This window comes from Miscanthus floridulus, chromosome 1, assembly GCF_019320115.1.
Source record: "Miscanthus floridulus cultivar M001 chromosome 1, ASM1932011v1, whole genome shotgun sequence".
Classification (NCBI taxonomy): domain Eukaryota; kingdom Viridiplantae; phylum Streptophyta; class Magnoliopsida; order Poales; family Poaceae; genus Miscanthus; species Miscanthus floridulus.
The window spans coordinates 14,867,551-14,926,521 of record NC_089580.1 but is presented as its reverse complement, the minus strand read 5'-3'; the positions used below and the strand labels follow the sequence as shown (position 1 = coordinate 14,926,521).

General features: G+C 48.9%; 2 protein-coding genes and 1 long non-coding RNA gene across 3 annotated transcripts; 2 read left to right on the top strand and 1 right to left on the bottom strand.

Annotated features, from left to right (window-relative positions):
• Window positions 1–34,948: 34,948 nt before the first annotated feature.
• On the bottom strand, window positions 34,949–35,617 carry LOC136473779 (uncharacterized). The gene is made up of 3 exons (XR_010762726.1): window positions 35,515–35,617; window positions 35,252–35,425; window positions 34,949–35,177 (listed from the first exon to the last, which is right to left on the bottom strand). It is a non-coding gene; the product is annotated as an uncharacterized lncRNA (long non-coding RNA).
• A 7,390-nt stretch (window positions 35,618–43,007) lies between these two features.
• Window positions 43,008–43,781, top strand: LOC136473768 (auxin-responsive protein SAUR40-like). Its single transcript, XM_066471413.1, has one exon. The coding sequence runs from the start codon at window positions 43,152–43,154 to the stop codon at window positions 43,467–43,469; it is 318 nt and encodes a 105-aa protein (XP_066327510.1). The 5' UTR covers window positions 43,008–43,151; the 3' UTR covers window positions 43,470–43,781.
• Window positions 43,782–51,619: 7,838 nt separating this feature from the next.
• Window positions 51,620–51,937, top strand: LOC136473759 (auxin-responsive protein SAUR40-like). Its single transcript, XM_066471402.1, has one exon. It carries the CDS (start codon window positions 51,620–51,622, stop codon window positions 51,935–51,937), a length of 318 nt encoding a protein of 105 aa, XP_066327499.1.
• The last annotated feature ends 7,034 nt before the right edge of the window (window positions 51,938–58,971 follow it).

The window sequence follows — 58,971 nt, the reverse complement described above, 5'->3', positions numbered from 1 at the left end:
CAGCCGCTAGGCCTACACGTCTCAATGTCTCATCTAACCTTTTCAAAAAAAAAAAGGTATCATCTACACTGACCAAACGGATGTGCATGCCCGTCGGCTCCTCAGCCAAGAAAACTTGCTGACTGATGTTGTACCCCGGCAGGCCGGCAGCCAGATTGGGCAGCTCCTTTTGCACCCAGCGGCCCAGGCCCGGCAACTCATTCAGGCATCCAAATCCATGAAGCCAATGACGCCCATACATCGAGTAGACCTGGATCTCTGGCAAAATCGGCCCATTTCTGGCTCTTTGGAAAAGTTTTTTTTGGGACATCGCCAAAGGATATGCAGCCTGTTTGTTTGGCTGTGGCTTGTCGTAAACGATTGTAAATTTCCAGCCGGAACAATATTTTTCTCTCACACAAACCAGCCAGCAGTATTTCTTCACGAACTAGCGACGATATGAACCAGCCAACCGAACAGGCTGATGGTTTTGTCCATGACACACTGCACTCGGCGGCTCCGCCTCCCTCTGCTCTCCATTCGAGCGGATTCCATGGCCAGAGACGACGACGAGCGCAAGGAGATCTCCCAGGCCCGCGTCCAGCAGGTAGGAACGATTCCGGCCCCGGTCTGTGGGTTATTCCTCTTTGCGATTGGATTCGGGAAAGGCTAGCTCTCCGCCGCCGCTGACGCGCGCCGCCATCTCTATTTCTAGATCTATAAGGACGAGGAGCTCCGCAAGAGAGTCGTTGAGGCTGAGACGGCGGCACGTCTTGGCGGCAAGGAGCTTCAGATTCACTGCTACCAGAAGCTCTTAGGTAAGGAGAGGAACCAAGTTCCTTAGCCCCGGCTTCGACTGTTCCTCTTTGGTTTCATCGTTATCTTGATACGGCTACCGTGGCTGCTGCCACGAGCATTGTATAGTGAAACCTGCTTTTTGTTGAGTAATTCTGGCGCAGTAATGGAAAACATTACCTTAGCTTCGTGGGTTCTAGTTCATATTCGTTTTTTATGATTAGGAACTCTTTCATAGTAACAGTTGGTTCCTTTTTGTGTGATTACACTCTCTCGATTGGTGAAGTTAGTTTGTCCTCTTTAGGTATATATACAACCTGTGCCAATTTCATTCTGCTTTCTATGGCCCTTCGTTGTCAGTTGTCACCTACCGTTCCTGAGCCTACTTTTGCTGCTACTAGAAGAATAAGAATGAAAAAGCTTTGTCTCTATTTGTTTCTGCTGTGCATTGTGTAGCTTATTTTCTGTGTGCATTCTGTAGCTTAGAGTTGTCTCTTAACATCTTAAGATTACATTGTTGTAAAACAGTCACCACTCTAGAAGTTGACACCTTGTATGTTAACTACATCTCCACGTTGCAGTTTGAGATTCCAGCTGTTGTTGACTTTGCCATGTGCATTATTTTATTTACTTTTGGATCTTACAACAACCTAGACTTGTACAACAAAATAGTTTATTTGTCAAGAACTTGAATATTGGTTATTTTTCCCACCTAATTGGGCTTTACAGTTGTGTCGATCCAACTGGATTTGTGCAGCATTTTCCATGTCGTTTACAGTGTCTGTTGAAAAGATAAAGTATATGTTGGCACCCTGTATATTGAGTTGTTCACTGCATCTCCATGCATTTTGAGATTTCAACTTATTATTTTGGAATTTAAAGTCAAACCTTTCCTTGTGTGCTAAAACTAGAACTTTCTCAAGGTGATTTGGAGGACTTCAAAAGTTGTATTTCGAATTTAGTTGCTGAAAATGCTGAGCTAAAGGTAATGTGAGTTTAGTTTGCCTAGACCATTGTGGATTTCATATTTGTCCATCTCACCGATTTTTTACCTTCTCTCATAATGCCAGGAAAAAGTGAAGAAGTTTGAAAGTCAGGTGGAGATTGAGAATTAAGCCTAAGTGCTTCTCTCTAAGTTTTCTAGTTAAACTCTGAGTTTGTTCTAGCTATATCCAACTTTCTATCTTAGCATCTAGAATTGCCCTGTTCACTTGGCTGATAAGCCATGGCTAAAAGTACTGTCGGTTGATTTGTTGTGAGAGAAAAATACTATTTATTGGCTGAAAAAGTATGACTTATCAGTCAAGCGAACAAATTTCACAAATGCTCCTCCGGCCAAATTTCACTGTTCCAAGGCTAAAGACCCCAACTCCTCCCTAAAAAGATGAAACCACTGGCAGTTGTAGTCTGATGCGCTGACAATTGAAGTTCTCCCAACACGCCCTGCACCGACAGTAGTTGAGGCTAAGCTTGTCAGTTGCTGCTGCAGGTTTGACTTAATTGCAAAGCAGCATTGTATAGTCGATTAACTGTGTTTGTAACATATTTCTTCTCTCATCTCTGTGTTGGAGTGCTTGCAACATATATGTTTGGTGCTGTGCAACAGAGACGGAATGTGTCCATGTGTGTTGTTTATGTAGCTTATCACTTGCTGCTCCCTTGCCCAGCGTATTATCTTCTTGTGAGAGTGTTCGCAGCATATCTGTTGGTGTGTTAAGGCATGATTCCCATGGCTTGCGGGTAGTGGTTGCTTTAGCCTTTTGTATTGCTGTGTTGTCTGTGAATGGATGCTGAACACTGAGTTTATAAGACCATAAATTATTCATAGATATGAAAGATGCAAAGTTTTTTTTTAAGAGCGAAGCATTTCTTGCGTCCCACTTTTCGTCCTGTTCGTCTGGCTTATAAGCCGTACTTTTTTCAGCCAACGAATAGTATTTTTCTCTCACAACAAATCAGCCAACAGTATTTTTAGTCATGGCTTATCCGCCAAACGAACAGGGCTTTACTTCCCAAATTGCTGACGCGTCCCACCGTCTGACAACTGAATCAGAACTCTGTTAATCCGCTTCTTCCTGAAAGCGGAAAATAACTCGCGCAATGATTCAATTGCATTGACCGATAGGCATGCTTGGGAGATTGTATTTCAATTCCTAAAATATCTAACCGGTCATAGGAGATTGTATTCAATTCCTAAAATATCCAACCGGCCATATACCCAAATGTCGTGACTCGAGCAATGTTCACGTGCCGAGATGCCTCTAGATCTTCTTCGCCACGGCCCAACAGGTTCAGCAGCAGCCCAGACCAAGTTTCCGCAGACGCCGGACCGGAATAATACCGTGGGCAGAAGAAGATGCGGCAGGTGCTGCGAAGCCGCGGGCACGCATCGCGGGCATGTACTCGAGCGACGGCCGGCCGCTCGTCCGCACGGCGCTCGGCAGCCACTAAAGTCGATGGATGGTCCGAGCGAGCCAGCCGTCTGTCACGTCGCCCAACTAACGACGTCAAGGACAGAACTCAAGAGCATCCATGCATGTGATCCATAGGCAGGGAGGGTCCAATCTATGTACCGGTTGGTTCTGGCTGGTTTCAGCTGATTCAATAATGATCTGTGACAAAGAATAAGCTGAAACAATTTGAAACAAGCGAGACAAGTCGACCGAACAGGGTGGGTGGCGCTGGCGCTATACCAGCGCTAGCACCTCATGTGCTCCGCGCGTTGTTGTCCGCGTCGTCGTGTCGTCGAGCGTGCAACCTGCACCGTATCGATCAGTCGTACGTAGCCGCGCCACGCATGGCATTGGTCTCTAGCTAGTTCGTGAGTGTGTGACGCAGTGACGCTCCCGCGTTCTACGAAGCCGGCTAGCGGTAACTTCTTGTCAAGAAATACATTGAAGATAAAAAAAAACAAGAATCAAGAAGGTCTACTACAAGAAAAAAAACGCAGGCGGAAACGCTCATTATATGCAGTAGTTAGAGTAACCATATGGCCGTTACCACGGGACACACACATAACAAGTGTAGTGCCAAACTAGCTGGACTAACCCGTGGTTGCCATTTGCCAAAATACTCAGCTCGTACAGCTTCACGTACATCGTATTGTCTATTGTCAGGTCAGGTCAGGGGCACAGATAAGACAGGATTGGATTTCTAGTTTTCTACAACGACACGTTGATGATTTTTTTTTTTTTTTTTTTGCTTCGGATTTGTCAAGGAAGGCTCACTAGCTCGAACATAATTTTTTTCTCTCCTTCGCCGGTGGGAGTCCATAATACAATTTTGTAGTTAGATTGAAAGTTAATTTTTTTCCGAACAATTCGAAGTTAGGTGTTTGGTAAAGACTAGAGAGAGAGAGGCATAAGCGTGTGACAGATCGTATTCTAGTGTCTAATCCCATTGTGGCCCCATAGGAACTGGTTCGCAGATTAATTGTAGTGTTCCACACATGGAGGACATGATGCATCCTTGTGACCCCAAGATGTCATGGAAGAGACTTATGTGTTTGATTTGAGGGTTGACTCATCAATCATGGGTTTGTTATGTATAGAGAGGATCGACTCATCCCTCATTTTAACGAGGAATGAGAGTAGTATGTTTGGTAGCATATGGCATGGACATGCAACACAAATGGCCCAATACAGGCTCAGTATTTGGGTCGGATGGCACGAGACCAGTACACACGCTATTAGCTTGTTAAATGTGTTAGAAATAGAGATTTTGATGAAAAACTATCCTCCAACAAATTCTTTAATGATCATCTAAATATAACCATCTTCTATTCTGGATTTTTCTCTAGCCAAATATAGAAGACGAGAATGGAGTGCGTATGAGATATAGAAAAACTGTTGAAGAGTGAAAAGATATAGAAAGCGATTTTTATGCAAATGACTCTCCAAATAATGATTTAGAGAGTTAGATTTAAAAAGGCTCTTGAAGATGCTCTAAAGAGTGTTTGGTTTGACCATTATCTCATCAATTCTCACTCTTATATTTGATTTGTGAAATGAAATGGATTGATCATCCATTCATCGGAAGCAAATAATTAGTATAGCCATACGAAATATGATGATTTCACTAAGACCTTATACAACGTTGGGTGATGCCTATAAAAAAAAGGATCCGTCCATAGAAGAAAAATGGCACGGATGCTCCCGAAGTAATAGCTTTGAGCATGATGCTATGGGTCTGGCTTAGAAATAAAGAAACACCAAACTAAAAACAAGTCTGGGACGGTGGACTCTATCCATCTCACGCTTTTGTAGTCTCTCTTCCCTTTCAATATTCTAATCAATTAGCACCGAATCCTTCTATTGCATCGTCACTCCTGAATTTGGTAATGCTAGCATCATACAATGCAACATGAGAGCAGAAGCCTAATTAAATCCTCTCTCTCTCTCTCTCTCTCATCTAGACATCACTGTGACTGTTCGGCTTACCCCATATTCAGCTTGTTTTTTTCAGCCGGAATAGTATTTTTCTCTCACAACAATTCAGCCGAAACAGTGTTTTTCAGCCAAGTTTCAGACCAGCGGACGGGGCCATTGTGGAGGACCTAATATTCATAGCATAGGATCGCTCAACCCATGAAACACTACGTCATCTAAGATATGGGGTAAGTTCCTCAAGCCAAACATCCCAAACTATCCTGTTTATCCGTCCCCTTAAGGCCTCGTTCGTTTTGGCCCGGAATGGCCCGGATCGCGGCCTGATCCGTCCGGATCGGGCATGGCCCGGTTCGAAGCTAGGTTGGACCAGGAATAGCCGTTCGGTTAGATGCGGCCGGAATGAAAATAGTTCAATCCGGGCCTTTTTACCCCCTCCTCGGTCCGGAATGGAGACGGACCCTCGGACGTCCGGATTCTATCCTGCCGAGTCGGAAGGCGACGGCGCGGCGCATTGCGTGGGGAGGCGACAGCGACCGCTTCCCATCCATCGCCCATGGCCCATGCTCTCCGACGCCTTCTCGCCGGTAACGCATCGCCCTCGTCTTCCTTGCCCTCTTCTCTCCCCAGCGCTAGGGTTCCTGCGCTCCGTCGCTTGATCCTCGCTAGATCCATCACTCGTCGCTCGTCGCCGGCGAAGCAGCACCGCATCCTTGGGGTTGGCCGCCGGGTGGGCCAACGAGTAGGACTCCACCAGCACCGACGTCCGCAAGGACTGGCCGACATGCAGGCAGTCCCGAGGAAGGTTAGCTCGCGCCGAACGGCGATCAGCTAGTGCGGTGGCCGGTTGCTAAGATCGAATCCCTCCCTACGCGTTGGGGAACAGTACTTCCATTTGATGGCTCTGAATCTCTGGTTTGTGATCTCACCTACTGCTACTGTTGTTCTTGACTGTACTGCACTGCTGCTGCTGCTGCATTCAGGCATAAAATACACATGTTGATATACATTTGACAGTGAGTCGGGATGGCCAGTCTGTTTCCCACCATTTGCTAGCCATGGATAAGCACTTGTGTTGTGCGCATGTAAATTGCGGCCACAAGATTTGAAGCCAGATGAGTGCCTTTAGCAACACACTAAAAACTGAAAGTACTTACAGGAAGTAGCAGTGTGTGGTTCACTAGTTCTATAGATGTTTGCACTTAAGATTTTGCCCAAACAAGATGGCAGATGGCAGAATCATTTTTTTTCAATAAAGGAAGCATTACAACAACAACAACAACAAAGCCTATTAGTTCCAAACAAGTTGAGGTAGGCTAGAGTTGAAACCCACCAAGAGCCCCTAGTCACGGTTCAGGCACATCAATAGTTGCTTTTCAAGCACTCCTATTCAAACATAGATCTCTAGGTATATCACAAGCTTTCAAATCTCTTTTTATGGTCTCCCCCCATATCAATTTTGGTCTACCTCTACCTCTCCTCACAATAAAGGAAGCATTGCTATGTTGAAAACTTTCCGTTCACTGGTTGTGTGTGTTCTCCAACCAATAGAGGAACATATTTTAGTGAATTTGTTCTTTTTTTAATGTTTATATAGATAAGCTTTCTGAGCACTCAGAAAAGATTGATGCTCTGCAATACTGACTTTAAAGTCATGATGTGCTGTTACTGAGCTGATCTATCTGTTCCATGAAATGACATTGGCCCTGTCTAGATGTTCTGTAATATGCATAGTGCATATGTAGCAGTGTTCAGCAGACCTTAACAATCTTACTAGTTAAGGCCTGCAGTGACAGAGTCAGTTTGCCTGATCATGTGTCTAAAAGAAGGGTAGTCACATCAGACCTTAACAATCTTTCTTTTTTTTGGAACAATGGTGCATCTTTATTTGGTGGAACTTATATGTACTTTGTAAAATATTTTCATGTGTTGCTGCCACTCTGATGGTGTGACATCAATAGCAGTACCCAGCTGCATGCCTGTGCACTTGTGCTAATTCATGAAGATGCTAGTCTCCTGTTTGATCCTTGAAATTCATTTTGTTTAAAACGTATAGATGTAGGACTTTTGTAAGTAATGATTTGTGTTTTTTTGCTTAATAGATACCTTTTCTTGTTACCTGTAGATCCCTCCAGAACCATTTGGAGTTGGGGAAGGTGAACCTCCGCATTCTTGGGATCTGGTACCAACTCCAGAAGGTACACCCCAGAAGCTTCTATATGATTATAAATTTATATGCTTCTACATTGAGTTCTCTAGGCTTGGTCAGTCACATAACCTTAGGTACCATATGAAACATCCTTAATTTTCCACGAAGGGAAAATCCACAGAATAAATTATAATATGATGAAACCAATAGTTGATTCCATTATATTATCATATATCAGTCGTTATCACAGTCATACATCGTAAGATTACAAGAATACAAGATATTACATCTCTGGGAACACTCCTATTACAGAGTTAATCTAGCGGAAGACTATCGAGTGAAGGCTCCTCCTTCACAGGTCATCATCAGAGTTGGCGTAGTGCAGCGTAGATTCCATCTCCGAACCAAACTTGAGCGTAGGCACGAGACCTCCTAATCCTTCTAAAGTCAGCATCTCTGAGAAGCAGGAAATCTGCACACCGCCAGATGTGTGCAGGCCATGGTCAGCACCGATGAGCTTTAGTGAAAAAGATAAAACAAGAGGATCTGGCGATCCTACCATTTGGCTGTGGTTTGCATCCTTAGCGCATGAGAAGTAAGTAACAGTAGTAATGTAATAATAATGTCCAGTTTTTCAACACAATTCCCAACCACACACATCCACATCCATCCATATCCATCCCCAACCATCCATCCCAAACCGTCTCCACACCACCACACCTTATCTCATCTCACACACTCAGGTCGACATGCCAACTCCCTCTCGGCACTTGTCTCAACGGCCCGCAGCCCCTGGCTCACGGCTGGAAAATACCCCAAACCCTAGAGGGAGGAAAGAAGGACTCATCTCCTATCTAGTTTAAGCGAAACCCAGTAAAGGTCCATAGCCGACAAGTCGGCATATGTATCGATCGATCAACCATACACTCTGCAGAGGTTTTACATACCCACAAGATAGCCATCCTCGACGGTGCCCCGTCTAGGCAGATTCCGGCCGCTTGCTAGCCTAGAACGATGCCACCCTACCTCTCAGCCCTGGTACATCCCAAGTCTAGTCTGGGATGGCTGATACTGTGAGTCGTAGACAGAGCCGGGGCCCTCCGGATGTCAAGAGCCATGTCCACAAGGCCTCCTAAAGTCTCGGAAGGGTGTGGGGGAAACCGCGCGCCCCGTACCTCCTTGCACATGTTCGCCTAGCAGTAGTGGCATTGTTCTACCAAGTAGTCCGACCGTCCCGCACCATATAGGGCGAGTGGGATGTAAAGGATTCCCGGTGAGTCTGAGTACTAGTAAGTCCTTAGGGATTGACCAAGCCAGAATGTCTTCATCAGGGTTTCTATTTTACGTGCCACCACAGCACCTCCACCCTGGGCTCCACCTCTCCGAGGTTCACACCCAAGGCCACCTCCAATTACCATTTACCCGCCATAGGTATTCCATATCCAAGTGCCCAGGTAGCACCACATGGCAAGACTCGCCCCAGGCTCGTCGTTATTCTAGCTCGGTCGACACAACCCTCACTCTCCACGCACCCAAGACACACGCAGCACGCTCACATACCACCAAGTCTGGCACCCATAGTCAAACCATTCCCTGGGGGTTCACCACCAGCATCACATCCCCGGTATAATGCGAAGTGGAGTTAATAATAAGTATAGTGGTATAATATGCAAGCAAGCAGGCAAGTAAGCATATATAAGCGAGCGAATGCGCAAAGCAGGGTGACGTGGTAGAGTGGGTTGCCTCAGGGTAATAATGGCTCAGGTAGTAGCATGCATCAAAGTATTATCAAAGGAATAATTATAAAGCGCTAGCAGTTCTAGATATTATGCAATGTCTAATAGGATTCTCTAATAGAGGGTGCTGCCATGACACCTGTGATGTAGAGGTAGTAGTGGTACAATTCTCCATCTGTTGGTGTTCAATCAGCGGGGTCGTCTCCTCCTGAGTCGACTCCAGTCCACAGTCCCTATCGTCGTTCCCGTTCTCTTGATCCGATCGCTAGCTACTTCGCGAAGCGACATGCAAAGCTAGAGAACACACAACACTCGAAAAGACGACAAGACGCAGGGTGACCCAATAACACCAACGGCACACTAAAAGATTCACAGCTTAGCCCTCTCGGCGGTTGTCCGATTTCCTCGGGCCAAGAATCACAAGTGGTGGTTTGCTAAGCACAAGCTTAGTCATGGCCAAGCCAGTATGGCTCTATGATAAACGGTTTAAGCCGGAGCTTATCCAGAGCAAACACCACGGCTCACGATCTTTCGATCCGATGTCATTGAATTGACGGGGATTGGAAGTCGGGCCTCAAGAAAGGACGATGGGATTCGGCTCTTGTAGCCTTTTCCCGCAAGTCACAATTAGACGCGAGATGCAAACAAGAACAAATAACACTATTGTGACTTGGCTCCAACGTACTTCAGCTCGCCCGCTATGGTAGGAAGCGGTAGCGCAAGGAGATTATACATCAATGGTTCCCCTCGATCCACACGACACAATAACATCGGGAGCCGAGAGGAGAGTCGCTCAATCACGACAAGAGATGCGGGGGTTAGCTAGGCACATCCATGTCATGTTCTCAGACACATCTTCGGAAAAGATGGTTTTAGACGGTCGATCGGGTCGACACGCACGGGTCCGAGGTTCGACTTAGACCTTAGCTTTGCTAATGAAAGGGAATAGTCCAGTCTTTGATCCAATCGTCACGGGCAAGACAGGATTGAACAGAGTGGCTATCGGAGCAATAAGAGCAAGAACAACCAAGAGCAAGGTCTACTTCTAATACACACACCACGGCAAAGACGGGGCATCGGAAGGAGCGACACTCAAGAACACCAAGTGCGTAAGCCACTCATAGGGTACCCGACCTGGGTGCACTGGCACTGAGATTTCTCTCGGATTCAAAGCGGTGCGGTTGTCACCATGAGAATCAGAGAAACATGATGGTCAATCGGGGTACAAGCATATAAGGGCTTGAGCACGAAGAAGCAACTAAAAGCGAAAGAGAGGCATAGCTCCATGGTCATGGCGAGGTGAACTCGCGGCCACAAGCTATGCCAACGAGTTGGCATCCATCGTTCCACGATTGTTTACTCCCAGGTTATCTCCCACAGAACTTGGTCACGAAGGGCTCAAAAATGTGCGGGTAATATCCGCATCGATATCGCCATCGATATTGAATCCATCACGACCATGTTCAAGGGCCGAAGGCAGGAGCTAACACTCGTGGTACTATGAAGCCAACTAAAAAGCGACGGGTCGAGTTACACTCGGCATCACGGTCATGGCGAGACGGATCCCGCGATCGTAACGTCCGATTGAGGTACGATCCCTCAGCCGGCTCAAGCACGGCACACAGGCAACATCTCAAACAACCACGATAAGATCCAAACTTGACCAAAAAGGCAACACGACTTGTCACGACTGCGGAGTAGCACATTCCATAGCTGGGGGAAAGGGTAGACCTGCACAAGGGCATGGTGCAGACAAATATAAATAGATCAAAATCACGTATCGTAAGTGTACGAACGAGTATAAGGATAAGCATGAAGGGGCTTTCGTCGGTGGCGAGAATGGCGATCGACTAGGATTTGACTTCGCGGCAAAGAGGCCCAAGGGCTGTTGTTGCTGGCTGGGCGTGGCAGCAGGTGGCCAGAGGGTGGCTGCTGCTGTAGGACACAGCTGGCGAGGTGGTTGGAGAGGTTGCAGAGGTGGTCGGAAAGGTTGCAGTGGTGGTCGGAGAGATCGCTGAAGTGGTCGGAAAGATCACCGTTGTGGTCGGAAGGCTGGCTGAGGTGGTTGCAAGGCTGGCCGAGGTGGTCGGGGAGATTGTCGAAGTGGTCAGAAGGGTTGCCGAGGTGGTCGGAGGGATCGCTGAAGTCCTCGACGCTGGTGCGGTCTCATCCTCGGCATGACATCAGCATGGCGTCGTCAGGGCTAAACTGCGGCTGATAGGTGGGCCCACGGCACTGGTCACTGACATGTGGGTCCTGTCAATGGTCAACGCTGACCGGTCAACGGTCAACATTGACCGGGCTCAAGTGGGCACCGGAGGGCCGGGTCAAGGGCCGGATATGGGCTGATTTGGGGGCTGTCCATGGTGGACGACATGGTGTGGCCTAGTGGAACGTTGGGAGGGTTCTTTGTGGACCACATCCATGCGGGTGCAGCCGAGCGCGGTGCATCGTGCACCCTGTGCATGTAGAACGGGGAAGAATGGGCGCTTGGATCCCCTGTTTCTACTCCGGTATCTCGCCGGCGGCAGGGCGTGCAGGATTGGTTCCAGTGGGGTCTTGTGGCTGGGTGGTGCACGTCGCAGGGCCACATGGAGCATGCTGTGGGGTTTAAAGGCGGGCCTATAGGTGGCGGCTCCAGTGACCAAGTTCCACGGAGGAGTCCACTACGGCGCGGGAGACGCGGCGGAGCTCCGGTGCAGTCTGGTTGACGGCGACGAAGGGGTTTGGGCAGGCTAAGGACTCAACCAGCTAGGTGGCTAAGTGCGGTTGGCCAAGCTGGAGTCCATCGGCGCGACCATGTTGAGCGAGGCGGCCAGAGACAAGCGGAACGTGCACGGCACGGCGGCGCCCTGGAGCGCGTCAGCGCCGGCGAGGTGGAGAGTAGTCGGGGTTCTTGGGCTTCTCTTCGGCCAGGGGCTAGAGTGGGGTGTGTCCCACATCAGGGCGAGGACGTAGAGGCCGATCCTAATGCCTAGGTCTTCGTGGTAGGGCCAGAACGGAGCAGCGCCATGACGGGGTTTGGCCATGGCGAGTGTGGCGGGGCACAGGGCGGTGGCACCGGTGTTCGAGGGCTCACGGTGATGCTTGACGACGCAACCCCGACGAGCGAGGTGACCGGAGACGGTAGGAACAGCCGTGCCACGGCGGCGGCATGTGGGCGCAATGGTCCGGCGAGGCGGACGCAGGCGACGGCCTCCGAGGCTCATCGACCAAAGGGGCGAGCACGGGATATGTCCAATGGAGAGGCGAGGCTGGCATAAAGGGTCTCCGTGTCTCTACCATCGAGGAGCGGGTGGAACGGTTCCGCCATGGCCGTACTTCGGCCACGGCGAACACACCCAGTGCATGTGCGGGACTGAGGCATTCCCGAGCGCATTGGGCTCGGTAAGGCGTCGCTCGGGCTATGTCCGTGCGTGCGTGCGTGTGTGGGACATGGTGGAACCGAGGGCTTGGCCTCGCATCTCTCCTACTACGGACATGGGAGAAGGCCGGGGAAGCTCACCAGAGGTGCTGGTGAGGTTAGGCTGGTGGTGCGGTGGCGATTTGGTGCCGTGTCGAGTTGACGCAGTGCCGTGCCGGGCCGCAGCGGAGAAGAAGGCGTGCTTCCACTTCGTCTCTGATGACCGCGACGGCTTAGTGGCGGTGGGGCTCATGGCGCTGGTCACGGCTGTAGACATGGTGACGCGACGCCGGCTTGATGGTGGCGTCGTCACAGCGCAGGCGCGCTGCTCCGAGGTGAAGCGGGCTCGGCGCCGAGCTCGCGACGGCGTTCCTGTGCGTGGGCACGACAATGATGGTGTGGGCGCGAGGGCACGGCGTGGCTGCTCGAAGGCTCCGACGGCGCGGTGCTGTGGGGCTCGGAGGCGGGGCAGTGGAAGAAGAAAACGGCAAGGATGGGGAATGGAGAAGGAGCGGTGGCGCTCGTGACTTTTATAGCGGCCGAAGCTAGGGTTTCGTGGAGAGCAGGGAGCTACGGGCGGCTGCGATCATCGGGGTGCGGCAGCCGGACGCGTGGTGTCCATCCACGGCATGGGGTAGGTGCGCGGCTCAGGAAGGTTCGAGAAGAGGAGCGGGTCGCAGTGTGGTGTGGTCGCGACGCGGGGGCAGTCAGGGCGTGATGCGGCGCGGGGCCAGTGGTGTCGCGACGTGTGCGCAAGGCGAGTCGCGGCTCTAGGCGACGTGCACGCAGAGGCATCTGAGGGCGAGCGGTTGGGCGCAGGGTCTGAGCGGCGTTGTCTGGCTGGCTAACGGAGGAAGCAGGTGGAGAGGGCGAGGCTGGGTACCATGCGAAGAGGACGACGGAAGCGAGACGGTGGGCTGACGGGGAAGCGGCATCTCCGTCTTTTCCTTTCTTCTCCGGCTGACGAGCGGGACCCACGGGTGAAGGAATAGGGCCATGCAGTTCGGCGTCGCGTGCTGCGTACGCGGGACGCAGGGAAGGAAGCTGGGCTGTGCGCGCGTACATGCGGACTGCGGGCGAGCGCAAGCGCGAGTTGGGCCGCGTTGCTGGCCGGGCTAGGCTGGGCGAGGAGGGGGCGAGAAGGGTGGCCGCAAGGGGGAAGCAGCTGGGCCGATCTTGCTGGGCCGCTTGGCCGAAAGCGAGTGGGCTGGCGGGGCAAGCTGGGCCACGGCCAGAAGAGAGGAGTGGCGAGCTGGGCCTGCTGGCGCCGGTTGGGCCAAGGGGAGGGGAGAGAAGAGAGAAGGAAACAGATTTTCCCATTTATGTTTAAATGGTTTTGAATTTTGGATTTGAGAAGAATTCACCACATCTTGAGAAGGGTTTCCAAGGTGAAATATAAGGCGGTGTTCGAGGAATCTTTCGGAGTGATTCATATAAACTCCAGACGAAATTTCCACGAGTGTTCGGATGGGAACTTTTCAGAGGATATTCGGAAAGTCTCGAAGGGAAAATTTGAGGGGAAATTCGGGGGAATCGGCATAGAGTTTGAATAGGAGTTTCTAGAGGGGTATTGATGGTACTTGAGATGTGAGCTCCAAGAGGGGCTCGAGATGATTTCCACTGGCGACTAGAGGAGAGTGTCTTTTCCTTTGTTCTCCTACTCCTAGGTCTTAGATGTGCGTACCCGCATGTATTAACAACATGCATACTCATCGTGGTGGTCTTCTAGGGGTCTTAGGGTTTAGGGACTCTGGTCCAATGGTCGGCACAAATATACATGGCAAGTCAGGGTTCTAGTGGGGTTCGGGATTATAGAGAGAGATTCACGGAAGACTCGAAATAATCCCTCGAGAATCACAAGGAGGTTGCTATGGGTTGTGCTCTCCAACAATAATCAAGGCTCAAACACAGGACAACTTGAAAACTCCGGCAATCACCTACAAACCATCTACATGTATGCAATGTCTTGTTAGTGAGTTGGACTCGTGTTTGACCTAGCAATTACATGTTTCACTTATTGCAGGAAAAATTTTAAAAAGTTCGTATTTTTGGCTTCTCCAAAAACCCGGGTTGTTACACCATATTAGATAATTCCCCACAATAATGCAAAATACATCCTTGCATTTGGATTCTCAAATGAGATGCTAACTATAATATAGGAACGGCTATTAGAAGAACACAATGATCTTGGTGTCAGTTAAATAATATATGGTGGCAGTTAGAAGAACAAAATTAGTCGTTTTTTTGTGACGGTGCCCATGTTCCATAGAGAAATGTTTAGAAACCTAAAAGAAGAAATACTTTCTAGTTCTGTGCAACCCTTAGAGATGAGAACATTTTGACAACTGAGTTGCTAGTAAGAGGATTTGGACTACAGAGATGCATTTCCCGTTAGGGCTGTGTTTGTTGTTAGCCGATTCTGCTGTCCTTTTACAGTGAGGTTGAAAGCTGAGATCTGCTCCTGTCATTTAGCTTGAAAATTGTTGTCCTTTTACAGTGATCTTGATGCTTGGCTTTCTGAAAGGAAACAGTTACGTGTCGAGAAGCCACTGCAAGAGATAGGGATAGAGCCTGTGAAGGAACCGATTAGTTTCACAACTAATCAAGGCTTTTAAACTGACATATTGATTCAATTATGTTTTGGTTGACTACATTGTGAGTCATTTTCGTTCAATTATTCAGTAATTTGTAAAAAAACTTGCTGTCATTTTTAGGGAGGCAAATGAGTCAATGATCAAGAAACATTGGATTAGACAAAGTGCATGGTCACTTGAGTAGGCTTAGACGAGTTATCTACTAGTTTAAATTATGCTTTAGATTTGTGCACTTTGTGATGGTTTGTGTGAGAAAAGATTGTAATTTCATGAGTGGATCATGACAGCCTTTTGGTGCACCTTTTGTCACTTTTGGCACTAGCTAGCATGTCCTTTATCTATGGTACTCTGCTATTGTTGCTACCCATTATCTCTACATGTATGAGAGCACGATGATAGACTTGAAGATCAAGAACCCCAAAACATGGGATTTATTTATGACAAGCACTTATATTTGTTTGTCAGGTTGTGCAATTTCTGCTGGGTTTGCTTTGCATGGTAATTTGAATTGTTCCAAGCCTGATCATATTCTGTTGTGTTAGTTAAATGCTTGGATATGTACGTGTACATGCTGTCAGCAGCCCTGGATGGATCCCTGGCCAAACCGAACAGCAAATTGGAGCCTCCTGGATTGGTTCTGCTGAGGAATTAAACCCAGGCCTGGAATGACTGCGAGCAAGTCACTACTGGAGGCGCATGCTTTGCAGAGGGCCTCTAGCCCTCGGCAAAGGCCCAGAAACCCTCGGCAAAGGCTTTGCCGAGGGCTGCCCTCGGCAAAGACCCCTCGGGGAATTTTTAGACGGCGAAGGGGTCTTTGCCGAGGGCCAGGACGGCCTTCGGCAAAGAAAAGAAGCCATCAGGCACTGGCACCGTTGGCGGTTTCTTTGCCGAGGGCCGACCCTCGGCAAAGAAATGGTTTTTTTTGGAATTTGTTTGCCGAGGGCCGACCCTCGGCAAATAAATTTTTTTATTTTTTTTAAAACCTTTGCCGAGGGCCTCCTCCCTGGCCCTCGGCAAAGAAATTTTTAGGATTTTTTAAAAATTCTTTGCCGAGGGCCGGCCCTCGGCAAAGAAATGGTTTTTTTGAATTTTTTTAACCCTTTGCCGAGGGCCTGCTCCCTGGCCCTCGGCAAAGAAATTGTCAGGATTTTTTTCCAAAAAAATCTTTGCCGAGGGCTATTGCTTGGGCCCTCAGCAAAGGACCCTTCTTTGCCGAGGGCCTTGGTCATTGCCCTCGGCAAAGAGGCAGAAATTTAATTTTTTTTTTGTTTTTTGCATTCCATCGACACAAGCATTTCATATATATACATACATATATATATCACACAGAACCCATTTTCTCACAATATATCACAACCATAATTGTGAACCACAAATCACAATATATTACAACGACAAGTCACATGTTCATCATCATTCACATGTTTATTACGACAAGTTAATGAAATCCAAGCACAAGTCACAACCATAAATCACAAATCACGCTAAAGTCCAACCACATCACCTAGCATGAGTCCTCATCAAGCTAGCCTATGAGACGATGGTGAAGGAAAAGCAGGATCACCCGGTGACGCACTAGCGGGTTGATTGGAACCCGCGGACAGAAGCTGCACAAAGGAGCAGAGATTGCATGTGTGAGTAATCTGGCAAAACAGTTTTGGAACTTAGAGATTGCATCTAGTATTGTAGGAATACAAAAAGATTAGACTCAATTGAAAATTTCGGCAGCACCTCCCCTGCACGGGGAGGTTTCCAAAACCTGCAAGAAACAACGGCACGAACACCGACATCCACAACGGCACGAACACCGACATCCACAACGGCACGAAGGCCGACATACATGCAAAGCACAAGCAAAAAGTGAACTTTCATACTTACAGGAGTAGCTGCAGGAGTAGGAGGTGGAGGAGGTGGAGGAGCTAAAAACTGCACAGGTACACCCGATGCTTGCCCAAGACTTTGCATGATCACCATCATCTCCGCCATCTGCTTCTACGCGGCCTCGAACGCGACCTTCTGGGACTACAGCTATGCGGTCAGCTCCGCGTTCTGCTCTTGACTTTGCCTTTTTGTTTCTTGCAGCTTGTCGACGAAATATGGTCGGCAGTCCACCGAGGGGGGTGCCCGTGGTGGTAGATTATTGGTAGACGGTACGTGTAATCAGGAACCAGATGGTGACACAAGGCGCAGAGACAGCGATTTAGACAGGTTCGGGCCATCTGGTCGATGTAATACCCTACATCCTGTGTCTTTGGTGTATTGTATTGAGATGTATATAGATTAACCTGTCCTCTAGGGGACCCTTGTCTCTCCTTATATACTCCGAAGAGACAAGGTTACAAGTAAAGTATCCAATTTGGTACTATTACAATATCTAGTACAACTTGTAATCTTGATGTGCACGCCTTGATCTTACGGGCCGGGCCACCTCGGATGGTGTGGCCCATGTACCATCTTGTGGTACCCGGGGGTATATCCCCCACAGCTAGTCCCCGAGTACCATGTATTCTGATGCGACACGCCGTTTCAACCTTCTTCGAACAGTGAGGCTTGAGTTCTTGACATCTTCGACCACCGTTGTCGTCGGAGAAGTAGGTTGTCCGAAGAATGTATGGTGCTCTTAAGAAGAAAGAAAAAGATTTCCGTCCTAGTAAGTGTGCCCACTTGTATTTCTGAAAAGAAATGTAAGTGTGTCTTGAAGCGTAGCGTCCTTGATCATCAGAGGCGTAGAGGTCGAAAAACAAACACATTCACCACAAGGTGAAGTGTGCCCACTTAGTCCCCGAGCCTGGTAGTAGGTGACGTAGGCACGTGGTGCCAGGGTCTAAAAAGAATTCCCAGTTAAGTTGAGAATCCAACCGTCGTACAGGCGATACAAGATGCACCGGCAGGTGCATCGTACCGATGTAGTCCCCGAGCTTGCTGGAAGGCGAGGTATGAGCCTTGTAGCAAGGTCTAAATGAGAAAGAATATCCCAACTGTATGCGAGTCGCCAGTCGCATGTAGTTGAGACGCAAAGTCCCCGAGTTGCGGTCGGAGAGTGGTCGAGGCAGTCCTCGGGCGTAGGTCGAGAAGCGAGCGACGAAGTCCCCGAGCTATGGTCAGAGAGTTGTCGAGGCAGTCCCCGAGCACAGGTCAAGGAGTGAGCGACGAAGTCCCCGAGCCATGGTCGGAGAGTGATCGAGGCAGTCCCCGAGCACGGAGTGGTCTGGCCAGAAGTCCTAGAGCACGGAGTGGTCTGGCGAGTCCCCGAGCACAAGGGTGGTCTGGCGAGTCCCCGAGCACAAGCGTGGTCTAGCTAGAGTCCTCGAGCATGAGCGTGGTCTGGCTAGAGTCCTCGAGCACCGTAGTGGTCTTGGCGAACCCTGAAGCATGAGCTCACTGACCGAACTGTGTTCCTAAAAAATAAACACGGAGAGCGGTAGTACATGATGATGTACGAAATATATTGACCTCTCTGTAGGAGGTGAAGTAAACACTTGGTGTTCGGTTGGCGATGAATTATACTTGGTGTAATATTCGAAAAATAACACTAGCTGTTTTTAGCCCTTTTGTTGTGTAGTGGCGTAGCGCGATGTATTAACCTGTCCTGAAGAATGCGCCAGCCCTGGGTTGACCAACATCTCATAGCGCGAGGTACGAAACGCTGCCGCGCGTAGAGTGCCAGTGTTACCAGGGAGCGACTGCCGACTACCCGTAGCACAGAGGGCGGACTCTCATGCATGTGTGAGGTGGAGCCGGAGACAGTGCCGGCTCTGGGATTCTCAAGCAGGAAGGAAAACGTATCGGCGAACCGTTGTAAAAACTTATACATGTTTTGGATTGTATGTATGGAGAAAATTCGACACGGAGCGCACCCCAAGGGTGGTCGGCGGAGGTGTTTGATGATCGAAGAAATTTTCAATTAAAAATAATACTTAGCTTTATTGACGACCGGTGGGTGTAGTCGGCGTGTTGCGATGTTCGAGAGATGGCTTGACGTGTCGTTGGCGATGAAGTTGTCCGGTCCTCGAGCTTTTCGACTTATCGTCACGACTGTGGTCGCGATTGTCGTAGCGCCGTTCTTCGCGGCGATCATCATTGTGACGTGGTCTGGTGGTCGATGTGGTCGGAGCTCGGCGGAGCTGCTCGGGACGTGGTCGTCGTGGTTGTGGTCGGAGCTTGGCGGAGCCGCTCAGGACGTGGTCGATGTGGTCTGGTGGTCGGAGCTCGGCTGGTCGACGTGGTCTGGTGGTCGGAGCTTGGCGGAGCCGCTTGGGATGTGGTCGGCGTGGTCTGGTGGTCGAGGTGGTTGGAGCTCGGCAGAGCTGCTCGGGACGTGGTCGACGTGGTCCGTGGCTCGATGTAGCTTGCTCAGCGGCTCGACGTGGCTCACCGTGGCTCGCTCAGCGGCTCGACGCGGCTGTCCAGATGGCTCGGCGCGGCTCGCCGACAGCTCGGCGTGGCTCGCTTGACGGCTTGAACGGCTCGCTGAACGGCTCGCATAGTGGCTTGACAGCTCCATGTGTGCGTGTGCACATGCAAGTGCCACAGCAATCTGTAGTTGGCCTTCCTTCCATGTAGACGTATATACGTAAGCACATACAACTAGCTTTGCATGGCTCTAGTAATTGGCATGCAACGAATCGATCTCAGTAGACGGACTGGAATCTTGGAACCGCACAGCGGCGATCTGAGCTTCGCTTCGATTCACATGTGACAGCAGCCAGCAAAATAATTCGTCGCTGCCTTCGGTACAGGTACAGCACCGCGTTTGATTATCTGATCCGATCCGGTGGCTCCGTTGGAACTTGTCGCCGAGTAGCCGATGCATAGAACAGAAAGCTCTGAGTAGTAGACTGATCCTTGAACACGACATTGAATCCGACATCGAGTCTCGTTAGGTTGTCGGTGGACGCCATCGTAGCAGACTGAGTTGCCTGCATAGCAGATTGATTCCGTCGCCGACTGATATCGAGCCTGTCAGGCTAGTACGCCGCCGCAGGAAGTCAAGTTGCCACGAGCGGCGTCGATCTTTAGATCCCATCTGGTTCGCCGTAGATCAGCGCGCACAATCCCCAAAAGGGGTCCCCTACCTGGCGCGCCACTGTCGACGAAATATGGTCGGCAGTCTACCTAGGGGTATGCCCAAGGTAGTAGATTGTCGGCAGACAGATGCGCAAGCCACAAATAAGACGGTGACGCAAGACAGACACGAGGTTTTATCCAGGTTCGGTCGCCAAGAAGGCGTAATACCTACGTCATGCGTCTGATTGTATTGCTGTATGTTGATGAGAGATGTTTTTTAGAGGGATCCCCTGCCCGCCTTATATAGTCCGGGGGGTAGGGTTACAGATCTGGAAACTAATCCTAGCCAGTTACAATTGCCATATGTGGCCGGATAAGGATTCCTATTCTAACCGACCAGGATCCTGCTTGATCGCCAAATCTGCCTTAACTCCCTGCGCAGGACTGCAACCAGGTTGGCTGGGCCACGTGTCGTCTTTCGGATGGACCGGACCCATCGATCTGGGCCAGCCCAAGCTTAGCCGTAAGGGTATAGGGGTTAATACAGTCGACAAAATATGGTCGGCAGTCCACCGAGGGGGGTGCCCGTGGTGGTAGATTATTGGTAGACGGTGCGTGTAATCAGGAACCAGATGGTGACACAAGGCGCAGAGACAGCGATTTAGACAGGTTCGGGCCGTCTGGTCGACGTAATACCCTACGTCCTGTGTCTTTGGTGTATTGTATTGAGATGTATACAGATTAACCTGTCCTCTAGGGGACCCTTGTCTCTCCTTATATACTCCGAAGAGACAAGGTTACAAGTAAAGTATCCAATTTGGTACTATTACAATATTTAGTATAACTTGTAATCTTGATGTGCACGCCTTGATCTTACGGGCCGGGCCACCTCGGATGGTGCGGCCCATGTACCATCTTGTGGTACCCGGGGGTATATCCCCCACAGCTAGTCCCCGAGCGCCATGTATTCTGATGCGACACCTGTTTCAACCTTCTTCGAACAGTGAGGCTTGAGTTCTTGACATCTTCGACCACCGTTGTCGCCGGAGAAATAGGTTGTCCGAAGAATGTATGGTGCTCTTAAGAAGAAAGAAAAAGATATCCGTCCTGGGAAGTGTGCCCACTTGTATTTCTGAAAAGAAATGTAAGTGCGTCTTGAAGCGTAGCGTCCTTGATCATCAGAGGCGTAGAGGTCGAAAAACAAGTACATTCACCGCAAGGTGAAGTGTGCCCACTTAGTCCCCGAGCCTGGTAGTAGGTGACGTAGGCACGTGGTGCTAGGGTCTAAAAAGAATTCCCAGTTAAGTTGAGAATCCAATCGTCGTACAGGCGATACGAGATGCACCAGCAGGTGCATCGTACCGATGTAGTCCCCGAGCTTGCTGGAAGGCGAGGTATGAGCCTTGTAGCAAGGTCCAAGAAAATATATCCCAACTGTATGCGAGTTGCCAGTCACATGTAGTCAAGACGCAAAGTCCCTGAGCCGTGGTCGGAGAGTGGTCGAGGCAGTCCCCGAGCACAGGTCGAGGAGCAAGCGACGAAGTCCCCGAGCCATGGTCGGAGAGCGGTCGAGGCAGTTCCCGAGCATAGGTCGAGGTGTGAGCGACGAAGTCCCCGAGCTGTGGTTGGAGAGTGATCGAGGCAGTCCTCGAGCACAGGTCAAGGAGCGAGCGACGAAGTCCCCGAGCCGTGGTCGGAGAGTGATCGAGGCAGTCCCAAGCACAGGTCGAGGAGCGAGCGACGAAGTCCCCGAGCCGTAGTCGACGTGGTTCGTGGTCGACGTGAGCTCGGACGGGTTGCTCAATCGGTGATGGTGTAGGAGAAGTAGGAGCAGCCTTTGCCGCTGCTGGAGTACTCATCGTCGTTGTTGGCTTGTGTGTTGATCAAGCTTGGCTCTTGGAAATTGACGTAGAGCTACATGGCACGCGTATATGCATGCATACTTGGCCTTGCTTGCTTGCGTCGGCTTCATGGTGATGTTGTCATACGTCCTTGCCTGCTTTGCCTCGTGTTGATCTGATGCCATAGTCCACGGGCGCGAGAGGTTGCCGAGCATCGCTACGAGTGAGCAAGAGGTGCGGCCAACTATGCAACGTATATGCATGAACATGAATACGTGTAGCCCCTGATTGCTTGCATGGCCATGACGTTTGCATGCATATATCCATATACGATGCATGCATATATCCATATATGCCTTGTCCCTGCTTGCTTGCTGTTTGCTTGCATGGCCATATGACGTTCACTTGCATGGCCATGACGTTCACATGCATATACCCGTATACGATGCATGTATATATCGGCTTGTGCATCTGTCTGCCGACAATCTACTACCTTGGGCATACCCCTAGATAGACTGCCGACCATATTTCGTCGACAGTGGCGCGCCAGGTAGGGGGTGTGCGTACTGCTCTCCAAACAAACAAGATGGTCATCACCTCCGGCTCTATGGCTACGCCGAACGGCCTCACGTTCACCGTCGGCCAGATCACCTGGACCACCGGCTCCGACGGCTTCATCATCATGACCACGGAGGAGGCATGGATTCAGTCTGCGCCGACCACTGCTTCACCTACATCGGCTACAGCTCCGACCACGATGGATCTGGCTCCGACGATGGTACGTCTGGCTTCGACCATGATGGATCTGGCTTTGACCACGGTACGTCTGGCTCCGACCACGATGGATCTGGCTCCGACCACGGTACATCTGGCTCCGACCATGCCTACATCATCTTTAGCCACGCCGACAATTTGTCGTCCGCTTCCCCGCTACAAAGGGAAGCAGATCGATAACACCGACCTGCTCAACTCCATCGATCGGGTCGGCACCAAACTCGCTGAAACCCTAGCTCTGGTAAGTACGATTCAAAGTCAACCTAATGAGCAGGTAACCGCTCCCCACAATAGATCTACCCGACCAGCTCGGACCAGTCGTCCTGCACGACTTGGTATAGATCTCGTGGTCTTATCTACTCCTGAAGGGCACTCCGCTCATTGCCGGCCAGCCTCCGCGACGGGTCTCTGGCTCTCCGAGTACGCAGCCTCAACGGAGAACCACTAGGTCCAGCCTTACGGCCTGCGAAACGCTGCCTCCAGCTACGCGTATAACCCACAACGCTGCTTGGATCTATGTTTTATGCACCGACCTCGGCCGAAGCCGCGCGACTTCATCAACATGATCTGGACTGAAGATTATCAGGAAGGATCCGTCCACACAGTTTAAGAGGGCGACTCCACCTCCTCGTCTGGCATCGCATCTAAAGCATCTGTACACACCGAGCTTCAGCATCACAAAGACGATGGCACCAAGTACGATCTGGATCTGCCAAACCATGCTCCAAGGTTTTCACAATTCCCATCTTTCCCGCCAAGACGAGGGGATTTGATCCATGTTGTCAGCAATGATGAACCGCTGGCAGTTGGTGAAACAGAACAAGAAAAGACCGTGCGCGAAGCGCGCAATATTGACCGGTTCAATCGCCGACAAATTGAAGCCGAAGCAGACCAGGAGGCGCGACGCATCAGGGTCCAGCCACGCGACCTCAACGATGCTTTCGACAGGGTGGGGGACAAACAGGTCTTCAGGACTCCAAGTGCCAATGTAGCCGTCGCCATGGCAACAATGCAACGGCTACCCAACACCCCGGAAACCCAAGCGGTTCGTGATGAAATACAAGCCTATCTGATGGCTGCCATGGCCCAGACCGCAGAGATTGTAAATCAAGTCCAAGCTCCATCCGTCTCAGTTGAGTCAAGCCACAGTCGCCAGCTTCCAAGTCGCTCACAGCCACTCAACCCACGTGGCTCGCGCAACAACGACCCGTCAGACAACCATCGAGGCGGAAACGGTGGCCATGACGGTGGTAACCGCCGTCGGGAGGACAACCGTCGCGATATCCGGGACGATAATCACCAAGACAACCACGACAATCGTCGTGATAACTGCGGTCACAGGGCTAATCCAGATGGCAATCGAGATCGCCGTGATGGCAATAACGATCTCCGCCATTACCTCGGTGGACGCGATCTACGCGCTCGCATCAACCAGAGGGCTGACGATCGAGCATCCCACGAAAGCTATCGCCGTATGGAGTATGACACTGCCCACGGTCCGCCGAGTTTGAAGCAGTTTACTCCACACCTTCGCCAAGTCATATGGCCTAAGAATTTTAAGCTCGAGAAACTTCAGAAGTATGACGGCAAAGAAAACCCCGAATTATGGGTCATGCTCTATGAAACCGTGTGCAGATCAGCCATGGCTGACGAGCACGTCATGTCTAACTACTTCCCAGTCGCTGTTGGCCATGCAGGTCACCAATGGCTGGTCAGCTTACCGGCGAACTACTTTGATTCTTGGCAGGAGCTTAAGCAGGCCTTCATTGACAATTTCATCGCTACTTGTGAACAACCGGGCAACAAGTACGATCTGCAACAGATCCAAGATCGGAAAGATGAGCCACTGCGTGAGTACATCCGGCGTTTCTCAGAGATGCGCATCAAGGTCCCATCAATCTCTGACAACGAGGCAATCGAGGCTTTCATCACTGGCCTCCGTTTCCACGACGCCCTAAGAGACAAGCTCCTCCGGAAGAGACCTGAGTCGGTCACAGCGCTCCTATCCACCGCTAAGAAATATGCGGATGCCGACGACGCCAAGAAGATAATTATTGAAGAAGTAGCAAGGGTTCCACGCTCCGACCACCCCTCACACCGCAACAACTTCCGTGGCAACCATGGTCGGAGCGACAGTTTTGACCGCCGCAACCAGCGCAACGACTCCCGCGACCACCACGACCGACGTAATCAGCAGCGTAACCGCCGTAACGATTACAGGAGCAAGCGTGCTCGGGAAGACGACGGCGAGGTCAATACCGTTAAAAAGGGTGGCAGACGTCGTAACTACGAAGACGACTACGCCAAAGCATTGAAGGGGCCCTGCCAGCTCCATCCTAAGTCAAACCATACCATGGAGAATTGCCGTGTTCTCAAGTCTATCTATACACGTCAACAGGCTCCGGATACATTCGACAAGCCTAACGATGTAGCAGAACAGCGCAACGAGGATAACGAAGACGACGATGCAGACCCTCGTCACAAGTACGTCAAGCCAACCGATCGCGTGCACACCATCATCGGAGGCAAAGTGTCCATCGAGACCAAGTGGGAACTAGGAAGGACCCATGGGCTACAATACCGGAGCCAGGACGTTTTCTCTTGGTCCTCAATCCTTGTATCAACAAGGTCCAGTTTGACAGAGTACTGATCGACAGCGGCAGCTCCATTGATATACTGTTCAAGAACAGTCTGCCCGCCCTGAAGATAGCTCAGGCAGGTCTTAAGCCATACGAGGCACAATTCTGGGGTGTTCTTCCCAGATAGAGCTCTACACCTCTCGGGCAGATCACGCTACCTGTGCAGTTTGGGACCTCGGACCACTTCCGCACCGATTACGTCAACTTTGTGGTCGCTGACTTCGACGGCACCTACCATGCTATTCTTGGTCGACCATCGCTCACCAAGTTCATGGCCATACCTCATTATAGGTATCTGGTGCTCAAGATGCCTACCGAGAAAGGAGTCCTAACCCTCCAAGGTAATGTGTACGCCGCCTACACCTGCGAAGACGACAGTTTCAAAATAGCAGAGGCCCACGACCTCTCTATTTGCATGGCCGAGACCATGCTCGACGCTAAGAAGACCTCAGCCGACCACCTAGAGATCCCAGAGCTAGAGACTCCACGCAAAAACATCAAGTCAAAGGAGCATAAGGTGATCCAGCTGGTCGACGGCGACCTCAGCAAAACGGCCCTTATCGGGGCCAACCTGGATCCCAAATAGGAAGACGCGCTCGTCGGGTTTTTGAGGAGCAACGTGGATGTGTTCGCATGGAAACCTGCCGACATGCCCGGTGTACCTCGGAACTTGATCAAGCACTCCTTGAATGTCAACAGCAAGGCCAAACCTATCAAGCAGAAGCTTCGACGTTTCGCTCGCGACAAAAAGGAGGCGATTAGGGTAGAAGTTACACGGCTTTTGGCAGCCGGATTCATTAAAGAAGTGTATCATCCAGAGTGGTTAGCCAACCCGGTTCTTGTACGCAAAAAGAATAATGAATGGAGAATGTGCGTTGATTACACTAATCTCAACAAACACTGCCCTAAGGACCCCTTCGGCTTACCTCGCATAGACGAGGTCGTAGATTCAACCGCCGGTTGCAAGCTGCTTTCCTTTCTCGATTGCTACTCTGGTTATCACCAGATCGCTCTCAAAAAGGACGATCAGATCAAGACGTCTTTCATCACGCCTTTCGGCGCCTACTGCTACACGACTATGTCGTTCGGGCTCAAGAACGCTGGGGCTACATACCAACGCGCCATTCAGGCCTGCCTCGCAGACGAGATAAAAGATGACCTAGTAGAGGCCTATGTGGATGATGTAGTTGTCAAAACCAAGGAAGCACATACCCTTGTTGACAACCTTAAACATACCTTCGCGGCCCTCAATACATTCCAATGGAAGTTAAACCCAAAGAAGTGCATCTTTGGTGTTCCTTCTGGTATATTGCTAGGCAACGTCGTTAGTTACGACGGCATACGCCCTAATCCGGAGAAAGTCAAAGCTGTCTTAGACATGAAGCCCCCTAAAAAGGTGAAGGATGTCCAAAAGCTTACCAGATGCATGGCCGCTCTAAGCTGTTTCATATCAAGATTAGGAGAAAAAAGGTTACCGTTTTTTAAACTACTCAAAGCATCCGAGAAGTTTGAGTGGTCGGAAGAAGCAGACGCTGCCTTCACGCAGCTAAAACATTACCTTACATCACCTCCAGTCCTCACTGCTCCTAGAGAAGACGAAACCCTCCTACTTTACATTGCAGCAACCAATCAGGTGGTCTCCACTACCATGGTGGTCGAGCGCGACGAGCCGGGCCACGCCTATAAGGTACAGCGGCTAATTTATTTTGTCAGTGAGGTACTCAACGAATCTAAGACCAGGTACCCACAGATTCAGAAACTGCTCTACGCCATACTGATAACATCCCGAAAGTTGAGACATTACTTCGACGGATATCGCGTGGTGGTCATGACCGAGTACCCTTTGGGGGACATCATTCGCAATAAGGATGCGAACGGGCGCATCGTCAAATGGGCAATGGAGCTATGCCCCTTCTCCTTGGAATTCGCAAGCCGTACTACAATCAAGTCTCAGGCACTCGTCGATTTCATTGTCGAGTGGACAGACTTAAGCATGCCTGCCTCTCCGGAATCCGATGAATATTGGACGATGTACTTCGACGGCTCTCTCACAATTGACGGTGCGGGAGCAGGGGTTCTTTTCGTGTCACCATCCAAGGAGCAGCTCCGGTACGTGCTCAGGATTTATTTCCCAGCATCTAATAACGCCGCTGAGTATGAAGCATGCCTGCATGGTTTACGCATTGCGGTTGAGCTTGGTGTCAAACGTCTCTACGTCTATGGAGACTCGACTCTGGTCATCAACCAACTCAACAAGGACTGGGACACGACCAGCGAAAAGATGGACGCATACTGTAAATCGATAAGAAAGCTGGAAGGCAGGTTCTATGGCATCGAGTACATACACGTGGTCCGGGACAAGAACCAAGCAGCGGATGCGCTGTCAAAGTTAGGATCATCTCGAGCCAAAATCCCACATGGTGTATTCGTCCAAGACCTGCTCACGCCTTCCACCGAAGAGGAAGATTCCACGATCGACAAAGTTCCGGACCAGCAATTGGTGGCTACGGTTCCGGCGCCAAGCACAACCGAGCCGCCTCTGACCACTCATGAGCTAGACTGGAGAGTACCCTTCATCAAGTACTTAACAGATGGCAGCGGTTATACTAGTCGGACAGAAAACGAGCGCCTAATGCGTCGCATTAGGCTGTATCTGCTCGTCGATGGCAAGTTATGGCGCAAAAACGCAAAGGAAGAAATCTTGATGAAGTGTATAACCCAGGAAGAAGGCGAACATCTCCTGGACCAAATCCACTCTGGCTCCTGCAGCAACCACGCGGCCTCAAGAACACTGGTCGGTAAGGCTTTCCGAGCAGGGTTCTATTGGCCGTCAGCAGTAGCCGACGCAGAGAAGCTAGTCCGCCACTGTGAGGGTTGTCAGTTCTTTGCCAAAAGAATCCATGTACTAGCACATGAGATTTAGATGATACCAGCCTCTTGGCCCTTTGCATGCTAGGGACTGGATATGATCGGGCCCTTCAAACCGGCTCCTGGGAAATTTACATGTGTTTTTGTGCTAATTGACAAATTTTCTAAGTGGATAGAATACATGCCTTTGGTACAGGCATCTTCAGAAAAGGCTGTCATGTTCCTCGACCAGGTCATCCACCATTTTGGCATACCCAACAGCATCATCACCGATCTGGGTACTCAGTTCACCGGGAACGCTTTTTGGGACTTCTGCGATGAAAGGAGCATAGTAGTAAAATACGTCTCGATGGCGCACCCTAGAGCTAATGGACAAGTCGAGCGGGCAAATGGCATGATCTTGGACGCATTGAAGAAGAGGATGTACAGAGAAAATGACAAAGCACCTGGAAGATGGCTCAAGGAGTTACCAGCCGTGGTCTGGGGCCTCCGAACTTAGCCTAGTCGTAACACCGGCGTCTCACCATACTTTATGGTTTACGGCGCTGAGGCAGTCCTCCCATCAGATATAGCTTTCAGACCAGCAAGGATAGAGAACTTCGACGAGGGCAAGGTCAATGAAGTACGGGAGCTAGAAGTAAACAGCGCAGAAGAGAAAAGGCTCGATTCTTGTGTACGTACGGCCAAATACCTTGCTGTTTTGCGCAGGTACTACAACAAAAATGTTAAAGAGCGGTTCTTCGTGGTCGGAGATTTGGTCCTGAAGTGGAAGACAAACCAGGCTGGTGTCCACAAACTTGCAACCCCATGGGAGGGACCATTCATGATCAAGGAAGTCACACGACCAACGTCTTATAGGTTAGCTCGCCTGGATGGTACGGACGTACCAAACTCTTGGCACATCGACAAGCTTAGACGTTTCTATGCTTAACTACTGAGATATGTACTCCTTTTGTACTTTCGATTTATTTCAATAAAGCAATTATGATTTCTCCGAGCACTCTAATGTGTCACTTCGAGTTTTATAGTTATTCTAACTCAGTCAGTAAAAGCCGACCACCACCCCTTCTACAGTTTTTGGAGCAGGCTCTGTCTCCGGTTCCACCCAATACGTGCATGGGATCCATTCTCTACGTTATGGGTGATCGGCAGGTCCCCCTTGGTTTAACTTGTCTGCGTCTACGTGTGCACTGGTCACCAGACCTCACACTCGACCACATGGAAAACCAGGGCCGCACAAACTTTTCGGGATGATGTGTCGAGCACGATGGTACAACTAAACAGAACGTTAATACATTTTTACTTAGTTACACCAACATAAAGTATCAAGCTTAAATACGCTTTATACAAAGCAAACAAGTTTATAATAATATACAGTTACATTATTACAAGCTTGCCTGAAGAGGCTCAAGTTCACAATAACACAACTATGTCCTCCTTCTACAGCTCTAAGCCTATTACATTGGCTGGTCAGGGCGCATGGCACTTACTGCTCGCCGCTTCCGATACCCTACTCGAGTCTCGGGGACTCTTGTGCTAGTTGAGCTGAAGGGGATGGCCCCACCGGTGCCTGGCTGGTCGAGACCGCAGGCTTCGTTGGTTGGCTCGCAGCTGATGGCATTTCCAGCTGACTCGTCGATGGCGTACCCTGTATAGGTGCTGTCCCACCTCCACACAGGTTAATATCGCCAATTATCTTTGACGACAAGTCCAGTTGGGCTGTCCGAAGCTCCTCTGCCTTGTCTGGGTCTACCTCCTTCGGGTACCCAGCCTCCAGGCGCTTGAGATCGATCAGGGGGTAGTGGGCATGCACCATGCTTAGTACATGGGCACCCGTGTACTCACCAGCCTCCTTCACGAACTCCTAGAACCATCCCCATGCTTGTCTGCATCTCTCGACTAGCCCGAGCTGGCGCGTCCTCGGCTCTTCCTCTGTGAGCGCCGGGTCTATAAGGTCGAGGACAGGCACAATGCCAGTTGCCACTTCTTGGCACCGTTTCTCCCACGTGTCCCGCTCCTCGGCGGCCTTGAGGCATCGTGCTTTCCAGTCATCACGCTCTCTGATCACGGCCTCTAGGTGCTTCTTGGCATTGACTTTCAAAACTGAACACAGTACAAGACATCAAATGTGAAAACACGACATGGCAAGGTGGGCAACAGAATGAGAAAGGTGATCTGGAATACTTACTTTTTAGTTCCTCCTTCATTTTGTTGGTGTGGTCTTGGAGTTGAGACTGGCTGCGTGTTAGCTTCACGTTGTCCTCCTTCAGGCGACCACACTCTGCGGTCACACGGCTATTTTCCCCTTTGAGGCGGGCCACTTCAGCTTCTAAACCTGCCTTACAGCTGTTACTACCAAGAATACAACAACACAAGTCCTGCACTTGTTATGATAAGATGAAACTTTACTTGTTTTCTCCAGCTCTTTGTTGTTGAGCTGGCCGACCAGGTTTTGGTTCTGTGTTTCTCGATCTATCCTCTCCTGGTCAGCGGCTTCAAGTTGGCACCGCAAGCGTTCCACTTCGGCAGCCAGTTCTTTATTGGTCGCCACGATTCCTTCAATCTGGTCGAAGCACCTCTTTCGGTATTTTGCGGTTTTCATCAGGTCCTGCATATAGACAAGCTAAGTCAGACAGTTCGACTACATAATAGGGTCAAGGATTCAAGCCAAACGTACCTGGACTTCTGTCACCAGACGCTTGGCCGCCCGTTCGACTCTTAGGGTCTCTTTGACCTCTGGGATTTCTTCGTGCATAACCCATTCGTCGTTCCGATAGCGCGACACATATACATGTTGTCGCCTATCTTGGGGACGGCCCAAGACCTCTTCTACTTCTTCCTCTTCAGCCTCCTGTTCGGGAGGCGGCGCTAGTCTGGAGTCTACAGACTCCACAACCACCAGGGCTTTTCCATGAGCCGTCGCGTTGGCCAGAATGCTCTAGGCCACTTCTGGCTGCTGCTCCTCGGCTAGATCCGGCTCCCTTGGCGCCATGGTATCCGCCTTAGCAGGGTTCGTGCTCGGAGCACTTGTACTCTGCTCGGCTGTCTTCTTGACCAGCCGCTCGGGGTCGTCCGCCTGCTGAGGTCCAGGCGGAGTTCCTACTATAGGCTCCTCCACGGCTGCCTGCTGGGCAGTTTGTCCCGCCGTTGCTGGCGAAATTGTGCCGCACCCGGCTAGCTGGTCGGGGTTCTCGGTGGACGCCGACCTAATATATCAGAGACAATTTCAGAAGATAATAGTATCCAATGCAAATTACAGGCTTACATCAAAGATATAGATACTTACAGCTTCGATTTGTGGAATGATGTGGCAAAGGTGCGTCGCCTTGACCGTCCCTGCTCCGCGTGTTCGGCAGGCTCCACCGGGTCTTTTTCCACCTCCGGTACAGGCGTCGGGGTTTGATGCCCGATGTTTCCCTCGTTTGTACTCTGTATTGCAGTGGTCGGTGATGCGACCACTGCTAGCACAGAGGAGCCACCCTGCTCCGAAGACCCCATTTGTCTTCTCCTCTTTTGAGGGACGAGCCGAAAGATGTCCGCATCTTCTGCTTCATCGTCCGACAGGGGGAAGATGGCTTGGCGTCGTTTGCTGGCCACCGGACGCTTGCCAGCGGCTCTGGTCGGTGTGTCCTCCACAGTCTCGAGTGCCGCCCAGTGGACGTCGTCGGTCCTGGCGCTGGTCTGGGCGGCTGGGTCGGCAGCTTGCGGCCAATCTACACCGGGGGGAGGCGACACGAACACTGCTGCCCGGTCATGACCATTACACTGCTACACAAAGCGGGGGCAACAGTCAATTTCTTGTTACAACATGACTCTACAGTTAAAAGGAGGCATCAATTACCTTTGGGGGAGGTCGGGCCAGCTTGAAGGCGTGCTCGATGTCGTTCAGCCTGACGTAATTGGGATCGGCCAGGTTGAATAGCTCCCCAATCCTGGCTTTGATTTCCGTCTTGTCGAGCGGCTCCTTCCTGGTCCTTGTCGGATCGGCGCTTCCCTGGTACTCGAAGCCTGGATGAACCCTCTTTTGGCAGGGCTGGATCCTTCGGCTGATGAAGTTCCTGACCACACTCGGGCCATCTAGCTTTCCCCACGGGATCATCCCGAGCAGTTCGGCGATCTGCCCCAGGTTCTCAGGTTTTTCTGTCCAGCTATTCTTCTTCTCTAGAATCAGTCCTACGTCACACAGGGTGATGGTGTTTGGCTCTTCACGGATGTAGAACCACTTCTTGTACCACTCATCCAGCGAGGTGTTCCAGGGGCAGTGCAAGTATTGTGCTTTCATGCCGTCGCGCAAATTCAGGTAGGCGCCTCCGGCTATCTTCGAGCCACCGCTCCCTTTCTTCCGAAGACAGAACAGGTGGCGAAAGAGGTCGAAATGGGGCTGGAAGCCACCATAAGACTCGCAGAGATGAATGAAGGTGGAGATAAGGAGAATCGAATTGGGATGCAGATTGCAAATCCCAATCTCGTAGTACAAGCAGAGACCCTAAAGGAAAGGGTGCACTGGAATCCCGAAACCCCGTTTGAAGAAGTCTTCGAAAACCACAATCTCACCTGGTTGTGGATCGGGGAAGCTTTCTCCTTCCGGCACACGCCATCCCGCGAGTGCCTTGTTGTGGAGCACTCCCATGGCGACGAGGTCCTCGATGGTCTGCTCATTGCTCTGCGACTTCCACCATTCCTTCGCCATGACCCCACCTTTCTTCTGGGCGTCTCTCTTCACCATTAGTCTGTCCTTACTAAGGGGGTGGATGCGGTGGCAAGGGGATTGGCGATGATTTTCGGAGGAATAGGGTTTGGCAGGAGGAAGAAGAGGGTTGCGGCGGCGAATGACAATGGGGAACGGTGTGAGTAACTTACCAGATCTACATTATATAAAACAAAGAGCTCCGTCGTTTCGTCCGCCCGAGATTATTGGGAGATGTGCGCACGCGCGCCGCAGACGGTTGTTCACACAACCTCGAGATCTACGCCAATAAACGCGCTCCTTCGTTACCAGTGTACGCGCCTCTTCGTTAATAGTGTAAGAGGGCCCACACTGACGCGCCTCCATACAGGTGCCAAGCAACTGTTTGCCAGAAAAGAGTAAGAAGACAGAATGACGTACTATACCCATTTGCTTTTTTGACCAGGCGTGTTAGACTGGACTTGGCAGAGAATAGAGATAAATAAATACACCGAATAAATACATCAATGGCGTTCGCGTTTTAGATGCCCGTTTCGCGCTAAGGATGGATCAGGGATTGCCCAGACCACTGCTGTGCTCGGGGACTGCCCAGACCACTGCTGTGCTCGGGGACTGCCTAGACCACTGCTGTGCTCGGGGACTACCCAGACTACTGCTGTGCTCGGGGACTGCACAGACCACTGCCGTGCTCGTGGACCGCCCAGACCACTGAAGTGCTCGGGGACTGCTCCGACCACTAACGTGCTCAGGGACTACTACGACCACTATCATGCTCGGAGACTGCTCTGACAACTAGTGTGCTCGGGGGATATCCCGACCACTGATCGAAGAATTGTTCTCCTCGGCTACATGTGATTTGTACTCACATACAGTTAAGAGACATTTATTTAGACCTTACTACAAGGCTCATACTTCGCCTTCCAGCAAGCTCGGGGACTACATCGGTACGATGCACCTACCGGTGCATCTCGTATCGCCTGTACGACGATTGGGTTTTCAACTTAATTGGGAATTCTTTTTAGACCCTGGCACCACGTGCTTACTTCACCTACTACCAGGCTCGGGCACTAAGTGGGCACACTTCACCTAGTGGTGAATGTGTTTGTTTTTCGACCACTACGCCTCTGATGATCAAAGATGCTACGCTTCAAGACGCACTTACATTTCTTTCCAGAAATACAAGTGGGCACACTTCCCGGGACAGAAATCTTTTTCTTTTTTCTTAAGAGCACCATACATTCTTCGGACAACCTATTTCTCCGGCGACGACGGTGGTCGGAAGATGTCAAGGACTCGGGCATAACTTGTCGGAGAAGGTCGAAATGGCGTGTCGCAGCATAATACATGGTGCTCGGGGACTAGCTGTGGGGGTATTAACCAATATACCCTTACAGCTAAGCTTGGGCTGGCCCGGATTGATGGGTCCGGTCCATCCGAAAGACGACGCGTGGCCCAGCCAACCTGGTTGGAGTCCTGCGCAGGGAGTTAAGGCGGATTTGGCGATCAAGCAGGATCCTGGTCGGTTAGAATAGGAATCCTTATCCGGCCACATATGGCAATTGTAACTGGCTAGGATTAGTTTCCAGATCTGTAACCCTACCCCCCGGACTATATAAGGCGGGCAGGGGATCCCTCTAAAAACATCTCTCATCAACATACAGCAATACAATCAGACGCAGGACGTAGGTATTACGCCTTCTTGGTGGCCGAACCTGGATAAAACCTTGTGTCTGTCTTGCGTCACCGTCTTGTTTGTGGCTTGCGCATCTGTCTGCCGACAATCTACTACCTTGGGCATACCCCTAGGTAGACTGCCGACCATATTTCGTCGACACAGCTCGGCCTGCAATATTTCACTCCAATATATCAGTAATGCAAATCTAATTTAGGTGTGTAAATATCTACGTACAATGAGTAAAACAGGAATTACCTGGAGTGCTTGGACCTGCTACAGTGCTAGAGAAGGCCGTGGACGTATGGGCTGGCTGGAGCTCGTGCTCCGTGCTCGGATAGCGTCGAGGGAGGGAACAGTGGTGGAGTCGATGGCGCCGTCTGCAATCCACAGCCGCCCGTGCTTCTTGCCTCCTCCGAGCCTCATGATCGCCTCTACATCAATGGGCTCAGTGTGCACATTGTAATCTTCCCCATAGATCTCCCTTACCGTTGACGTGTACTCTTGGACTTTAGTGTACACGTTCGGGTCGGAGTACACCTGGGGCGGGGCAGCTGGGTCGAAGGAGACAGAGGACGACGCCCTGCCCATGTGGGACATAGCCCACGCAGAGAACTCTGAGACCTCCTCGCCCGGGTGCGCAGCCTCCTGCGAGAAAGACGGGAAGATGGTGAGAAATCAAGCAGAATTGAGCATCAAAATAAATGAAAGAAATCACTTACGTATGCTTGTTTGTATCCGGGGAGGCTACGGCTGCCTTGATGGTGAGTTGGACCTTGCCTCATCAGACGCTGTTCCCGCTGCCTCTCGTGCGTGTCAACAAAGTCCTGTGATAACCACTTGTCCACGATCATGGCCCAGCACTCGGGATACGATCGGCACCACCAGGGAATCACCTACAAGTCATCGAGTATTTGACATATAAGAAGATGAAATTTAACCTACTTAATATCAAAACAAATCATTATGAATGTTATTCGCCTACCTCAAGGTACTGGTCCCGAGTCAGCGTAATCCGTCTTGCTTGAGGCTTGGGGAGGGACTGCCTAAGTACCGACCTGTAGTAGTCTATGTGGGCCTGGACGCGCCCATGGTGGTGCATCTCGGTGATGTACTTCCTACAAGCTGCGACAGCCGCCCGATCCGCCTAGGCCTCAAGTCCTTCTTCGGCCTTGAAATATTTCTGCATACAAAACCGATGTATCCATTCATTATTTCGATAAAAGATTTAACCAATGAATGCGATGTATTAAGCAATGTTGTGCGAGAGAGACTTACCCAAAACTCCGCCAATACTCGCTCCTGCTTGTTGCGGTAAGTGTCATCCCTGACCAGCGCATACCTGTCCCAGTTGGAGGCCAGCTCCCACACCACCGGCTCTTTGGACAGTTGCACAATGCCAGGGTACCATTTCCTGCACAAAACACCAAGGATGCTCGCGGGGGTGCGTGCTAGAGTACGCGACAAAACCAACCAGGCCCTGCACAAGTGATTAAGAAAATTTATCAGTTTCTCTTAAGATTTCCAACATATCTTATGAAGTAGTTGTGATAACATCCATAGTTACTTACCTCTTTGCCATAGGCCGAATCACTGAGCGGTTGTGAGGAAGCGGAACCAGAGGGAGGCTCGCGGGACCTTGCTCGTAGAGAGTCCGGGTAGCGGTACCCTCTCCCTCACCCTCGAGCGCCTCGCCTCCCTCATCCTCGAGCGCCTCGTCTCCCTCGCCCGTCTGCTGACCCCTCTCATCCTCCAACGAGGACGAGGCCATGGCCGTCATGTGCTCCTCCTCCAGCACCTCGTCACGTGTCGAGGGAGGAGACCGCTGCCTCCTGCGGCGGCTGCCCCTGGTCCTCCTCTCGTCACCTCCTGCGGACGCTACCCCGGATGACGACCCCTCACCTCGAAGGAGAGGGCGGTCTCTCCCATAAACCGAGGGCGTGTCACGGCGTGGACGTCTGCTCGCCATCTTTGTCCAATCACCTGCAATCACAAAGAATGAACAAGACTAATTAGTACATATATTAGAAATAGATTCAAAATATATAAACAAAACCCAAATTAAAAAACCATAGTATTACATGTATTAGGAATAATCTTCATGATTGGGATCATAGGTCTCATCATCACTGTCAAAATTGTCCAAATGGGCAACACTATCCGAAGGTTCTATGTTGTCATCGTTGTCATTGCCTAGAAGTAATCGCTCAAGCATTGCTATGTCCTTCGCATTTACCACCACATCTCCATCGACCTCGTCATCAACCGTTTCGTTGTCTACTTCCATTTTGATTGCTCCGGGTAAGACTATCTCAAACGTGCCTGGTAGCCCATCTTCTTGATAGAACTGACCATCATATGTGTTTGCGTTGAAGTTGTAATCATCATCATTTGGGGTAGGTAGTTTACCATGTGGAGATACCTAGTGCACAATAGCCCAACCCTTAAGATCCTCTTTGTCTTGGTTGGCGTATCGAGTATAATACACCTGCACGGCCTGTTGAGCCACAATGTAGACATCTTTTCCAGGATAGATGGAATCTTCTCGAATCTCCACTAGCCCAAGATGAGCGGTTCGTCTCGTTGATCGAGGATTAAACCAATGGCATTTGAACATGACAGGTTTAAGAGGTTCGTCTCCATGAAATGAGAGTTCATAGATTTCCTCAACTCTACCATGATAGTCGAGGTCATCAGTGCTGGGCGTACAAACTCTGCTATTTGTGGTTTTTCGTTTGGGCCGAATCTGCTCGTAACCTGTTGTGTGGAAGCGATATCCGTTCACGTCATAGCCGGTAAATGACTTCACCCCAACATCACAGCCGTTTGCAACCTGTTTTAACTCGTCGCTCATGGACGAATCGGTCTGGGCCTGCAAGGTGAATCATGATAGATCGTTATATTAATCAAACGTACGATCACCTTGGACGATCGAACGTACGAGCTAAATTGGACATTACCTTTTGTTTGAACCAAGAAATGAAATCAGGCCTCCCCGCTCCCGCACCCCACGAAACAAGGGTGTCTTGTTCATGCGAGGTAGGATCCCTTGATTGATGCCAGAATTCACGAACAAATTCCCTGTCCGAACGAGAATCAATGGGGTTGGATGCAGAATAGTGACGGCATATTGAAATAAGTTCGTTGAGAACTTACTTGATGAACGGCTGCACCTCGGTAAGGTTATTCAACACATATAGCATGATACTGCGCCACTCTTCATTTCCCAATAGCTTTGGGGTTGATCCACTTGCGCTGCCGAGTTGGCCTTGGAAAAGGCTCAGGGTCGATTCATTTTCGCCAGTATTGTAACGAGAGGGTGGATTATGATTGCTAGGAAGGTTCGGCTTGTAGTATAGCGTTGTGAAGTTTGCCACCTCCTCCCGAAGGCATGCCTCTGCAATGGAAGCCTCAATTCTGGCTTTATTTGTACATTTTTTGCGAAGAGTCTTTAGACATCTCTCGATTAGATAGCACCAACGGGCCTGCATGCCCCCCCCAAACGTGCGTCGGACGGGAGGTGCACAATCAGATGTTGCATCGGCAAGAAGAAGCCGGGTGGAAAGATCTTCTCCAGCTTACAGAGCAACACAGGTGCCGCTTTTTCCAAGTCCTGAGCGACGGTCCGAGATATCTCCTTGGCACAAAGCTGGCGGAAGAAAAAGCTCAACTCTACCAGCACTTGCCAGACATGCTCAGGGACATAGCCTCAGACCATCACCGGAAGAAGCCGCTCAATCCATATGTGGTAGTCATGACTCTTCATCCCGTTGACTCGCAGAGTGCCTAAGTTCACTCCCCTGCTAAGATTCACTGCATATCCATCTAGAAACATTAACATCTACATCCATTTTAGTACCTCCCTCCTTTGATCGATTTGCAAGACAAAATTGACCTTAGGCCTTTTCCAGTTCTTGTTTCAGCCACTAGGAGGCTGCATCGCTTGATTCGGTCTATCGCACAACGTCGCTAGGTCCACTCTAGCCTTAACGTTGTCCTTAGACTTGTCAGTGTCCATGAGAGTTCCCCAAAGTGCCTCGGCGATATTCTTTTCAGTGTGCATTACATCAATGTTATGTGGCAGAAGAAGGTCATCGAAATAGGGGAGCCTCATCAAGCCGGATTTATGAGTCCACATATGTTCCTCACCATATCCCACAAAACCACCTTCTTCATTGGGCACAAGAGCATCTATCTGAACACGAACCTCGGCACCAGTCCTCAAGTGCGGTTTAGGGTCTGTCACTTTGACACCTTTCGTAAAGCTCTTGATGTCTTCTCTAAATTCATGGTTTAGAGGGAGGAACTGACGATGCTGGTCGAACGACGAATACTTGCGACCCTTCTTCAACCAAATGAACCTCACGGCTTCCTTGCATACTGGGCATGGGAACTTCCCGTGAACACACCAGGCGGCGAATAACCCATACGCCAGGAAGTCATGCAGGGAGTAGTGGTACCAAACGTGCATTTTGAAGCTTGTCTTTGTAGCTCGATCGTATGTCCATACCCCCTTCTCCCAAGCGTGGATCAATTCATCAATCACAGGCTCCATGAACACACCCATATTACTCCCCGGGTGTCCAGGAATTATCAACGACAAGAATACGTTATGTCGTTGAAAGGAGATGCCGGGAGGGAGATTGAGGGGGATAACAAAAACGGGCCAGCATGTGTATGGGGCAGCCATCATTCCATAAGGATTGAACCCATCTGTTGCCAGCGTGACACGTACATTACGAGCCTCAGCTGCTTTGTCACGATGTTTGTCATTGAAATACGTCCATGCTTCAGCATCAGACGGATGTACCATCTTTCCAGGATTGTATCGTTTGCCATCTTTGTGCCATGTCATCTGTTTCGCGGATTCCTCAGTCATGAATAGCCATTGGATCCTCGGTAGGAAAGGAAGGTGACGTAGCACTCTCGCGGGGATCGAAAGCTGCTTCTTCTGGCCATCACCAGAGTCTACCTCCAGGTACCTGGAGGATTTACACTTCGGACAGTAATTTGCATCCTTGTGTTCTTTCCTAAATAGGACGCAACCCTTCGGACAAACATGTATCTTGTCATACGGCATCTTAAGCATACGAAGGAGTTTCTCTGCCTCGTACAAGTTCGTCGGCAAAGTGTGCTTCTCCGGTAGCATGGTGCCAAACACGGCCAACATCTTATCGAAGCCTTCTCGACTCAGGTTTAACTCGGCCTTCAACCCCATTACGCGTCCAATCGCATCTAGCTGAGAAATCATTGTACGCTCGTGAAGGGGTTTCTGTGCTGAGTCCAACATTTTGTAGAAGTCCTTTGCGGATTCCTCCATCTCCTCCTTCTCACGTCGTTCAGCGAAGTGAGCTTGGTGGGCGTCATCTAGCATGTCTGCTACCCTGGCATCATCATCAAAAGCCTCGAGGTGTGCTCTCACCACCTCCGCTCTTATACAATCTGCTTCACCATGGTAGATCCACTGCTGGTAGCCAGGCGTATAACCATTGAACACAAGATGTCTACCCATGGTCTTCTCATCTACTTTTCTCCTGTTGTCACATTTGCTGCAGGGACACCAAACTAGAGAATGTCCTCCTGCTCCTAGGCCAAATGCATGTTTCAAGAAACCATCTGTCCCCTTCACCCATTCATAGTCGTAGTCACTCCCGCTTCTCCAGCCCGTGTACATCCACTGACGGCCCTCCATCCTTTAACATTTATAGCATAGAGTATTGTGACCATCAATTGCATCTACGCGGTGTTCCTACTGTCTAATAGGTGAGGATATGTCCTAATCCCACCCGCGGATGCGTAGATGAGGTTAGTTTCCGTGCTCCGCTCCTCTCCAAGACAGAATTTCGGCAGCACCTCCCCGCTGTTCTCCCGATACACGTCCTGCAAGGGAGAGTGTGTATCCGGAGAACAACAGGGAGGTGTTGCCGAAACTCCTTCTTGGACCGGAGCGGACCATGGAAACTAACCCATCTACGCATCCACGGACTGTCCAAAAAATGTGGACAATCCAAAACAGATACGGTCGTAGATACGCAAAGATCCGCATACCTACGACCGTATCTCTTTCGGATGGGAGACACCTAACTGGGTTACGCGTGGGCTACGACAGACATACGCAAAAAGAGGTTATTTATACCTAGGGTGTCGGTGAAGTAAGGCTAGCGGGGCAGTGGCGAATCGACGCAGTGGCGGGGCGACGCAGTGCAGGCAGAACCGCGACGTCGACGAAGATGATCGGGGTCGTCCGGGTCCCCTCCGACGTACTCTTCTCCTGCATAAAAAGACAATAGGTTATTTTTTGTTCAAAATTTCGGCAGCACCTCCCCTGCACGGGGAGGTTTCCAAAACCTGCAAAAAAACGACACGATGGCCGACATTCACAACGGCACGAAGGCCGACAACCACAACGGCACGAAGGCCCTCATATCAACTTATGGCATGAAGGCCCACACAACCACATACGGCACGAAGGCCGACAACGAGAGTTTTACCTAGGGTTGCGGTGGAGTCGGGCGTCGCGGTGCGGGGGTCACTTTCTTCTCCGGCGAGGTCGAGCGGCGTTGGAGTACTCCTCTCCCCCTCTTCCCTTTATTCTCTCCTTTTCCCCTTCTTCTCCTTCTCTTCCCCTTCCTCCTTCTCCTCTTCTTCTCCTTTTCTTCCCCTTCCTCCTTCTCCTCTTCTCCTTCTCTTCTTCCTCCAACTTCACCCTCTGCCTCCTCCCCTCCAACAGCAGCCGGCGACGGGGGCGGCCTGGGGGCTGGGGTCGGGGCGGGAAGGCCGGCGAGGGGGAGCCGCCGGAGGGCCGGCCGGGGTGGTCGACCTCCCCTTGCTCGATGGAGACGGGGAACGGAGGCAGGGCGCGACCTCGGCCGCCACTGGGCGTGGTGGGGCGGCGGGGCGCGCTGGGGCGGCTGAGCGCGGGGGGGGGGGGGGGGGGGGGGGGCGGGCGCGCGGCAGCCTTCTCAATTTTTTAGCACAGCCTACACATGCGATAACATGACATCTCGCCAAGTTTCGTGATTTTCGGACTTCATATGGATTTTATATAATTTTAAAACACTTTTTCGGCAAGTCGGTCGTCATGTTACGCGAACAAGATGTGTGAAAATTTGATGCGAGTTCGTGGATAGGGACTCAACATGCACCAATTAACATGAATAACATTTTTCGAAACACTACATTGCAATATTCCATGCACCTGCAGTTCAAATTTGACATATTCGAAAAAAATCAAAGAATCGAAATAAATTAAGGAAATATACAAAACAAAATCAAAATTGGCCTAAATTTTAAAATTGAGTTCAAAACAATGTATTGTAGCACCACAAAAAAACTGGGCTAAAAAACCAAAAAAAATTGCCGAGGGCCTGGCCCGTGGCCCTCGGCAAAGAATTTTTTTTAAAAAAAATAAAAAATATTTGCCGAGGGCCTATCCTGGCCCTCGGCAAAGGGCTTCTTTGCCGAGGGCCTAGCCTCGGGCCCTCGGCAAAGGAGATTTATAAAAAAAAATTTGGCCAAAAAACTGGTTTTAAAAAAATCTTTGCCGAGGGCCTGGTCTAAGGCCCTCGGCAAAGACTTAAAAAAAATATTGCCGAATAATCTGGTTTCACAGAAAAAAAAAACCTTTACCGAGGGCCTAACGGGTGGCCCTCGGCAAAGCTTGACGGGGAATGGCCGCTGTGACCCAACAGGCCTAATTTGCTGAGGGCATCTTTGCCGAGGGCCGCGGCCCTCAGCAAAGATTTGATTTGCCGTGGGCCTGTCTTTGCCGAGAGCCGTACCCTCGGCAAAGGCCTCTTTGCCGAGGGCCGTTCTTTGTCGAGGGCTCCTGTGGCTGGCCCTCGGCAAAGAGTGTCTTTGCCGAGTGCCCAAGATTTGGCCCTCGGCAAAGCCTCAGGCTCTCGGCAAAGCACGCGTTTCCAGTAGTGAGTGGATCAACTAATTCCTGGCCTAGATTGAATAATCTCCTGGATTGAATCCCAAGCTACCGAACGAGGCCTAACAATTAACGATAAACCATTGGTTGGATTAGTGAGCCATTAACTAACTTGAACGATTCGAGCTGTGACTATTTTATTTTCATTCAATGGCTCACCTGTATGTAGTATACACGTTAGTTCCGGATCCGTCCCGAGCCGCTTATTCAACAACCCTGTTCAACCATACAGCGAACCTAGCTAGCTAATCCATGATTTCCTTTTTCGGAATTGACGAGTTAACCATGATATATAGACTCCATGACCATGATGGTCTCTGTCCAGGTCAACATTTTGGACTGGCATAGAGGAGAGAGCAGATTAGAGGACCCAGCAGCTCGGGCTCGGTCAAAAGATTCTGCAACTGCCATAAATCCCCGGCGCCCGCCGCGAAGCCGCGCGCGCTCGTCCCAGTTGCTCAAATAATTGTATCTATTCTGCCAATCCAACTCTATAAATCCCGCCAGTTCTCGCTCTTTTTTCCGCAGCTGACGACCGAGCCCGAGCCCAAGAAGAAGAGACGCGATCCAATCATCTACCATCGTCACTCGCCCTAGCTAGCTAGTTCCCAGTCCTCCGGCGAGAGCTAGAGACGATCTCTCTCTCGTCGGGGGCGAGCAAACAAACGCACTGCAACATCCCGGCCATGGCGTGGAAGAGGAAGAACGGCAGCGGGTCGCCCGGGCGCGCGGGGTCCGGCGGCGCCTACGAGGAGGAGAAGGTCCCGAGAGGGCACGTGCCCATGGTCGCCGGCGGCGGCGGGGTCGACGGAGAGGAAGGCGAGCGGGTGCTGGTGCCAGTGCGGCTGCTCAGCGACCCTTCCGTCGCGGAGCTGCTGGACATGGCGGCGCAGCGGTACGGGTACGGCCAGCCGGGCGTGCTGCGGGTGCCCTGCGACGCCGGCCACTTCCGCCAGGTCCTCGACGGCGCCATGCAGAGGTGCGGCATCAGCTCAGCAGCCTGAAATGAAATGGCTGGCAGCCTGGACATGACGACGCAACGCGCCGTCGCGCGCCCCATGAGGCGACCTAGCTAGCTTGTACACTGTACACAGATGATAGATAATCCTAGAGATGATTACTTTGTTCTTCAATATATTGATTGATCCATTCAATTCCCTTGATCTTGATCAGGAGTGACTCCTTAACTGTAAACGCAACGCAGTACCAGAAGTCAATCTATGAGTAGAGCTCGATCAGGCCTATCATTAGCTCTTCGTCGGTAGCTCCGTTTGTCCACAACAAAATACTACGTACATACTCCAAGAAAAGAACCCTTCTATTACACATAAACAAAGTATATAGTCCTTCCCACGATCCTGATTGTTTCTTTTCACACTGACACAAATAAAAGGAGAGGATTGACATGAAAATGTCGTGATTATTGAGCCAATCTTGTTAATAGACTAGTACTCTCTTTATTTCAAAATAAATGTTTATCTCACACTTCGAGATGTTTATCGATCTTAAGTTTTACTAAACATATATAAAAATACTAATGCTATAATACCAAATAATATCATTAGATTAATCAAATCATACATTTTCATAGCAAATCTATTTAAAAATATAAATGCTTAAATCTAGTCAGACTCAAGATTGGCTGACTCCTTAGAGTGTGATATGAGCACTTATTTTTGGATGAAGGGAGTAGACCTTAGGGATTGTCCAACAACTGTCGAAATCGATAACTTCCTTCACGTTTTGTATGATGCAGAAGAGAGAACATGCAAAAAGAACTCACTAGCGAGCGCTCAAGGGAACGAGGGCACCTCGAATGGTGACTTATAAGCTAACTCTAAGCATATTATTTTATATTTTAATAGAAGAGGGAGAAAAATTATCTCTTAATCAAGAGCTAGTCTTATGCATGAGTATTTATATTATGAGCAATGTAGGTTGTCATGCATGACTATTTATATTATGAGCTATGTCTTAGAGAAGTTGTCTTAGAGCTAATAAGTAATAACTATCTCGATCATAATGTTGATGGAGGTGCAATGAGTGATATACTCTCACAGCTTCCCATAAATCCAGTATCTAATTGCATTGTCTCATTTGCTTGTATCTCCTGGTCAGCTGACAATTTCACCACGTTTGAAGACTAAGGTGAAAGTGATGAAAATAATTCGCTGTGCCGATCCAAGGATACGGAGAAGATTTTTTAATATTCTTGCGGATATAGATAATCTGAATTTGATTGTGTATGGATGCGGGGTCGGATATAAAATCGACATAATCTAATGTATATGGATTATCCACAAATTCAATATGGATTATCCGATGTGGCGTTGTTTAAAATTGGATATCTGATAATTTCTCTCTTGGACTAAAACCAAGAGGAATTCAAGGTTTAAGAATGCTTTTTAGTTGAGAACTCTTATTTATAACGTGGTTGTTTTACGTTCTAAAATTTGAATTGAGAATTTACTGGCTATTATTATTGGCTAATAACTAAGTGAGGATACCTGTTAAGTGTTAATTGTGTCGATGTGATAGCCACAGCATGGAATGCAATGCAAGATTATTGTCTTTAGCTTCTTATTGGCCCTTTACTAAATTAATTCTTCACAAGCATATAATTCTCTATGTATAGCATGCACATATTACTTGATTATTTAAATCTTCCCCTAGCTGATTCAGCTCCATCTTTGTACCATTTTTTACATCCGAAAAAAAAAATCTGCATTGGCTTCCACATCCACATCTGTGTATTATCCACTCTGTGTTTTTATGACCGGAAAGAGTAGCGGATCTTAATCTCTTGCTTGCTTCTTACTCTTATATCAAAATGTAAACTACATGTCCCAAAAGAATGTAATTAGTTACAGATTTATCCTGAATCAAAACATCTTGTTTTTACATTAAAAAAAGCATCTTACGCTTAACTAAATTCTATGTCATATTTATCATATTATTAAACGGTATCAATATTCATTCATGACTCTAAACAAGTAAAGTATGAAAACATATTCTATATTAAATAATTAATCTAATAATCTTTATCTATCTAATAATATGATAAACATGACTAATTTTTATTTAAATTTTGCTAATTTTGTTATGTCTTATTTTGAGACGGAGGAGGGAGTACAAAGGTAGGATATATGGCATTTTTTTTCCAACGACGACGGCCGCAGTATATCCCAGAGAAATCCAGACGTAAGTCAATTACGTCTGCTCTGGAATGGGGGCACACACGTACCGGAGTACCGGACACGCCAATACGTGTGTAGGCTCTACTCCAAGCTCCATTCCATCGCAAGTTGGATGCGAAGGGACGGACGGGCCGGGGCGGCGTACGTATACGACCCGCACGTGAGCATGTTGAATGGAGACGAAATCGCGGTTAGACTTCAAAATAGGAATAAAAACACAAGAGGAGTACGGATGCGACTTGAGGTCAAATAGTAGCTCTATCTGAGGCCTACTAGGAGTATTAGACATTTAGACGCCGTGGGAACATTGAGCATAGGTTTTCAGGATATCCCATTTGGATGGGGCATTTCTTTTACACACCAAATAAAAGCACATGGTAATCTCAATATACCTAGCCGGTTGTATATTATAAGCATTCTTTAAAGTTTCGTGTACAAAGCTATGCATTTTAAGATGGAGGGCTTAACCGATCGAGCACTTTGTATATATATAGACCAAAGAAATTGACCCAAACAAACTTTTTCCCAAAAGCATCAGTTCTGGTGGTATTACCACCTTATGACAAAAGCGCCTCAGACAACATTGAATACCTGAAACTAAGCACGTTCCTTCCATGCTTCATGCATGTTGAACACGTTTCGATCTCCATGTCATTTAATTTGGTCATCATCTCACATGCGGCGCATCAGACCTGCAGATCGCATGACCAAATCTGGAAAGTGAAAAGCGGTCACGATTCACGTACAATGCAAACAGTTAGTTCATACTACCAGCCTTTTCGTTTGGCCGTGGCTTTCGTAAACGATCGTAAATTTTCAGCCGGAACAGTATCTTTCTCTCATACAAACCAGCCAGCAGTACTTCTTCACGAACCAGCAACGATACGAACCAGCCAACCGAACAAGCTAAATACAGGCACGTTCCTTCCCTGAATCATATCATGTTGAACATGTTGCGAATTACGATGTCCATGTCATTTAGTTTGGTCATCTCATACGCATCAGACCTGATCGCGGGATCGCATGACCAAATCTAGTGTATGTAGAAACAAAAAAGCGATCAATGTTCACGGACAATGCACAGTCGGTTCCTGTATGAGACCATTCATGGGGCGCCGTGTGTCCCAAAGAAGCGAGGGCAACTTCAACTTGGAGCATGGATAGCAAGTCACCGGCCGGCCGGCGGCACGTGCATGATCCAAACCCATCTTTTTTCCCTGGACTGAAATTCTGGAAGAAATAATCAGTGGCTGTGGATTTTTAATTTTTTATATATATACAGGACCCGGGCATTTTGGGTCTGAACGGATGGTGCCGGGCATCCGGCTCGCGTCCCAATTGCTCAAACCATAGCCGTCGTCCAGCCCGCCAAAACATATTCAATCCCAGGACAACGACCGCGACGCGAGCCGACCTCTCGTCGTTCGTCGATCTCACTCGTCGTCGCGTCAAACCTGTCACGCAATTCGACCCCCACGCCCCACCCGGCCTACGTCTTCCCCGCAGCTGACGACAACCCAGCGCGCACACGAACGAACAAGCGTAAGCGAGTAGCGACGATCGACTTGAATCGCTCGCAGCAGCGGCAGCGCCATGATGTCCTGGAAGAGGAAGACCAGCAGCGGGGAGGAGGAGAAGGTCGTCGTCCCGAGAGGGCACGTCCCGATGCTGCTCGCCGGCGGGGACGACGGGGGAGATCATCATGGCGAGCGCGTGCTGGTGCCGGTGCGGCTGCTCAGCGACCCTTCCGTCGCGGCGCTGCTGGACAAGGCGGCGCAGCGGTACGGGTACGGCCAGCCCGGCGTGCTGCGGGTCCCCTGCGACGCCGGTCACTTCCGCCAGGTCCTCGACGGCGCCATGCACAGCCTGAAATGAAATGGCTGACTGGCTGGCCGTGACCATGATGACGACGACAACGCGCCGTGAGACGAACTAGCTAGTACATCAGAGCAGCTTGTATGTAGTGGAACATAGATATATGAAACTAGTATTTGTTCTTTGTTAGGTCGATTAAATTCTTTGATGAACACATATATATATATACAACGTTCGATGGTTATAATTTTGAAGGGTCACGCTTATCGGCTTGTTTCGTATGCTGATCATTTGATATACACCACACTTTACTTACTTTCAGCTCTGCTTCTTAATTAATTCTACAACACGCACGAGAAATGAGTATAATCAAACAAAATAAATTCAAATTAAATCAATCGTTTTAAAAGCACCTGAACAACTACCGTACGTATTCGAAACTTTGCATCAGATTCAAAGTGGCAATGCGCATATCACTAAGCAGTAGCAGTTCTTGTTGTCAGCCAGGGTGAATTGTGTAGGACAGAGAGAGGAAGGGCCGTGTTTCTTCGTCACCCCTTCCTGACCCTGGAATACTCGGATTTCCGGCCGATTTTGCCGAGGAGAAATGAAGTCGTTTTCACAGCTGCAGAGCTCTCTGTTATCTGATACTGAAAGGGTCTCCATCGTTCACTTGGAAAGTTGGAACTGGAAGGAAGCCCTGTCTAGAATTCTCTCTTTTCAGAAACAAACAAGATAGCCTCCGATTCTGCTTTTCTTACCAGCAAGATGAAAGTTCGATATGTACTTTAGAATTCCTTACCTGCGTCTACATCATACTTTATTCATCCTGAAATATAAAATATCTTATAAGAAATTTAGAACAAATTATTAGGTAAACCAAATTTGACGAAAGTAGCTCTCACTTAACTATAAAGAGAACTTGTACTTATCATATTTAAAATCTGGTGGGTGATACTTATGGTACTTACACATGTGACTGGTACAACGGAACGCACTATTGTTGCGCTTATTTCCAAATATTCCATGCAAAAGATGATAAAAGTGTAAAACCCTTTGCGATGTGATTTGTCTGAGTCGTCTTCGAACCATGCCAGAACCAGGTCTCCCTGCTGCACCACAGGCCAGAAAAGAGACGGTCCTTGGCACATAGGGCACATGTGCCGTTGTCCTACAATCCATATCTGTGCAGCCCGTCTGATGTCCAGCAACGACGACCCATGAGCGATAGCCAAACGAAGACCCTCATCATTTGCATCTGACCAATTTTTTCCTTTTTTTTCCAACGGTGGCAAGCTTGTTTTTCAATTGGATATGGCCAATTTTCTGCTTGAATCGATATTGACGTGTTTTGGCTGCCATGCCGTTTCAGTTCCTAGCTTAGTCGCTGGCTGCTACCATGATTTATGATGCTCAAGGCTTTGTGTCTCAATCAGATTTGCCCGTTGACAAACCAGTGTCTCAAGACAATTCTAATCACATGCCCAACGTCATGTTGGTATGAAACATGTTTCACTGCACAACCTCAAAGACGTCTGTAACGAGAGGTGACCTTCTTATAAAAAATAAACAGAGGGAGATGATGCCCTTTTTGTTGTCAGCTTAGTTATCAGAGAAATTTTCAACCACGCGCATTTCAGAGCGTCAGAGCGTGACTTGTGGACGAGATCTTAATAAATCGCTTACGCTTATTGCTCACCTCTCGTCCTCTCCCCATGCGGACGGGATCTACAGAGTACATAGCGTAGTTCGTGGACGCATGGAGGCTATCAGGTCTGTTTGTCCAATAGAAAGCACCAGTGCGACACTGCTGCATAGAACTTTTTTCCATTGTTCAACCTATTTCCCCCCCTGCTGTAACAGTATAGCAGCCTGTGCCGCAATCACCTAAGAAGAACAAGAGTTTTAGAGCACTGGAGAGGGTTCAAAATTTCGGCGAAATTTCGCGAAATTCGGTAATTTCGGTGGTGGCCAAAAGAAAAATCTAAAATTTTGTAATACACTAATACATGTGTTATATAACTTTAGACTCAATTTTTTATTATTTATATTGCATATTTTTGTATTCAATAGATGTGTAGTCATAAATCATACTAATATTTGTTTAGATTTAAATGTTTTTTTAGAAAAAGCATACTTCATGGGCTAGTCTCTAAAAAAATTCGCCGAAATTTCGGCCGAATTTCGCGAAATTCGGTAGTTTCGGTGGTGGCCGAAATTTTTGCAATACCGAAATTGAAAACCCTGCACTGGACCATTGCCGTGAATCTCACAAATAACTCTAAAACGCAGTTTTGTCCTTTTTGTTGATTGTTGTTGTTGCAAAAGTCTTGGGCTCATTATTGTGGCAAAGACTTAATTAACCTATACTAATCGAAATATATAGTGAAACGTTTTTCAAGTCAATTGACTTTTCCATCCAAGTTGATCCACAATAAAGGAATGTTTGCAATGCAACCTGGGGCCATGTGGCAGCCACCACCAACTTCGCAGTCTGCCGTGGTTTGGCCTTGGTCTGGCCGCCCTTTTTTTATCAAAGTTGTTGAACCTCACGTGCCTCATGCAGTCATGCATCTTCTTCTTCAAGTTGTATTCAAGTTGCACCCTCTCTTAAGATTCTTGTTCTTCCTCCAGCCGCAGTGTCACTTTCGCGTGGAAACTGGAAACTGGACAGCAGCCTCCTCCAGATGCAGAAAATTGATTTGTTAATATGAATAATCTACTTTAAAAGCTACACGTTTTTTACATAGCCCAGCAATGAGTGCTGCTACAAGTGGCTTAACGACTAGATAGAGGTATTATAATAATGTTCAGTTAAGTATGTATGAGTATTAGCTACAAATAAACTGCTTAGCTTGTCCATATTAATTTAAAAATGAGGAATCTTAGGCATTATTACGTAGTACTAATAAGTCATTCATAATTATTGTTACAAGTGGCTTCAGGGAATTGGGATGCAACAGCTAGCCCCGTGCCAGGCAGACTCGTTCTATGTCAGGCAGTATCTGCGTTTCTGCGGATGTTGTTCTCTTTTTTCCTTGTCCGGTAACCTCCAATTGCCGTTGTTTTTCCTGATTTGTAAGTTTAATCTACTCCCTTTTAATGAAAAACGTTGCCTCGTGGCACTGTCAAGAAAAATTATTGTTACAAGTGTATTTACCAATGATAATTTATGCATTTATCTAAAGAGGCAACTTACATAGTTATTATTGCCACAAACTATTAAAATTATTTAAAATAAATTGTTGGTTTCACTAGTATGTGATTCGTTAAGGAACCATGTTAATTGCAAAAAACATGGAAATATAAACTTTACCGCTCATGCATGTGGCACACAATATATATGTTTACATTGAATTAGTTTCATATATGAACCATGGAAGGGAGTACCTTAGAAGCACATATCGGAATATATGCTCGCCGAAGGTTTTTTTTATTTAAAAAATTAAGATCTATTTTTTTCTAGCAGTGGTCAAGATGAACGTGTTGTTCAAAAGGTACACCAATCTCTGCCATTGGTCTACCAAGCAGGGGGGAGGAAATTGGGAGATTGTGTCCGGATTGACCGTATCCATGCTTTCTGTCCGCATCATTGACCAGGTGGCTAGATCAATTGCAAAACCTCTCCGAACAGTGAAGAACCCGGTGGTGCATCATCTGAGCCGAGCGCTACCGACGGTGCATTTTTACGCATGTCTTTTCAGCGAAGCGAACAGGAAGCAGCTTGTTCCATTCCATCCGCGGTCCACGGACGAACAGCTGTTGCTAACAGTAACAGCTAGCTAGCCTGAGGTGTAAAAACGGCAGTTCATCATGTTTTGGTCTCGATCGAAAGCCGTCAGCGTGGTCGTGCATGCGTATGCGTGCAAAGCTTTTGCACGAGTCGACAAAGACCTTCTCTCCAATCCAATGCAACTTTTCTTTTCTTTGCGCAGCCAGCAGCATCGATCTAAAAGCCTTGAAAAGTCAATCCCGTCAGGCCTTCACCTTTTTCCTTCTCTTCTTCTTCTCTATATAAACGCTGTGCCGTGCCCATCACCCAACTACACGGTGCCAGTGCCATTGCTGCTGCTATACGACGACGTAACTGCACGGTGCGTTGCGTTCTGTCACAAGACACGCGCCCGCGCCGCGCCATATATATGGCGAAGATGCTGTGGAGAAAGCAGCAGGCGGCACCGAGCAAGCAGTGCTCGGGGTCGCCGGTCCGCGCCGGCGGCGTCGGGGCGGCGATGCCGAGAGGGTACGTGCCCATGCGGCTCGTTGGCGACGGCGGCGAGGATGACAAGCACGATGAGACCGTCCTGGTGCCGGTGGCGCTGCTCAAGCAGCCCCGCATGGTGGAGCTGCTGGAGATGGCCGAGCGGCAGTATGGGTACGGCCAGCCCGGCGTGCTGCGGATCCCCTGCGACGCCCGGCGCTTCGAGCAGCTCATGGGTCTGGCGTGCATGGCCAGGTAGCTAACGGGTAGCCCACAGGGGTGTGGTAGTAGTTCTAAAATTTGTCATGTACAAATGCGTGCAGCTCAGACGACTAAGAAGAATTACTGTTCATCAAGGTTTTAAATCGCCGGCTATGCCTCCTAGCTGCTGGCCTCTAAACAGCTAAGCGCAGCTATAGCCGGAGATAGCTGCAGCTATGCCATTTAGCTGTTTTGTAAAAAAATAGAAAAAAAGACATGACCTTGGCATAACTTCATAACCATAACTAATTGATACATAACCAGTTCACGCAGGCTACAAAATACAGAGAACAAAATCAAAACTAGCAGATCAGAAGAGAATAAAGTTACTTTGTTGATCTGCCATGGTGTCTGGCGACTTGTGTTGTTGCTGCTGCTTAGGGTTGGGGAAGAGGAAGAACTGAAGATGAAGCCGCTGCTTGGGGTTGGGGAAGACGAAAAACTGCTCGTGCTGCCTCGCCCGTACACATGCTGCACACCGCCGCCGCCGCCACTTGGATCTCCAGCTGGCCGCGCCGCTTGGGGGGGTGCTAGCTTGAAGTTGGACCTCCGGCTGGCCGCGCCGCTTGGGGGCCCCTCGCCGGCGCGCCGCAGCCGCCGCCGCCGAATCAGAAGGGGGGCGGGGGGCTAGCTTGAAGTTGGACCTCCGGCTGGCCACGCCACTTGGGGGCCCCTCACCGGCTCACCGCAGCCGCCGCCGTCGAAGCAGAAGCCGCCTCCACCGCCGCCTCCTTTTTTTGCGGTAGAGAGAGTGAGAGACCGAGAGAGACGGGTCATGAGCGTGGGAGTGAGCTAGGGTTGCTGGGTTACGGTGGGGGTGGGGAGAAATTGGGATAAGATGGGCCGCTGACTCATTTTCTGGGCCCGTGAAAATTTTGGCTGCCGCTAAAATAAGCCCAGTTTAGCAGCAATCTCCGCAGATCTCCGGCTATTAGCTGTTTTCGTTTCATAGCGCAAAATGTTAGATATCTTAGCTTCTACCTTGTCCAGCAGCTATCTCCGGCTATAGCTTCAGCTATAGCCAGAGATTTAAAACTTTGCTGTTCATTGACTGTAATTACCCTTTTTTGAATTCTTGTAATAGGCCTTGCACATGATGCCTGCAACCATTGGCTTTGCAAATTGAAGCCGTTTGTGTTGCTGCTTCAACTTTTGGTTTGGGCTTTTGGCCCGTAATTGGTTCACAACGCCAATTGATCCTCTAGCTATGTGCTTGGTTGGACTAGCCTGCAATCGATCACATCGGGAATGGATACCGACCCATGCTCATACTATCTCGTTACCACTCACCACCAGTGACGGATCTAGGTTTTTACCTCTAGGTATGCGCAGTAAAAAAAATTTATGCAATTCGATGAAAATTTTCTTTTTTATTTTTTTTACATTGAAATTTTCTACCTATCTCTATGACTGGCGGACCCCAGGGTATGCGGTGGCCCACCCTGCATACCCTGTGGGTCCGTCCCTGCTCACCACCCGGCGTTATCTGATTACATTGCTCTCAAGACCACTACACCCTCGTGCAGTCTCAACTCCGTCCCTCGAGACCCAACGTGCTCCGCCATCGCCAGTTGGTCACTTTATTTGTTGCTTCTTTTAGTGATGATCGTCGTCTACTCACGAACTGTTTTTGTAATGGCGGTAGAGCTCCAGCTTCAGCTAAAATAACTCTAGTTGTGGCTTCACCTGTGGAGTAGATTCAATTCAATTGAATAGTTGAAGCTGTTTTTTAGACCATTTGACAAAACAATTTCTTTTTCTCGTGAAAAATGACGAAAGGTCCAAAATACCATTTTTTTTCTTTTGCCCCTTTTTTCTCCTCTTTTATTTCTCTTTATTTATTCCTTCTCTCTCTACCTTATCACCTTGGTTCACTCAGCAACTCCCTGCGGCATCTTCACTTCTTGTTCGCATCTCGTATTCTCATCGCACAGCCTCGCATCCCCCCGCCACTCACCACTCTGCCGCCCCCACCGCTTCGTCGCCGTCGCATCTCATCCGCATGGGCTCGCACACGTCGCCTCGCGCCGCCCTAGCCATTCCATCCTGTGCGCGCCTGCCTCGGCACCTCCAGCATTGCCCTAGCACCCAACGCCTTAGCTCCGGTGCGGCGGCGCGTCCGCGCTCTAGCGCCTTGACTGCACCCGGAGGAGGAAGGTAAGGAGGGCAAAACTGGATCTTGCCTTGCTGGCAGTCCAAGGTATCACACGGAGATGGGTGAAGCTCGTTTTTTTGCTCCAGCTCTCTCTCTCCTCTTCTCTCATCGGGTTTTCTAGGACTCCAGGCGTGGAGCAGAGCCGTTTGCGCCCGTTTGGCTGGCGCAGAGGCGGAGCAACTCCTAGAGCTGGTCCAGGAGCCCTACCAAATGGCCCTTAATTTGAAATTTACTTGTGCTCTACGTGAGATTAGTCTTACAAGTATCGTGTTGATCTTGGTAACCGTGCTGTAACTTTGTCTTGAACTTAATAGAAAACATGCTTAGACATAATTGCAAAAAAAAAGGTTTATGGATGGGATAAATTATTATAAAAATATAAAAATAGTGAATAAAATTTATTTATAACCTTAATGAGCAAATGGGTAGAAAAAGGGCGAGAGAAAAGGAAGGAAAGGAGGAAACATGTGGCCATGCAGACAGCTTCGCTAATGAGCCCAGAATCGATGGATCAAATCACTCCGAGTGCCCATGCGCCCTATTCTAACGGAGCAAGTTTTTTATATCGCCTACCACTGAAAAGGCCATTAAATTCTAAAATATTTGTTCGTACCTCTCAAGACCTCGGGTGCTACCAGCGTAACGCTGGATTAGGAGCCTGATTGGTTGTTTACCAAAATTTGCCTAGTCCAAGATTTGGCAAGCCATGATTTTAGCTATTGTTTAGTTTCCTACCAAAACTTGTCAATCTCTCGTATTTGGCTTGCCAAATCTATGGCAAGATTTTTACCTAATCAAATCTCTAGCATTGCAAGTTTTGGTCGCAAACCAATCAAAAACGTGTAAAATATCTGGATTCTGGGCTGGGCCAAACTTCCCGAGTGTGCCAACGCGGGCTTTTTGTTCTCGACGACTCGCTGGGCCATGTTGGAGATGGGACGCCCAACTTGCGCCTCATACACGCGGGCCGGCCGGCCTTCTGCTATGCGCCGCTGCACGCTAAGGGAATGCCCACCTCGGCTCGACCAACCTGGGCTATGGGCAAGCGTTTCTTCCGCCTGGGCTCCCAGATTGTGTCGAAGAAGGAACAATTTGTTTATACCACCGTGTCGAAGAAGGAGCCAATCAATCACAAGAATGAATACCAATGAAGACCAATCACCTCGGAATCAAATGATGAACACGATGATTTTTTATCGAGGTTCACTTGCTTGCCGACAAGCTACTCCTCGTTGTGGCGATTCACTCACTTAGAGGTTCACGAGCTAATTGGCATCACACGCCAAACCCTCAATAGGGTGCCGCACAACCACCACAAGATGAGGATCACACAAGCCACGAGCAATCCACTAGAGTATATTTTGGCTCTCTGCCGGGGAAAGGTCAAGAACCCCTCACAATCACCACGATCGGAGCCGGAGACTATCACCACTCTCCGCTCGACGATCCTCGCTGCTCCAAGCCGTCTAGGTGGCGGCAACCACCAAGAGTAACAAGCGAATCCCGCAGCGAAACACGAACACCAAGTGCCTCTAGTTGCAAACACTCAAGCAATGCACTTGGATGCTCTCCCAATCTCACAAAGATGATGAATCAATGATGGAGATGAATGGGGGGCTTTGACTAAGCTCACAAGGTTGTTATGTCAATGCAAATGGCCAAGAGAGTGAGCTAGAGCTAGCCATGGGGCTTAAATAGAGAGCCCCCACGAATAGAGCCGTTGGGCTCCTCACTGCACTGAACACGGGGCGACCGAACGCGCCGGTCAGATCGACCGGACGCTGGACTCCAGCGTCCGGTCGAGCGATGCACGCTACGTGTCCCCCTTTCTTCAAATACTGAGCGCCCGATCCTAACGGTAAAGTGATGACCTGACGCGCTGCTGCGAAGTGACCGGACGCTGGACCTCAGCGTCATGTCGTTTCCAGTAAGCATCCAGAAACAATTTTTCACGACCGGACTCACCCAGCGTCCGGTCACTCAGCAACTCCCCTGTGCGCTGCCATGTAACAGAACCGACCAAATTATAAGAACGTAAGTACAAAAACAATCACCGAAGTGGTTAAATTCCTGTACTTAAGCTCCCATAATCCCGGTAGTCCGGAAATCACGAAGGATTTCAAACAACTCCCGACATACAAATCAAGACCGTAGTGATTCAACACAACACATCATTCGTTACAACATTTCACAAGTGGCATTCAGATTACATCCATCAGAGTTCAAATAAAATATTACAAACCAAGTTTAAATTTGCGGAAGCATCATAGTTTAGTACATAACTTCATAGTTTCAAATACATTACCAGATCTTAGTCATGTCCCACAAAGCATCATCAGGTATGAGAACTAGGAGAGACCGCGCCCAACGGTCTAGTCTTTATCCCCAGCCGGGAGAAAGCAATACTTGCAGCAACCAAAGTAGAACTGGTCATCTGCAATAGGTGGGAGATAAACCCTGAGTACGAGAAGGTACTTAGCTAGACTTACCTGTCCAAACCAGAAATAAAGGACACCAAGGGTCATGCAAGGCTTATGAGGTGGGCTAGCTTGACACAGTTGCATAAAAGAGCTTATGAATATAGTGACCAATTTAAACTTAGCATCAAGTTTATCATCATTTACCTGTCCACTAGATTTGCACCTGTACTAGAGCACTCACTTATTAGGAGCAATCAATATTAACCATAGCAAGTATAATAAGGCTGCCATCCTCATATCATCATTCCTGAACCATTATGTTATTTAGTGTATCTACTTTGAAGATAAGTCCATCAAGTTCTCACTAACCGGTGAGAGACGGCGACTCGAATCGAATTACAACTCAGCTGAGGGGGTATTCCTAACTCTCACCCTGGCATACTTTGCAAGGGTAGCCGTGGGTCACCTTTGGGATAACTCAGGAACCAAATTCACGGGTTCGATCAGCGCCAGTACTATCAGGGATTACACTTCTGCCAGGACGATCAGGACTTTTAAATTACCTGCCCTTGGACTCACACCTACGGCTCCCTTCCGAGGCGTACTTTATACTTATCGACTCCTAGCCTGAGGTGAGCTACTCGGCTTCGTGGTCGGTCTCCAGACCCGGCCAACTAAGAGAGAGGCATGCGTTCAACATGAACAGGAAAGGCTTCAAGATTCAGTCCTTAAACGACACAGACGGAGTCACTACAAACCGGCAAGCCTCCGCCCGGTCTTCAATTCAAATTAAGACAGGTTCTTTTCCACGATAGCAAATATAGCCAACCGTGCCATATGTATATCCCTATAGCTCGCAGGTGACAGGAAATCACCTGACTTCTATCGCGCTTAAGCAGGGCTAAGCACTACACGAGCCTGAGCTACATAGGATTCAGGGTATCAATATCTGGACAAGGATTAGATAACCAATGCAGCAAGTGTTTGCATCTAACACCTAACTTAATGCAACAATATATATGTAACAATAATACTTTAATTGCATTTCAGAAATTAGGAGGCTTAATATGTTCCGGGGCTTGCCTTTCACAAAGTTGCACGGACGGTGATCCGGGCACTCAATGGCAACCTCGTCTGGCACTTCTCCCGAGGGCTGCACCTCCTGAACCTCCGGTGTTGGCTGCTGCTGCTCCCCGCTCGGTTCCTCGAATTCCAACAGTGTCACTCCTTCCGGTACACCTATTGTATGTCGATGCACATGATAAATATCATGGATGCATAAGGAATGACATGATGCTCATGATGAATGGATCACAGTAAGTGTTTAACGAAAACATCACTGGACACTCGTTTACCGATTAAGAATAGCTCTATTCAAATCACTTTAAAACATGTATCTAACTTAACTCGAAGAACAAGATCAACTTACCTAACTTGCATAACCTAAGATAAAGATGCTCATCTTTAGTTAAAAGCCTAACACCTAGGAACATTACCACAAGCTTAGGAATAGTAAAGGCATACTTAAATCAAAAGTTAAGGTTTTATATGCAAACGAGCAGTTCCTTAATTCAATCACAACAAGAGTTCTACAAATTCAAATGACTTGCAAGAGGATATTCTGGAAAGCTTATGAAATTCTCTACAATTCATTTGTAAACATCAAAGCATGATTCTTATGTTAACCAAATCGAATTAAAGTAAACATAGAATTTGTCCAGAAATGACAGGTTTACTAAATTAAATATTTAGTGATGATGCAAAAGCATAATTGGACCAAACCAAGTTTACCAACTTGTTGTGCATACCAGAGGAACATCAGAAAGTATAGTGCTAACTTCTAAATAAATTATTTAATGTCCTTTTCTAATTTATTTAGTTAATTAGGTGATTAAAGCAACATATAGTAAAACTATACAGAAAAATCTACAAAAATTACAGTAGTGACTTCATGCTTCACATAGACTACCATAAAAATTTCAAAGCAATTGGACAAATAGAACTTGCTGTATCAAAAATAACAGATGGCAGGTCTATTTCTAGCATAATTAGGAAACCTTATTGAAAAGTGTCAAGCAACAGATTTCATATTTTTTCTAGTATCATTCTAGCAGAAGAATAGCATTCACCAATTTTTACCTTTACTGGATCTATAGAAAAATTATGAAAATTCACACAAGATCCATCCATGCAAACAAGAGAATTACCTAACTCCTACATACAGTGTCCAAAATGTATGAAAATTTAACTACAAGCTATTCATGATATGAGCAGTACACCATAAAAATTTCATGCCATTTGGAGCTACACAGAAAAAGATATAATTACCCCTATTTCCCACATGATTAAAAGAGATAATTAGCAACTCCATTTTTCATAACAGAACATGGCATAAATTATATTTTTAAAATAAACTAGACATTACCAGGGACTCAACAAAATTGGAACCACATCATT

Coding starts and splice junctions, on each gene's coding strand:
- LOC136473768 (XM_066471413.1), top strand. CDS start 43,152: ATGGCGTGGAAGAGGAAGAACGGCAGCGGGTCGCCCGGGCGCGCGGGG.
- LOC136473759 (XM_066471402.1), top strand. CDS start 51,620: ATGGCGAAGATGCTGTGGAGAAAGCAGCAGGCGGCACCGAGCAAGCAG.